Below are 72,089 nucleotides of genomic sequence, written 5' to 3' on the forward strand. Positions count from 1 at the left end.
CGTGTGGGATACGAAAACAAATCAGACACAGACTTTTTCTTGAGGTGCTCACTGTCTGGTGGAGGAGAGGAAGATGTATAAAGAAAAGATCATTGTGCAATGTGATAAACACCACTCTTGATGAATGTATATAGTGGCATCACATCTAAAAAGTAAAAAGCCATTCTTTTATCTTATTCATGACAACAAACAAATCTAATAACACAGCATTACATTTAATTAAAGAAGTTTATTATTAAAACTGAACAGATTCAATGCAATCCCTATCAAACTACCAATGGCATTTTTCACAGAAATAGAAGAAAAAAATTTCACAATTTGTACGGAAACACAGAAGACCCCAAATAGCCAAAGCAATCTTGAGAAAGAAAAACAGACCTGGAGGAATCAGGGTCCTGGACTTCAGACTATACTACAAAGCTACAGTAATCAAGACAGCATGGTACTGGCACAAAAACGGAAATATACATCAATGGAAAAGGATAGAAAGCCCAGAGATAAACCCATGCACATATGGTCACCTTATCTTTGATAAAGGAGGCAGGAATACACAATGGAGAAAAGACAGCCTCTTCAATAAGTGGTGCTGGGAAAACTGGATAGCTACATGTAAAAGAATGAAATTAGAACACTCCCTAACACCATACACAAAAATAAACTCAAAATGGATTAAAGACTTAAATGTAAGGCCAGACACTATAAAACTCTTAGAGGAAAACACAGGAAGAACACTCTTTGACATAAATCATAACAAGATCTTTTTGACCCACCTCCTAGAGTAATGGAGATAAAAACAAAAATAAGTAAATGGGACCTAATGAAACTTAAAAGCTTTTGCACAGCAAAGGAAACCATAAACAAGATAAAAAGACAACCCTCAGAATGGGACAAAATATTTGCAAATGAAACAACTGACAAAGGATTAATCTCCAAAATTTGCAAGCAGCTCATGCAGCTCAATATCAAAAAAACAAACAACCCAATCCAAAAATGGGCAGAACACCTAAATAGACATTTCTCCAAAGAAGATATACAGATTGCCGACAAACACATGAAAGGTTGCTCAACATCACTAATCATTAGAGAAATGCAAATCAAAACTACAATGAGGTATCACCTCACACCAGTCAGAATGGCCATCATCACAAAATCTACAAACAATAAATGCTGGAGAGGGTGTGGAGAAAAGGGAACCCTCTTGCACTTTTGGTAGGAACGTAAATTGATACAGCCACTATGGAGAACAGTATGCAGGTTACTTAAAAAACTAAAAATAGAACTACCATACGACACAGCAATCCCACTACTGGGAATATACCCTGAGAAAACTATAATTCAAAAAGAGTCACGTACCACAATGTTCACTGCAGCTCAATTTACAATATCCAGGACATGGAAGCAACCTAAGTGTCCACTCACGGATGAATGGATAAAGAAGATGTGGCACTCATATACAATGGAATATTACTCAGCCATAAAAAGAAATGAAATTGATTTATTTGTAGTGAGGTAGATGGACCTAGTATCTGTCATAGAGTGAAGTAAATCAGAAAGAGAAAAATACCATATGCTAATACATATATACGGAATCTAAAAAAAAAAAAAAAAAAAAAAGGGTTCTGAAGAATCTAGGGGCAGGACAGGAATAAAGACGCAGACGTAGAGAATGGACTTGAGGACACGGGGATGGGGAAGGGTAAGCTGGGACGAAGTGAGAGAGTGGCATTGACATATATACACTACCAAATGTAAAAGAGATAGCTAGTGGGAAGCAGCCACATAGCACAGGGAGATCAGCTTGGTGCTTTGTGACCACCTAGAGAGGTGGGATAGGAAGGGTGGGAGGGAGACGCAAGAGGGGGGAGATATGGGGATATATGTATATGTATAGCTGATTCACTTTGTTATAAAGCAGAAACTAACACACCATTGTAAAGCAATTACACTCCAATAAAGATGTTAAAAAATAAAATAAAACAAAAGTTTTATTTTGGGGATGTCCAAGAAAAAAAAAAAGTGGATAGAATAAGCCCTGAAAACAAGCAGGAACACTTTATAAAGTGTGTATCATGAATCATTTGAGAAATGCACAATAAAATCACAATGAGATACCCCTCTACACCTATTAGAACATCTAAAATTTAAAAGACTAGTCATATCAAGCATTGGCAAATATGTAGAGTAATTGGAACTCTCACACCCTGCTCGTAGGATTGTAAAGCAGCAAAAACATTTTGTAAGCCAGTTTAGAAAACAAGTTCACTCCATTTGGCTTAAAAAGTGAAACTACATCTACTGTATGATCCAGCCACTCAATTCCTAGGTATTTATCGAAGAGAAAAGAAAGTCAAGGTTTATACAAAGACATACACACACACACACACACAAAAAGAAAAAAAAATCAAGGGACTCAAAGTTACAGGACCTGACCCCTGAGTGGAAACCCCAGTACCCACCAACTGCATGGTCTTGCATGGGTCTCCTGACTTTTCTCAAACTGCTTTATCTAGCACATGGGGATAATAATTCTTGTCCTACTTATTTTGTGAGATTATAATGAGGCACTAAGAGAGGAACACATGCAAAAGGGCTTCATAAAATTTTAAAGCATCATGCACTGAGTGGTACCTGTCCTAGTTGGCAGACCAGTGACTCTACAGAGGCAGGAGATCCCTCTGAGGACTGGTTACAGGAGAGATGCCTGGAGAGTGAGAGGATGGGGCACATCTATGAGGACCAATGCAGCAAGGGCAAAGAGAGGTGCCTTTGAGGACGGACAAAGAATGGAGGGGAAGGTGCGGGGGGAGAGCAGACAGAGCAGGAAGGAGAATGGTTAAGTGTGACTCTATGCGCTGGAGAGCCGAGAAATGAACCTAAATAGATAAGGAACAGGAAAGCAGAGGGCAGAGCCTTGACCCCAGACCGAGGACAGCAGAATTCTTGGGAAAGCAGAGACAGTCTCTGCTTTCCTCACTGTAGTCACACTGACTTTCGTGAAACTCAGTCTCCCACCTGCTCTTGGGAGGAAGACAACAAATCCTTAGCTTGGCCACACCGCCAGCCTGGTCCCTGCCTTCCTGTCCAAGCTCATCACCTGCCCCTCTCCCCAGCGCTCTGCATACTGTCCCCCTCTCAGCAGGCACTTGGTCATGCTACTTCCTCTGCTCAGCCTCTGCTCTCACCCACATGCCAAACCTCTACTTGTGCAACAGATCTCAGATCAGCTGTCACTTCAGGAGAGCCTGTCCTGGCCTCCCAAACTCAATCAGAGTCCCCTCTGAAGCCCTCTCACAGCACCAGGAACTGCTCCTCCAGAGCACATATATGGCTGTTGCACTTACATGTCTTGGCATGGTAACTTAATCAGGACCAGTCTCACCCATCAGATCGCTATCTCCAATGGGGGTGGAAATCACGTCCCTTTTTGCTCTCCATGGCAATCTGCACACCTACCGCCGGTGTAAAAAAGATGGTAAATGAACGAATGAATCAACGGCTTGTGAGAAAAAGACTTTCTCTGAACCCTGAAGAATTAGAGAACCAATGATACGTGTGTGTATGAGACTAATTGACAAGGCATAATCTATAATGTGGGCTTTTTTCTTCTTCCCATTTTATAGATGCAGACACTAAGTTCAAGGAGGTAATGTAATTTGCCTAATATTACACTGCTCATGGGTAGATCCAGGAGGTGACCTGACTGAAAGACCTGACCTCTTAGCCAGCCTTATCCCCCCAGTTTTAAAAGGCAGGTTGATCCCTAAGGTCCTTCCAGCTCTAGCTTTCTCCAATCCTATCATCTCCAGAAAATTAGCTGGCAGATCCCCCAAGAAGGCAGCCCTCATCGGCAGCCTGCGTTAACCTTTCAGACCTCTGAGGCACCTGCCAACGTGTTCCCTCAACAACAAAATGCTCTTCTGCTTCTAGGCTAAGAACTGAGAAGACTTACAATCCAGTTGACTCTGTGGGCTAAAAGGAGCATCTGTTTAGTTTACATCAGCAGTGCTGACTCGAAATTAATACTTTGACATCAACCTTCATCTGCCGTGCAGCCACTCAGAACCATGTCCTCCCTGGGTGAACCTGGGGCAGCCAGCTCCAGGGAGGGTAAAGAGTCAGAGGACCCTCAGCCTCCCCAAGTCTAATGAATTGCTTTACCAAAGGGAAACTGCTGCTCAAAGATAGCTTCTCCTTTCAAGTACACAAGCTGTCCCCATTCCTGATACCCACATCTCCAGTGGGGCTGGTGGAAAGTGATTTTCCCCATAATCAGAAATGTTGAGCACTGGTCTGTTATTAGAACAGGTGTTAACAATTAGCAGGGGTCTACCAGCCCTCTGACATGCATGCCAGATGATTTGCCTCTTGTTAAGGCCACTTGGCATTGGTCTAACTGGTATCAGTTGGGTGGGGTGGGGTAGCTAGGGAACAAAATTTATTGACTGCCTACTAGATACCAGGCATACCTGTCTCACTGAGTTTTCACAACTATCCATCCAGGTAAATATTATTATCCCATTTTATTGATGATAAAACAGGCTCAGAGAAGTTGTTACTCCAGGTCACATAGGTAGGAGAGGCAGGATTAGATCCAAATCCAGATTTGTCCAGCTTCAGTTCTGCCTAATGTTTATGGGTTTAATAACCAATACTTGGAACAAAGGGTCTAACAAATTTTACAAAGAAATTAAAATTCTGATAGATCTAGACATACATCTAATAAATCACATTACTGAAAAGAATGAAATTGGACCAGTAGTATTCAAAGAATTGTTCACAGGCTGATGCCAGTCCATGAACTGTTGGACACCAGCCTACGAGGGTGAGTGTAGAAATTAAGAGAAAGCATTTAGAGATTTTGATAACAAGTTGACATGGGCATAACATCTAAGTGTGTAATCATATAAGTCATTATTATTGTATTTTGCAGAAATACTAATCCATAATTGATAGGAAATAAAAATGTGTAAATGGTTCTTCTCTATAAATAGTTTCTGAATAGCCCTGAATTAAATGAAATTGGGTCTGGGGGTGTGGTATCATTTGAAGAGTACTATAGTCAATACTGTGTCAAGCTCAAGGGTAAGTGTTCTTGAATGTTCATTGCTACCAATCAAATTCCACCTCCTCCATGTCTTAGCTGTGTCACCTTGGGCAAATGACTCAACCTCTATTGTCTATAAAAGTGCAAGCATTTAATAAATGCTAGCTGCTGCCTTTATGTTCTACTTAGCTGATATTATTATTATTATCCTTATTACTTCTCTTTTATTGATGTCTATTATTAGAATATATTCCTTTGGGTTAAGCTAGAAGCCCTATTTTGAAATGTAAATACCTCCCCAGAGAGTAAGTTATTTAATCATATCATCTCAATATGTCATATGCCATTAAGGCAGTGATAACTGGGGAAACAGAAGTAGGAGATTGGAAACACCCCAAGAGGTCATGGGGTGGGTGGGGGCATAAGAAAGAACTCATGAGCATGACCTATGGAAAAAATACTGGTAGGGGAAGACGGTGATATGTAGGAATCTGGAGGCATGGAGGCAGGGACAGGACCAGGTAGTAATTTAGCGAATTATCTTGAAGAAGGCAGCAGAGAGAAGACATATTCAATGATCAAAACTCTCCAGAAAGTAGGCATAGAGGGAACTTACCTCAACATAATACAGGCCATATATGACAAAGCCACAGCCAACATCGTTCTCAGTGGTGAAAAACTGAAACTATTTCCTCTAAGATCAGGAACAAGCCAAAGTTGCCCACTCTCACCAATATTATTCAACGTAGTTTTGGAAGTTTTAGCCACAGCTAAAGAAGAAAAAGAAATAAAAGGAATCCAAATCAGAAGAGAACAAGTAAAAATGTCATTGTTTGCAGATGCTATGATACTATACATAGAGAATCCTAAAGATTCCAACCGAAAACTGGTAGAGCTAATCAATGAATTTGGTAAAGTAGCAGGAGACAAAATTAATGCACAGAAATCTCTGGCATTCCTATACAGTAATGATGAAAAATCTGAAAGAGAAATTAAGGAAACCCTCCCATTTACCATAGCAACAAAAAGAATAAAATAGCTAGGAATAAACCTACCTAAGGAGAAAAAGACCTTTATGCAGAAAGCTGTAAGACCTGATGAAAGAAATTAAAGATGACACAAAGAGATGGAGAGATATACCATGTTCCTGGATTGGAAGAATTATCCTTGTGAAAATGACTATACTACCCAAAGCTATCTACAGATTCCATGAAATCCCTATCAAACTACCAATGGCATTTTTCACAGAACTAGAACAAAAAATTTCACAATTTGTATGGAAACACGAAAGATCCCGAATAGCCAAAGCAATGTTGAGAAAGAAAAATGGAGCTGGAGGAATCAGGCTCCCTGACTTCAGACTATTCTACAAAGCTATACTCATCAAGACAGTATGGTACTAGCACAAAAAGAGAAGTATGGATCAATGGAACAGGATAGAAAGGCCAGAGATAAACCCACGTACATATGGTCACCTTATCTTTGATAAAGGAGGCAAGGCTATACAGTGGAGAAAAGACAGACTCTTCAATAAGTGGTGCTGGGAAAACTGGACAGCTACATATAAAAGAATGAAATTAGAACAATCCCTAACACCATACACAAAAATAAACTCAAAATGGATTAAAGACCTAAGTGTAAGGCCAGACACTATAAAACTCTTACAGTAAAACATAGGCAGAACACTCTACGACATAAATCACAGCAAGATCCTTTTTGATCCACCTCCTAGAGAAATGGAAATAAAAATAAACAAATGGAACCTAATGAAACTTAAAAGCTTTTGCATAGCAAAGGAGAACATAAACAAGATGAAAAGACAACCCTCAGAATGAGACAAAATATTTGCAAATGAAGCAACTGACAAGGGATTAATCTCCAAAATTTACAAGCCGCTCATGCAGCTCAATATCAAAAAAACAAACAACCCCATCCAAAAATGGGCAGAAGACCTAAATAGACATTTCTCCAAAGAAGATATACAGATTGCCAACAAACACATGAAAGGATGCTCAATGTCATTAATCATTAGAGAAATGCAAATCAAAACTACAGTGAGGGGGCTTCCCTGGTGGCGCAGTGGTTGAGAGTCTGCCTGCCGACGCAGGGGACGTGGGTTCGTGCCCCGGTATGGGAAGATCCCACATGCCGCGGCGCGGCTGGGCCCGTGAGCCATGGCCACTGAGCCTGCGCATCCGGAGCCTGTGCTCTGCAACGGGAGAGGCCACAACAGTGAGAGGCTCGCGTACCACACAAAAAAACAAAAGAAAAACTACAGTGAGGTATCACCTCACACCAGTCAGAATGGCCACCATCAAAAAGTCTACAAATAATAAATGCTGGAGAGGGTATCGAGAAAAGGGAACCCTCTTGCACTGTTGGTGGGAATGCAAAGTGATACAGCCACTATGGAGAACAGTATGGGGGTTCCTCAAAAAACTGAAAATAGAGCTACCATATGATCCAGCAATCCCACTACTGGGCATATACCCTGAGAAAACCATAATTCAAAAAGAGTTATGTACCACAATGTTCATTGCAGCACTATTTACAATAGCCAGGATATAGAAGCAATCTAAGTGCCCATTGACAGATGAATGGATAAAGAAGACGTTGCACATATATACAATGGAATATTACTCAGCCATAAAAGAAACGAAACTGAGTTATTTGTAGTTAGGTGGATGGACCTAGCGTCTGTCATACAGAGGGAAGTAAGTCAGAAAGAGAAGAACAAATACCGTATGCTAACACATATATATGGAATCTAAATTTTAAAAAAATGGTTCTGATGAACCTAGGGGCAGGACAAGAATAAAGATGCAGACGTACAGAATGGACTTGAAAACATGGGGATGGGGAAGGGTAAGCTGGGACGAAGTGAGAGAGTGGCATGGACATATATACACTACCAAATGTAAAATCGATAGCTAGTAGGAAGCTGCCGCACAGCACAGGGAGATCAGCTCGGTGCTTTGTGACCACCTAGAGAGGTGGGATAGGGAGGGTGAGAAGGAGGATCAAGAAAGAGGCGATATGGGGATATATGTATACATATAGCTGATTCACTTTGTTACACAGCAGAAACTAACAAACCATTGTAAAGCAATTATATTGCAATAAAGATTTTTTTAAAAAAAAGAAGAAGAAGAAGACATATTCAAATCAGCAGCACAGAGAATGGTTGAGAGCCTAAAATCTAGAGCCAGACAGTCTAGGTTTAAATCTTGTCTTTGTCATTTAATAACTGTGTGACCCTTGGATAAGTTACAATACCTTTCTGTGCCTCGATTTTTTCAGTCTATAAAGTAGGAATAACAATAGTACCAACCGCATAGGGTGCTTGTGAAAAGTCAGTGAGAGTGTGTATATATCTATAGATATAAATAGCTATTTATCTCTCTTAGTGCCTGGCACACAGTAAGAGCTATAGAGTATGGGCTGTCATCATTAATATCAGTAGTAGTATTGGTAGAAACAGAGCATCCCAACTACGAGCCGCTCTCTCAAAAGACTTTGCTGCTAATTTCAGGACATCCCCTGTTAGCAAATGAAGAGATGACTCAGTACAACCCAGTCTCACTGCCGGCACATCAGCATGGGACAGGTCACTAAACCCTGCTCTGCACACGAATGACAAGGCTCTTAAAAAATAAAAATCGGTCTTCCGGAAGCAGTCTACTCCTAATTACTCCATAAGATCCCCTGGGGATTATGGCCTGTGACATCGGCAGGCAAAGAACCTCATTTTCCAAGTGCAGCGTTGGGTGCTGTCCATCCTGGGTCTGCCTGGCTGCCATAGGTTCCTGCCTTGTCTCCCCACCCCGGGCTTGCTCTGTTGCCACGTGGGGGAAACCAGTATGACCCCAACATTATCACCCTAAAAAAATCGCATTGCAGATTACGTTAAAACATTCAGGGGTTCCGGATGACCTGTAAGACAAAACCTAAACTCTAGAAGAGTCCCTTAGGTCCAACTCTATCTGGCACGTTGCAAATTTGGGGAATGAACAAATAAATGAATCACCCAGTCTGGTCCAATCTTTTTACTTGACAGATGACCAAATATGAGGCCAATGGAAGCAAGTAATTTATCTAAATTTTAAGTGGGAATAAAAGGTAACTTTTAATGAAACAAAGTATGATTTTATTTGAACTGGAAACTATTTTAAAAGACTAAAAGACTGGAACTCCAATGCAGAAATTTCAGGCATCCTGTGGATAAAAAGGGAGATATTTTGGAGTGGGGTAAGAAAGAAGGGGAACTTCAGATTGCCTCTCAAACTATGCTTCATAGACAATACTCTGCCTGCTTATAAAGTGGGCTCCAACCAGGGGAAGGCAAGGTTGTCCTTACCCCCAATTTGTCAGTAATTTCACACCTCCACCCAGGCACTTGGTGACCTCTGCTGGCTTCCCCTGGGTAATACACAATTGGTGTAGGGGGTTCTTGAGCCCTCCTGGGAGAACCTTTTTGACCCAGTTATATGCCGTTGGGTACCCATGGCTTTTTCTAACTACCATGCCCCAGTAAAAGGAAGCAGGGCTCCACAGAGAAACGCTTCATTCTAGGACTGGGCTGCGAAAAAACAAAAAGAGCCTGGAGCATCTCGCAAGGCTTTAAAATAAAGATGTGTTCAAAAAACAGAAGGTTGGGCGCATGCCAAAGGGACACAGGATTGAACCTGAAAAAGTAGCCAAAACTGGAGTAATTATAGGCAAAAACAAGCAGTGTGGTATTGGATTATAAACCAAAGCATAAAATAATCCATCCTGATTTATACTGATATATAGAAATGACTGACTGAATGAACGCGTGAATGAATAATGAATAGTTTTTTTTTAAAGTGAGAAGGGACAAAACTTGCTCTAGGAGGTAGAGCTTAACGTCCCACTTCTTTGAATGTGGGCTGAACTTAGTAACTGGCATTCAAAGAAAAGAGTATAGAAAGGGGGAAAATAGTAACTGTACTGTAGAGAAACCTGGTAGACACGACCTTAACCAAATGATCAAAGTTAACATTATCACACAGAAGCTAAGTTAATGTCATGTGCCCCCTGATGTGATCTGATGAGAAGGGCACTTCGTCTCTGTGGCATTCTCCCCCCAAAAGCCATAACTCAAGTCTAGTCGTAAGGAAAAGATCAAACACACATTGAGGGCCATTTTACAAAGTGTAAAACTGACCAGTACTCCTCAAAACTGTCAAGGTCAAGTGCAATAAGAAAAGACCAAGAAGTTGTCAGAGCCCAGAAGAGACTGGGGAGACATGACAACTGAACGCAGTGTGGTGCCCTGGCTTCCATCCTGGAACAATAAGGAACATTAGCAGATAAATCTGGTAAAATCAGAATAAAATCTCAAAGAAACGTTGGCATCTTCATTTTGACAAATGTACTGCAGTAATGTAAGATGCTATCTTTGGAGGAGACTGGGAGAGGTGTATATGGGAACTCTTTATACTATCTTTGCAATTTTTCTGTAAATCTGAAAGTATTCCAAAATTTTAAAAAATGTATCTTAGAAAAGTCTTTAAAGTGGCTCAGACCAAGAGAGTTGAGCCCCATAAGCTCAGACCAGCAGAGATTTCTGAATGGACCACCGGATAACTTGTCCCGAGCTTGTCTTGTCTGTGGGTGAGGGCCTGGGTAGTGAACCAGCAATGTTACAACAGGTCAGCTGTAAACTTACTGCAGTGAATAAGCCTTCCCAGTCCATCAGCCACATGCTGGGAACCAGGAAGTTCCTCTGTTATTAGGTGGGCTCACCCCACAATCCTTCCACTAGGTAAATAACTTATCGGTATGCTTCTGTGCTAAGAGACAATGACAAACGGAAATACACACATATAACTTCCTCTAGTCTGGGCTCAAATCGTAGGTTCGCCAGATAAACTATAGGACACCCGGTGAAATCTGAATTTTTAGATAAACAGTGACATGCAACATGCAATATCTGGGACATGCAATATTTGGGACATTCAATTTGGGGACATACACTAAAAATTATTTATTGTTTATCTTAAATTCTAATTTAACTGGGCTTCTGGTATTTTTATTTGTCAAATCTGGCAACTCTACTCAAATATCTTATCAGTGAAGCTTACCTTGATTCTTTTCTTTAAAATTGCAACCTACAGACCCCGTTCCCCTTTATTTCTCCTTGATACACAACCTAACATGTTATATCGTTTATCTATTTATCGTCTGTCTTTATATGCTGTAACGTAAGCTTCCTGAGGGAAGAGATCAATCATTCACTGATGCCAAGTACACTGCTGGCACATAGGAGGTGCTCAATAAATACTTGTCAAATAAATGAATATCTTAAGGGAGTAAGATTTATTGAGCCTCTACATCATATCAGGCATTGTAGTAGGTACTTGGGATACCCACAATAACCTCGTGCAGGAAATGTTCTCTGTTTTTCACAGTCAAGGCTCAGAGAGGTTTGGTAATGTGGGATAGTCACACAGCCAGTAAGCTGCAGTTCTGGGATATGTATCCAGGTCTGCCAAACAAAGTTGAGCCATTCTCCTTTTGCTATGCCAGGGATCAGGCAGATCTTGTCAACAGGAAAATTTGTATTTATTTATCTTTGGTGAGAATCTATAGAAGAGTTCCATTTGGTGTTGTGAAGCCCATTACATTTGGGAAAACGATCCTCAGATGATTGTTCCTGGTTTGCATGAAATGGTGTTTTGCAGATGTACAGGACAGAATGCAAGTGAATGTTCTCCACAGCTCTGGGGCCCCTGTCCTATATCAAAGCCACCTCGATTCACTTGCCTTCTCTCATGTTCAAAGCACACATTTGTTACATTATTTCAAGAGGTCTCCAAGGTGCAATTTTGTTTTATAGTCACTGTCAACCCAAACCATTTAATGTCAATTTCTCACAACCTGCTCCACTGTCAGCTTTCTTCATAGTTGATATTTATTTCCCAGCTAAATGTGCATTTGTTGACATTTTTATTAAATTAGACCATAATAAATCTGACTGCACTTTTTTTAAGTTCATTTGGGAATAGAAAAATATCTATTTTCCCTTTGTGCTCACGAATGCTAAACAAGTAGACGTGTTTATTAACTGCGTGACCAGTTGCCCAGAGCAACTGATGAAGGGTAAGTGATGTGATGATAAACCACAGGGTGACAGAGCCCGAAAGCCCCTTTGTGTGGTTGTGGTACATCTTGAGGTCCAGGGTCAGTTCTGCTGCCTGCACCATTTCGATAAGTACCTCTGAGAGACAGACAAAGAAGACATAGTGTCCTCTATCCCCTTAAATCACTGAGAACTTGGAGAGGGGGATGAGATGCCAAGAGAAACCTTGATGAGTGAATAGGGCTCAGTGGTTAAGAATCCGCCTGCCAATGCAGGGCACACGGGTTCGAGCCCTGCTTCGGGAAGATCCCACATGCCGTGGAGCAGCTAAGCCCGTGCGCCACAACTACTGAGCCCGCGTGCTGCAGCTACTGAAGCCTGCGCACCTAGAACCTGTGCTCCGCAGCAAGAGAAGCCACTGCAGTGAAAAGCCCGCGCACCACAACGAAGAATAGCCCCAGCTTGCCTCAACTAGAGAAAGCCCGCACGCAGCAACGAAGACCCAACACAGCCATAAATAAATAAATAAATAAAATTTTTAAAAAACTTTGAAAAATATTGGGTTGGCCAAAAAGTTCATCCGGGTTTTCCCGTAATTGGAAAAACCCAAATGAACTTAAAAAAAAAAAAAAGGTTAAGAACACAGGCTTGGGAGTCAGACAGACAGAGCTTGCATCGCAGCTTGCCTGTTTGCTATCTAATAACTCTGGGCAAATTACTTAACCTTCTTAAGCCTGAAATGTTCATTTATAAAATGGGGGTAATTATAATACCAATCACGTAGGGTAACCATAAAGATCTAATGAGATAACGCATAAGCTTAACACTGTGCCTAACATATAGTAACTGCTCCAAATATCGTGCACGACTACCGTTATCTCCTTTCTTTGTTCCAGATCCCGGGCTCTTCTTCTACTTGGTTCCGTCTGGTTTCTGCCACCATTCTGTATAATATTCGCCTGTCCTAAATTATCTGCCTGGGAACCACGATTCAGAATTGTGGCTGAGTCAACTCAAACTGGACTACCTTCTTTCATACTCAGGCTAAGGTGTTTCCAGTGCAACCAAGAGAGCCCTGGGGAGCTCCACATGCACAGAGTATGACAGCAATCCCAAACCTTCAAGCCAGAGGACCTCTCTCAGAGACCCTGGTGATTTTGCCAGAGTTGCAACAGCTTGAGCAAGCTGGTTTAATTTCCCAAAGACTCAGTGCGCTAATTCAGAAATTGGGGACAATATCTTACTAGCCTCTTATCCTCCCTGTAATTGCTTAGTGAGCCGCAAAGTGTTGGAGAGATGTTCATGAACATCTTTTCCAGCAATCTAGGCTTTCTGGAAAATGAGGGAAGAATCTAAATTTGTGGAAGAAGTCAAGAGAAGGACGACGATTATATTTTGCTCTTACTAGGATGATCTTGGCTGAATATTATTCTTGGGGGTAGCAGAATGAATGGATAATGTCTCTCCTGGGGAACCTGTAGACTCGTATCAAATTATCTGGGACATCTTCAAATCCGACCCAGGATGAAAACACAGTTTTCTGTGAGTGCTTCCAAGAGTATGGTTTTGCTATAATTTCCTACTAACTAAACAGTATAATGCAAAATCAAAAGTTATATAGAATTAGTACAGCTAAAGAAGTATGTTATTGCCCCATCAAATGGGCCATATTAATCTACTGAGTTCCGACAGTGATTGATGTAATAAAAGATTAGCTTCCTTAGATGTAACTAAGGTTTGCATCATTGCCCAGCAAATTACCTGCTTAAAGACACATGTGCCAGCATCATGAAATCTAAATTGTATGTAAGATTTCTATAAAACAAGTGTGAATGGAAAGGAAACTATACAATAAAAAGCTCTGAGAAACAGTGTAACACATCAGAAGAAACACTGGAGTGCAACTAAGTGCCTCTCTATTCCTGGAATAATAGTAACCACAACCACCATTTATCGAGCATCTACTCTTTGCCCAAGTCTTTATACACAATATGTTATTTACTTCATTTAATTGGCCCCTCTTATGCAGTGGCTCTCAAATTTTAGCCTGCATCAGAATCCCCGGGGGCTTGTTAAAACACGAAGTGCTGGACCCCACCCTAGAGTTTCTGATTCAGTCAGTTGGAGCAGAGGGCCAGAGTATTTGCATTTCTGAAAAGTTAGAGGTGATGCTAATGCTGCTAATTCAGGCACTACATTTTGAGGACCCAGCTCAGCGAGAGAGGCATCGGTATCTTTAATATATAGGCACAGAAATGGAGGCTAGGAAGGTTACAGGATGGGCCTGACGTTTCATACCTTCAGAATCAGAACCATCCCAGGTCGGTACGTACTTGAGTCCGAGACCTATACCCACATAGACATACGAAAAGAGAAAGGACTAGGAAAGGGAAGAAACTTACTTTGAAATGACTGTTTTCTGTCTAGGAGAGGAAAAGAGAAGAGGAGAAAAGACACTGTATTCAGAGTCAGAAGTTTTGCTCCATGGAATCTCATGCAAGCCCTGAGCCTTGGGTTCCCCCTCCAAGATTACTGTACTGATCAAATCTAAGTGAGATGGGAAAGAATTTTGGAAAATTCATAGTACTACACAAATGTCAGAAATTGTTAGAAACAAGTGAAATAAATTAAAAGATCAAGATCTTGATTGAGCAGATTTCCAAATCTCCTTTTTATAGAGGCAGCACCAGCTACACAGTAGAAACGAGGCTCACATCTACCAATTAATGGATGTGGGACTTTGGATCTATCCTGGTGGACAGGAGTTCCTCCTGTAGAAAATGGAGACAACCCTTAAGTACTTCACAAGATTTGGGAAAACTCCACTAAATATAGACAAACAATATTTTGGAAACTGCAAAGCACCCTACAGTATAAGAAAATATCTTCGGCAATATCATAACTACTACTTTTTAAAGAATCCAGTAGAAAACTACTTGAACTTTTCTTTCCTTTCCACTTTTTGTAGCTTTTCGCTTTTTCCTTTTATTTCATCTACTCCCATGTTTCCTTCAGTTTAACTCTCCTTGCAAGACATTATAATCTGTGCATCAAAAACAAACTATCCAGTGGACACATCAAATTAATGTGTCTTGCACCAACAATGGGGATCATTTTGAATTAGTTTATCACTTGGAATAAAAACCACACTCCTTATCACGACTTGCTAGCCTTACACAGCAGGCCCTGGCTCCTTCCTCATCTCACCTCCAACCTCCCTCTCCTTGTTCGAGGCAACCTACTTATCTTAGTCTGGTCCGGCTTCTATAAGAAAAATACCAGGGCTTCCCTGGTGGCGCAGTGGTTGAGAGTCCGCCTGCCGATGCAGGGGACACGGGTTCGTGCCCCGGTCCGGGAGGATCCCGCATGCCGCGGAGCGGCTGGGCCCGTGAGCCATGGCCGCTGGGCCTGCGCGTCCGGAGCCTGTGCTCCGCAACGGGAGAGGCCACAACAGTGAGAGGTCTGCGTACCGCAAAAAAAAAAAAGAAAAATACCATAAACTATGTGGCTTATAAACAGATATTCGTATCTCATAGTTCTGGAAGCTGAGAAGTCCAAGATCATGGCGCTGACAGATTTGGTGTCTGGTGAGGATCTGCTTCCTAATTAACAGCTATTTTCCCATTGTGTCCTCACGTGGAAAAAAGGGGCAAAGGAGCTCTCTGGGGTCTCTTTTATAAGGGCACTAATCCCATTCATGAGCACTTAACTCTCATGACCTCCCAAAGGCTCTACCCTCTAATATCATCACTTTGGGAATTAGGATTCAACATATGAATTTGGTGGGGGGGGGGACATAGACATTCAGTCCCTTACACTGCCCTTCCTTATATCTGTTCTTCCAACACACAACAAGTATTCCTGCCTCAGGACCTTTACATATGACGATATTTTCCTGAGCCTGTAGCAACCTTCCCCAGATTGTCACTAGCCTGCTTCCCATCACGCAGCCACAGCTCAGGTCTCACGTCCTCAGAGAGGCCCTCCCAGAGTACTCTCAGTCTACAGGAGAGCAGAACTCCAGTCTCTCTGTACCACGTCACTCCATTTCAGCATCTTCTTGCCACTTTGTGTGATCCAAATCAATGGTTCTCAGCCAGGGGCAATACAGCCACGTGTGGAGGTGTATGGAAATGTGTGGGGACAGTTTTGATTGACATGATGATGAGAGACACGACTTGCATTTAGTGGATGAGACTAAAGGATGCTAAATGTCCTGCAAAGCTGGAGCAAGTCAAAACAGTGAGAACTATCCCACTCCAAATGCCATCAGTGTCGCTGTTGAGAAATACTGATTTGCTTGTTATCTGTTGCCCCATTTGAAATGTAATTCTCCTGTGTTAGTTTCCTATTGCTGCTGTAACAGATTACCACAAACTCAGTGGTTTAAAACAATACAAATTTATTCTTTTACAGTTCTAGAAGTCAGAAGTCTAAAATCAAGGCTGCATTCCTTCTGGAAACTTCAGAGAAGAATCTATTTCCTTGCCCTTTTCATCTTCTAAACCATCTACATTCCTTGACTCATGGCCCCTTCCTTGCATCATTCCATTCTTTGGCTTTCACTGTCATATCTCCTACTAATGATTCTTATCTCTTATAAAGACCCTGGTGATTATATTAAGTCCACAAATCAGTCCCTTTTGCTGTATAAGGTGACATTCATGAATTGATTAGGACACATCTTTGGGGGTCCAGTATTCATCCTACCACTGCTCCAAATGAGCAGGGACCTTGTCTGTCTTGTTCAACGGTATAGGTCTAGAACTTAACACAGACCCTGGCAGTCAGCAGGTACATACCTAGAAAATACCTGACACTGGATGAAGGAATATTAAGTCTGTTGTTTACTGCAGCCTAGTGACCATGTCTGTGAGCAGTCTCTCATGTGAACACTGCCATATAAAATAAAGCTGCACTTTAGAACAATGTCATTGCCCCTCATGGAATATGGATTTACTCGTGTTGAAAACTCCTTTACAAGCCAAGTTCTTATTCAAAATCAGTATTGTGACTTGGTCAGCATCTGCCCCAACCCTGATATTTCAGAGTAAATCTTCCCACGGGTTATCCTCAGTCGTAAATCTTTCCACTGGTTGTTTTCACAAGGAATTGGATTTAAATGAGGACAGGGAGTTAATCTTAAATGCTCACATTTACAGCTAAATGATGTCTTATTTTAAAATAATATAACTAATCTTAGTTCTTGAGGCAGTTGATGTTACATAGGTTTCCCCTTGGAGGTTGGGTCTGGAGGAATGTAACAAAATAATGCAGACTATTTAGAAAGGCTAGCATGAAACCCAAACTTTCAAATCAAAAAAATTGCAAGTTTTGTCCTTTGGAAAATTTTTCTGGGCTCAAATCAAGAACAGTATGGGGCTTCCCTGGTGGCGCAGTGGTTGAGAGTCCGCCTGCCGATGCAGGGGACACGGGTTCGTGCCCCAGTCCGGGAAGATCCCACATGCCGCGGAGCGGCTGGGCCCGTGAGCCATGGCCGCTGAGCCTGCGCGTCCCGAGCCTGTGCTCCGCAACGGGAGAGGCCACAACAGTGAGAGGCCCACGTACCGCAAAAAAAAAAAAGAACAGTATGACATGCCATAAATTTCCTCAGGCCAGGCCAAGCTGACATTCACAATTTACAAACCCACCCTTTATATCTGCAGGGCCTTGATGCTTGACACTACATCCTTTGTGCTCAAGGGGGTCGAGGTCTCCACTGTAGGAAGATCAGAGGCTCAGAGAGGAAGAGTAATGAGACAAGGGAAGCAGTGCCAGCATCAGAAATCAGATCTCTGGGTTTTCCAGCCAGGGCTCTTCTTTTTCACTTCACTGCAGACCATCTGTGCTCCTTCCAGAATAGGCTTCTCTGAGCCCAAGGGAAAGTCAGAGAAAGACTCTGTGCTGATAGGAAGTTTGCAAAACTCAACTATAGAACTCAATTACAGGGGAAATTTCTGTCTCAGGATTCCAAGAGCCAACATAGAAACGGGTACTAGAACCCGTCCATATCATTCGAATCCAAATCAGCCAGGGTTGCCTTGGCAGCTAGTGAAATGAACTTGGAGGTGGGAGGAGGAATGTGATGTGGGAAGAGAGATGGGGAGACTTGGAGTGAATCACCGTCTCTACCAACCACCACATGTATCAAAGGGAAAGTCTCATGTATAGGGCAGATGACATTTGCTGCTAACTTCAGGCAGGGCTTTTGACAAGCTGAGGAAGGGATTACTCTTTTTCATGGAAATCCAATCTATTTTGATGCTGGGAAGCATGGATCCATCTAAAATAGAAAGTGACAGGCACAGCAATGCAACAGGCATCTGCTCAGGCAAACATAGTGGAGCCCAGGGCCCCCCCCACCCATTTCCGCAGAAGCCCTTGATGGTCAGTACTCTTGCTGTCACCATGGAAGCAGTGGGAAATTGTTAATACTTTGACAGATACTTCAGGGTAGGGGCTGGGAAACGGCCTCTTCAAATTGTGTGTTGTAGACCCTTCATGGTTAATTCAGAGTGGCACACCAGCAATAGTCTGCACGCTCTGTGCACAGAGGCTGGGGGATAGGAGGATTCTCTCAGACCCATGGCCTTCGGAACGTGGCCTTGGGAACACAGTGATCTACCCTTTTGCAAGTCCGGGGAGCCCAGAGGAGAAAGCATGCACAAGCGTCAGGGTGCCATGTTTTGTGTCTTGACTATAACATCCCTGTGACTCTCAACCTTGGAGAAGACATTTCCCCTCCCTAGCATGCAGGTCCCTGTGCCTGTGCAATGGGAGATGTGGTAGGCTGTGGTAGCTGTTGCCATTTTGTCTTGTCAGAATGTCCTCTAATCCCCTTTGTTTTGGTAACATTTTCCCCTTTGACGGGGGTGGGGGGTGGGTAGTATGCCATCCCTTCCCTATGGGCCCTAATGGTCATCTACACACACACACAGAAGACCCTCTGTATCTGTGGGTTTGGCATCTGGGGATTCAACCAAACCAATGGCAGACCAAAAATATTCGGAAAAAAAATTCCAGAAGGTTTCCAAAAGCAAAACTTGAATTTGCACATAGGCAACTATTTACAGGGCATTTACATTGTATTTACAACAATTTACATAGCATTTACATTGTATTAGGTATTATAAGTAAAATGGAGTTGACTTAAAATATATGGGAGGATGTGCTGTATAGGTTATATGCAGATACCATGCCATTTTATACAAGGAAATTGAGCATCCCCAAATGCTGGTATCCTTGAGGGGTCGTGGAACCAATCCCAGACAGATATGGAGGGACAACTATACACCCCCGGCCTAGAGAATACACATGAGGCAAAGGCTGGGTCAATCGTGGTGTCCCAACCCCCAACCAGTAAGGAATTCAAGAAATATGACCCTGGTAGAGCCAATGAGACTGCCTGGTTTCGAAATCTAGCTCTGCCTCTTGCTAGCTATGTGAACTTGGACAGCTTACAAAACTTCTCTAAATCTCAGTTTTTCAGTAGAGATAATAATAGTGGCTTCCTCATAGAATTGTGTAACTTAATGCAAGAATGCTTTTTAAAGCCAGGAGCATAAAGCAAATACACAATAAATGCTAGCTATGCTACTTTCTATTATTATTTCCTGGTGTTTCTCATACAAATGTTGGGAAAGAATTCTTCTATGTCTGAAGTTACAAAATTGATGATGGGAGGTTGACACTGCCAGGTCAACAATAGACAAAAGCAAAGCTGAATGATGATCATAGAGACAGAGTCCTGGTAACTTTGAATAGCTTGATCCATCCAGACCTGAAATGCTAGTTACGTTGACTGATAGCTGTTCCTTCTGTCCTAAAGCCAATTAGAATGGAGTTTCTTTCACTTTCAAATTAATACAAGAGGATTTGACTAAACCACGTCTAAGGGTTCTCCCATTTCTGAAATTATTTGGCACTATCATTTTATATAACTTACTCACCATACCTTTAGGGGTATCTAAGGTATAAAGGAGACTTTTCCTGGCAAATAAGATAGTATTGAGATCTCCTCATTGCAAAAAAAAAAAAAAAAAAAAAAAATTGCCCACAGATGCCTAGAGTAGGGAAAGTTTAGAGCACTGATTCGGATTAGTGAGTTAAAAAAAGAAAGAGAGACCAATATGAGGAAATGCATTTAAGTTGAGACCTGATGTTTGAACAGGACTTAACGTAGTGAAGAATGGGAAGAATTCACCCTCGGTTATACTCACTGATTATCAGGTAATATAAATGAAGGTCATAACAAGACGCAAGTTTACATCACTGCAACAGCACATATCAAAGATAGTACTGTTGAATGTTTTGATATAGGGCCATGGGATGGATGCCTTATACATTGCTATGGAGTATAAATCAAAGGAGTAACTTTGGATAGCCATTATATCAACTGTATAAAGTTAACACTTATGTAACTACAACTCAGCACAGTCCCCCTCCTAGGACATATACCAAAGAGAAAGCCTTGTGCAACAGGAAATTAAGAATGCTCAGAGTGGCCCTAACCATATAAAAATAAAAACTTGGAAGCAGCCCAAATGCCCACTGACAGAAGAATGGATAAATTCATTGTGGTATACTCATTCAGCAGCTTATTATATGCCAGTGAAAAGAGTGCAGTATAGCTACTTACAACCAGATAGGTGAATCTGGGCAATATAATACTGAACGAAAAAACTAAGTAAAGAGAAAAAGTAAAAAAAGAAAAACTATAAAAGGTTATATATAACTACCATATTAATAAATAAAATAAACCATAATTAAATAATATGTATTTTAAGAATACATAGAGGGAGTTCCCTGGTGGCACAGTGGCTAAGAATCTGCCTGCCAATGCAGGGGACATGGGTTCAATCCCTGGTCCGGGAAGATCCCACATGCTGTGGAGCAACTAAGTCTGTGCACCGCAACTACTGAGCCTGTGCTCTAGAGCCCGCAAGCCACAACTATTGAGCCCACGTGCCACAACTACTGAAGCCCGCACGCCTAGAGCCCGTGCTCCGCGACAAGAGAAGCCATCGCAGTGAGAAGCACGCACACCGCAACGAAGGATAGCCCTTGCTCGCTGCAACTAGAGAAAGCCCGTGCACAGCAACGAAGACCTAACGCAGCCAAAAAATAAATAAATAAAATAAATAAATCTATTAAACAAAAAGAATACACAGAGATGCAATAGAAGGAATGAGGGAAGAAAGGAAGGAAGTAAGGAAGGAGAGAGAGAGAGAGAGAGAGAGAGAGAGAGAAAAGATCAATTGAAGATTCTGATAGAGTTTCCTTTGGGTGGAAGGAAGCAGGAGATCAGAATAGTAGAGAATCTCATGGGTAGATGTAAGTTACTGTCAATATTCTAATTTCCAAACTAGTATCAGTGTAAAGTATCAAGGATTATGATTAATCTAATTCTGTGCACTCAGGTTTTAGGGGGAAATATGTGGGGAAGGGCAGTAGAGATATAGGAAAGGGCATTTTTGAAGGCCCTTTGTCCCCTAGTCACTTTCCTCTCCCCTCACTGCCTTTGGCTAGAAGCTGGAAGCGTGTGTATGTGTGTGTGTACATGCCTTTTTTGGCAAGGAGTAGAGGGAAGTCAGGGCAGCAGCGTAAGTTCAGAGAAGTCATAAGGAACATATCATCTAGGGCATTTTAGGCCAAAATGACTTATGCTCTTATTCTAAATACCATGGGGAGCCATGAAAAGCATTTCAGCAGAAGGGAGATATGATTATATTTAGCTTGTCGCCTCGGCTGCAGAATGGAGAATGGATCGGGGGGCAGGGAGGTAGTAGGAATGGAAACAGAGGTGTGAAGCTCCTGCACTCTACCTGCCAAGGGAGGTCTTGTGACCAGGAGGCAGGAGCCGGTGATGGAGAGGTGTGGGCAAATCTAAGAGGATGGAGACAGACACTATGTCTTTCTAAGTTTTCCATTTTCCTTTCCTAAGAGGCAAACAAAATGAAACAAAAACAAACCAAAACCCAAACCCCCAAAACACCAAAAGCATTCATCCATAATTCTCCATTCATCGTATCAAATGATAAATTTACACACCATTAGACATGCCAACAGATCCATTTGATTAGGAGCAAATGCATTTCACCAGAGGCCCTCACAAAAGAGGTGGTCTTTGAAAAACATGGGCTAGTAATGCTACCTTTGTTGCCCAACATGCTACAGCTGTAATTGGGAAATCACCAATGCAGGTACTCATTAGGAAGAAAAATGAATGGCCTCCCCACAGCTCATCCCCCCAGTTTATGACTTGGAAAGCTAGACCATAGGAATTGCCAAAAACTTTATCTAGTAATGACCAGAAACTTTGATGGCTCTCTCCTGAGTAAGAAAGCAAGCCTCATCATCCCTGCTTTCAGCCAGAAGGCCTGGAATGCCCAACCATTTAAATTTTCTATTCAGGTTTTTGGACAATAAAATCAGACCTTGATGAATCTGGAGGGAAAAACACTCAGCACAGTGATTATGAGTACTAATTAGGAAGCAAAATAGTGGCTTGGATGAATCTGTGCTTGGTTTGTCCCTTAATTAATCGACTGGCAGCTATTATACTTGGTGGTTGATTGGTTGAAATATTCCATTAAACTCAGACACAGTTGGGGTCCTTTGTTCAGAAGAGCCTTCCAAGGATGAGTGGGAAATGGGGGCATGAAAGGCACATGTGTATTTATTTATTGTTTTGTTGGATGCAGAGGGAATTCTTTGACCAAGGTTCTGAGCATATGTCTTCATCCAAATACAAGGTAACTTCTGTAACTCTGGGGACGTTTGCTTTAGAGACAGCAAACAACTTGCTCGCTTTGCTAAATGAAAGGGGGCCCACAGGAGTTACCGTGGCCTGTTTTAAACACATTCTGTGCTCACACTCCCATACGTGAGTGTGACACCGTCATGTGGACTGTCATGAGCTGGACTGGCACATCCTCCCTGCCTCCTGTGTCCAGGGAAAAGGCTCTGGTTGTCCATCTAAAACGTTACCAGGAAAATACCTCAGCAAAAAACCCCAAAAAAACCCAACAGAATGCGGGGATGCATTTTCCCACTCAAATCCATCTAATTTTTTTGCTAACCGTAACTCCTTTCCTCCTACAAAATCTTGTGACGTTGATTGAGATAGGAGATGGCAGCAGCCAACCTCAGGTTTTTTCCCTGCTGCTCAAGAACGACACTGTCCTTCCTTGGTACTAGAGAAGCAAATATAAAACACACTTAGACTGATCAAAGAGTAATTTTCCAAGGACCACTCTGAAGAAACTGTAAATGTGACTCTAACCAAGAGACCACAGGAGTCACCCATGTCCAGGATCCTACATGTCAGCTCATCATCAGAGCTCCAGCCCCTGAATTCTGTTTTGATACCTGCATCCCATGCCCAAATGTGAGACCTCTTCTTGACCCTGCAACAAGTGGTTAAAAAAAAAAAAAGGAGACTGACCGCGGAGCCAAGCTGCTGCCCCTTCCTGCGGCTGCAGAGGAAATTCCAGCTATCATCATGCCAATTGTACTTAAGAGCAATAAATAGCTTCATGTTTAAATGACAATGGAATCCTGATTCTTACTTTTGTTTCTCAACAAACCCACACTGATTGGGGGGTGGGGGGTGGTGGAAAGGAACCTAGACAGTTAGAGACCAAATCTCTCATTTTTTAGCTTCTATAAATTGCATGTTATGCGAAGTCTATAATTGCTTTGGCTTTCAAAATAGGAAAGAATTCTGGTGGCTTATTCAGAGACAAAGTGCAGGAACCTGCAGATACCCTTCCTATCAAGTCTGGAAGTGCCCTACTCTTGCATCAAAGATCCGATAGCTTATTGACTGGGGATGGGCCGGCAAGATTGATGGACACCCTGGGCTTCCCTGGTGGCGCAGTGGTTGACAGTCCTCCTGCCGATTCAGGGGACACGGGTTTGTGCCCCGGTCGGGGAAGATCCCACGTGCCGCGGAGCGGCTGGGCCCGTGAGCCATGGACCCTGGGCCTGCGCGTCCGGGGCCTGTGCCCCGCAACGGGAGAGGCCACAGCTGTGAGAGGCCCGCGTACCGCAAAAAAAAAAAAAAAAAGATTGAAGGACACCCATGTGGGCTAAAGGACATAGTGACTTCCCATGAGAAGATTTGTCCTAAGGTAGATTTGTGAGGGCCTACTTAGGAGTAAAGACAAAAAGAAAAGTCTTCTGGAATGGCTTGCTTGTTGTTATTGCCTCACCTTGTGGAGCACTGGAGCATGCATTTCCTGCACAATGTCCTGCCTGCTCTCCTCCTCCAGGCTCCTAGTTTTAATCAGCACAGTGTACAATGTCACCATGACCCTGGCAAGTGGGGAGAAAGAATGGTGAGCATTTTTTTATAAACTGGTTTGCTTTAAAACTATTGCTAGGTAGACTCACAGACATAGAGAATAGACTTGGCGGTTGCCAAGGGGGAAGGGGGGTGGCGGAGGGATGGGTTGGGAGTTTGGGATGAGCAGATGCAAACTGGTATATGTAGGATGGATAAACAACAAGGTCCTCTTGTATAGCACAGGGAACTCTATTCAATATCCTGTGATAATCCATAATGGAAAAGAATATGAAAATGAATATGTATATATGTGTATAACTGAGGCACTTTGCTGTAGAGCAGAAATTAACACAACATTGTACACCAACTATACTTCAATAAAATATTAAAAAAAGAAACTATTGCTAGGTAGAAATCAGAGTCTGGGGTGTTGTCAAACACGCTTCTCTGTCTGAAGAACCACCCCTACCGTCTTAGAAGCTTCAGTTGGCATTTTCTCAGATGTGATCTTTCCTTGCTTTGGAGAGTCATACCTCATTCCTTTGCACAATCCTATAACACTAACTTTTACTCCCTGTTCCAGCTTTTGGCCTTCTTACCTTATTCCTTTCTACTAGAATATGAACACCCAGAGGACAGCAACTTTCTTTTAGTACTCTATGGATCCAAATCCCATTTCACGTATCCAACGGGAACTTGTTAGAGGGAACAGAGATTTTGCTCCCAGATCCATCTGGATTAGAACGCAGGCTCCTCGATGTACTACCAGCTATATGACCTGGAACAAGTGACTTCTACTCGTGGGATCTCAGTTTCCTTAGATGTAAGATGGAGATTACAGCAGCATGTATTATAGGGCTTGGGCAGTATGAACTAAAATGATGCACAAATCACTTAACACAGTCCCAGGCACAAGGTAAGTGCTCAATAGGTTGGAGTTATTACTCCAACTTACTATTTAATTAAGCCTAAAGCTGCTCGCTGTCTGTCTTCTTCTGTGGGAGCTCCTTCCAGTTAGAACTAAGATTTATTCCTATTTGCAATCCCAGTATATAACATCGAGCCTGGCCCACGGTAGGTGCTCAGTAAGTATTTGCAGAAAATAGTGTATATTTCAGATGTCTGGCTTGTAACCTCACATCCTTCTGGTGAGTGTACGGCTTGAGAGTTTTCGATTCCTTTGCGAACGGCAGAAAGAGAAAGTTAATGGTCTAGGTAGCACCTGCAGGCCTCCTTTGCAAGAACCAGAAAATGCTTCCCTTCATTCAATAGCGTGAGGTTACCATTTCAGTTTTTTCTTTTCGGGATCTCCCTCACCCCTTTCTGTTCTTAAAAACATAGGAGCAGTGAAGTGGGAGAAAAAGACAAGTATTACACTGAAATGCTAATCTCATTTCATTAAATGAGTTGTGGAGGCTGATATAGTGATCTGCATCCTCAAAGAAGAATTTCTTTAAATACCTTGAGCTCAATATTCCCTTCTGGACAACTTTTCATCTTTCTTCAAAAAAAAAAGCATTGAATTATGTGTCCTAATTAAGCCTGGCCTTTAGAGCATTCAAGCTTCAGGGGATGTGCTCAGAGGTGAGAGTGAAGTACCCATGTACCCCAAAATCTCTTCTTAAAAACAGCTCTGCACTGCCTTCTCCGGCTGGCTTACATTGCCTGAAGCAGGTCTCTGAAGCTGAGCAGTGCCTATTTCAGGAAACAGCAAATAAACACAGTGTTTCCGGTCCAGTCCATTACAAAGTTGGTCAGGGTGCCTGCAAGTTTCTCTCAGAGGCTTTGGGCCCAAAGCTTCCATATTTATTGGGAGCAAACCTCTACGTGAAAGAGCATTCGTTTGAATTCTCTAGGGAGGACAGCACTGATCGAAGTCACATCCTTTATAATGAACTTGGGGTTGAGTTCCTGAAGGTGTTCAAGGCCAGGTCTATTCTCGTTGTACCTATGGGTTTGTACTTGAACTTGGGGAAGTCAGATTCAAAGTTATTTTTAATTATAATTTTTTTTTTTTTTTTTTTGCGGTACGCGGGCCTCTCACTGCTGCGGCCTCCCCCGCCGCGGAGCGCAGGCTCCGGATGCGCAGGCTCAGCGGCCATGGCTCACGGGCCCAGCCGCTGCGAGGCACGTGGGATCTTCCCGGACCGGTGCACGAACCCGTGTCCCCTGCATCGGCAGGCGGACTGTCAACCACTGCGCCACCAGGGAAACCCTTTAATTATGATTTTTAAAAGACCCTGTAAGCTAGAATGAAAGGGTTGAGAGCATGCAAGAGAATACTGACTTCCAGAAGACAGGGAAACCAGGGAGAGAATTAAACAAAGCAGGTGTTTTCACAAGAACTGGAAGAGACTAGAACGGACGGAAGGGAAGCTGTAGTATCTCAATGTAGAGAATTTTATCCTAGAATAGCAAGGTGTCTAGAATATGTTGGGAGAGAAGAAGAAGAAAAGGGAGAGGTAGGAGGAGGTACTAAGGCAATATAAATAATTAACTATATCCAGGAAGGCTCTCTTTCTTTGGCACCAGAGGAGAGAATACGAAGGCAAGCCATTCTCTCTGGGTGTATATCAGGGTTCTGAGTTGCCAGCAACAGAAACCAACACTGGTTGATTTAAACAGAAAATGATTCATTAGATGGCCTGAGTCATGTGACACTGTGCCGTTATATAAGAAATATATATTTGGTGTTCACCCCCATTCCTGGCACACAGCTTCCAAAACCCTTGGAGCTTGGTGTGCACTACCCTCTTGGCACAAACTTCTCTGAACCTTTTTGTCTAGGGTTTTTAGGAAGTTTCCATTACATAGGCATGATTGATTAAATCATTGATCATTGGCCATTGGTGATTAGCTCAATCCCCAGCCTCTCTCCTGTCCCTGGAGGTTGGGAGGTGGGGAGGAAAGTTCCAACCCTCTAATCACATGGTTGGTTCCTTTGACAACCATCCCTCACCCTGAAGCTATCTAAGGGCTTCCAGCCACCAGGCATCTCATTAACATAAACTCAGGCTTGGTTGAAAGGGGCTGATTATGAATAACAAAAGACATTCTTATGCCTATCACTCAGGAAATTCCAAGGGTTTTGGAAGCTCTGTGCCAGGAATGGGGTGAACACCAAATATATATTTCTTATTAAATAATACCACAGTGGCACATGACTCAGGCCTAACCAATTGCTGTATTCCACGTCCCTGGCCTCAGTGATTGGCTCAGGGATGGACATGGGTCTCAAGTTGGGCAAATCAGACTCCTCCTGAAACCCTTCTTCTGGAGATGCCTATAAAGGCCATTTCTTTCCAACAGGGCTGCTACATTGGTGGGAGGTAAGTCTGGATCTGCAGGAGCCATCTTTCCTATCTCATAGAGAAAGTCAGCCTGAGGTAGACAAAAAAGATGGAATCCTAATGACATTGTCTGCCCTCCTCCATCCAGCTGGACACAAAGCCAGCAGCTCTCTGGGTTGCTGAGTTATGAGAGTCAATACATTCCTTTTATGCTTAAGCTAATTTGTATTGAATGTCTGTCACTAACAACCTAACAAGTCCTGAAGATTCCAGTTGTTGAAAGGATTACATGAGATAATGCTAGTAATATACTTAGTGGGGTGTCTTGTGGGTATATTGTTCCTGACCTTCCTTGTCATAGGTGCAGGCATCGAATTTAACTCCAATTAAAAAAATGTTACTATTATTATTATTTGTATTGTTGAGACTTGGCCATATCTGTATTACCTGCCATTCTCTAGGCTAAATGCATTTCAAACTTTTGCTAATAACATTCCTTCTTTCCTGAATGCATTTCACTTTCTCCTCATTCTACCCAGATCCTACACCTTTCAAGGCTTATATGTTGCTATCTACAGAAAGTCCTACCTATTTCACCCTTCTTCATTTCCCTCCGTTCTAGGCCAAGCACATCATATACTGTTGTGTCAGGTCATTTCTTATTTGGTTTCCTATATTTGCTCATCACATCAACTATTTCATGTGTATTTGTCCCATGTTGCAAGCTGCATCATACCTTCGCTGAAGGTAAGAAACAAATCTTATGCTTTTTCTTAATAAATCCTAGTGCACAAAACAGGGTGTAGCATTGCTCTTCTCTGCAAATAGAGGGCAATTGACCAGGTGAGTTTACAAAAAGTTTGGTTTTGTGAGTATAGATGCTCAGGAAATACTTGTTGGTAGACTCATTTCATAGGAGGAATCAATGGATTATGTGTTCAAGCCCACAGAGAGCAAGAAACCTACCCAACTAACATGTGAACTGGCAGAATGAGGACTTGAACACAGGTCTCCTAACTTTCACTTGAATATTCTTTCATTGATATGGTAGGTTAGTTTCATTGATATGGTAGGTTAGTTTAGTTATTTTGAGTAACAACTCCTGAGTTAGTGATATTTAATATTACCTGAACACTTACTATGTGCTGGTAGCATCCTTTCCCTGCAATTGTCTAATTTAATCCTGCAAGGTAAATATTATTGCTCTCCTCTTTTTGCAGTTGAGAAAACTGAGTCTTAGAGAGGTTTAGGGATCTAAGAAAGTTACACAGCTATTAAGTGTCAGACTGGAATATTAGCCCAGGACTGTTGGATTTAAAAGACTATTCTCTTAACTACCGGATCATGATGTGCCCTCAGCAAGCAAACAGTTTGTGTCCTTGTTACCTCTGAAAAGTCAGCTGAAGCCTAGGACCTCCCTAGCTTTGACACATACCTTGATGTTCTAAGGAAGCCAGAGTTTCACCACTGTGCTTCTGCCATTTCCCAGATGATTGCAACCACCTCTTTAGAGCCGTATCCCATATTTTGTTCATTTTTAATAGAATGCTAATTTTATATGCATTCTCCATACACAGATTTAGATGTACCCAGTTGAGCATACTTAGTTTTTATCTAAATGTGCCCTATCCCAGGTGAAAAATGTGCTGGCTGCAATGTAATTATATATTCAGAATAATGTGTATGTCTGCTGGGGGTTTATAAATCAATAGCTTATTGTACAATATAATGTCCAACTTTTTTGCCATAGACGTGGTTTGAGAAAACTAAAACTTGTCAGCTGGCTGTACTTTAATAATGAATTTGAGACTCTTGGACAAGAAACTAGAATAAATCTGACCTGACATTCATTGACCAAGAAGACCTCCACAACTCTCTCATCTGTCTGCTATACCCAAGATCTAAGGAAAGCCTAAAACCAGTCAAGATTGTCACAATAAAGCAAGGCCTGGTTCTTTGGTTTTCCAGAATAGATGAACATTCTCCATTCAATAAACATTTGTTGAATATCTTCACTAGACCCTAGGGGTAGAGCGGTGAACAAAACAAGACAAGGGCCCTACTCTCTTGGAGATGGTGTGTGAGTGGAAAGTGACAAACAAGTAAACAAATGCACAGATTGATAAGATTATTTCAAGTAGTGATAAATGCATAAAGAAAATAAAACAAAGCATTGGGATAGACAGAAACTAGGGGTGATGAGGCAGGAAATGGCAATAAATAGGTATTTGGGAAAGGCTGCCCTGAGGAGAAACTATATGAGCTGAGACTTAGAAGATGAGAAAGGGCCAGCTATGTAAAGATTAGAGGGAGAGCATTCCCGGGCTAGGGCATAGCACGTGCAAAAGAAATACAGTCGGTGCAACAGGAGAGTAGGAAGTGGAGGGAGAGCATAGCATAAATGACATTAGACAGATAAGCAAAGGTTTTATCATGTAGGACCTAGCAGGTCACTGTCAGAAACTTGAGTTTTCCTTTAAGTGTAGAACAAAGCCATTGGAGGGGTTTAAAGCAGAAAGCGATGTGGTCTGATTTATAAGATTTCTGCCACTCCAGTTCAATTGCATGTACTTACTGCAAATTTAAAGTTCTGGAAGAAAAATTACCTCCAAGTAAGAGCTGCCTGGGTACAAACTGTATTAAACTATAGATTTTTTTTTTTTTTCCTGGAGAGAATGGGACAATTCTTTTCCAATAGCCACATCTTTACAAAAGTGCTTTTGGGAAGAATTTATAGTATCCGAACTGCCAGCAGACTCCTGGAAGATTTAACCTTGAGGTTACGGTTAAGCGGAGAGTTTTCTGACTTAACTAAACTTCCCTGAAAAGCAATGTCCAGGAAAGGCAGATGATCTTTCTTTGTAAATAGAGATCTTTATTTTGCCCTGAACCACCCCTGGTAATGTGTCTGCCAAGGGCTATGAATTGTGCTTTCTAAAACAGTTAATGGTCACAATGAAGCATCCATCCACACTCTAGTACTTTAAGAAAGAGCAAGGGCTCTGGTCACCAGAAACCAGTGCTGTATCTTCCTAGTTGTGTAGTATTAGTCAAGTTGTAACTTAGTTTTCTAGCCTGAAAATGGGTATTAAAAATGGTATTTACCTTCTTAGGTTATGATATGAGTTAAATGAGACAATCCAAATAATGCATTAACTCTAGGACAAAGTATAAATATTTGTCATCAGGCAGTCCATAGTTAGGGTTAAGGCTGAGATGTATAAACCATGGCACTCTGGACAAAAAATGTCGCCTCGCCTCCCGTATCAAGAAATCAAGGATGTTGCAGCCGTCCAGCCGTCAGCCACTGCAGCTGCCCCTGACTGTGCACCCTGAGGGGATTCAGGATGAAGAAAAGCAGGACACTGGCCCTAGATAGTTAAGGAGCACATCAAAGGAATGGTTTCAATGAGCCCAGACTCTTGCATCTTCCCATATACAGAAAGATGCTAAATTCTTTAACTTGAGATGTCCGGTTTTTCTTTACTTAACAATATTCTTTTCATGTTCCAACTACCTGGTTTTCGTTGCAAAAACTCTTATATATCCTGGTTCCTCCCTTTCTTCAGAACAGTCCCTCAGAGCTAGCTGACCGGCTGTCTCCTGGGCTTACGTCTTTAGTATATCTGCCAAATAAAACACAATTCTCAACTTTTACGTTGTGCATTTTTTTCAGTCAACAGCACTAAGTATTCTGTGTGGAAAGGCAAACTGAACGCTACGGGCAATTGTGCCTTTCGTGATAATAATGCCCATCCTACGCGTTGGCCATCTATGGCCCATGGACCAAATCCAGCCCACCATCTGTTTTTACACAGCCTGTGAGCTAAGAAGAGAATGGAAAGCCTGCAAAGCTGAAAATATTTACTACCTGGCCCTTTTCAGAAGTCAGCTAACCCCTGCTCTAACCAGCTGAACTGGCTATACTGTAACTAACTACATTGTTCTTCTGTTAATACTTCTCCCCATTTACATTCAGGTTTATGTTGACAAGACTTCAAACTCCCAGGTGGTGTTTTATATTCCCCCTGGATATTTGGCCTGTAGTTAATTAGTGTGCATTTATACCGGGGGAACTGCAGTAGGTGGGTTAGGACCTCGTGGTCATCCCAGCTGCCACCTTAAGGTAAAATGAACGAACAGAATGGTGTGCATTTTCCTACTCAGTTCTTAGCAGGAAAATTCTTTATGAAAGTGATAACCAGAAGTCATCAACTAATGTCACATTACTATATTTAAATAATTGATATAAGGCATGGTTTAAAGAAACACACCAAGAAGTACTTATAGATTACTTCTCTCTAGGCATCAGGGTTTTCCATCAATAAGTAATATAATATCATTTGTATCTTCACATTGAGAAGACTCCCACCTAAACACATGGACACCTTACATTTAAAGAAACATAAAAACCCGACAGGAGCTCTGGCCCATTCTCTATCAAAAGCCTTAGTAGGCGGGATCCCCTGGTGGCGCAGTGGTTGAGATGCAGGGAACACGGTTTCTGGCTCCGGTCTGGGAGGATCCCACATGCCGCGGAGCGGCTGGGCCCATGAGCCATGGCCGCTGAGCCTGCGCGTCCAGAGCCTGTGCTCCGCACTGAGCCTGCGCGTCCAGAGCCTGTGCTCCGCAATGGGAGAGGCCACAACAGTGAGAGGCCCACGTACCGCAAAAAAAAAAAAAAAAAAAGAAAAAACAAAAGCCTTAGTAGGCATTTTCCTGTTAGTCTTTGATCTCCCTGTCAAAAGATATGTCAGTGAGCAAATTATCAGGCAAATGTCCTTCCAAGTTCCTTGCTCTTGATCTGTCTCTCCTCAGATAGTCAGGAGAGGTCTCTGCTTTAAAGAGGGAGAAGTGTTATGAAAGTGCTGTGCTGCTGCTGGGTTCGAAACCTAAGGAGTCTCTCCCCTAATCAGAAAAAATCATCATCTCTAACGACCTTTCATCTCCATACTTTTCCCTGTTGATAAGCCCTCATTTTTCCTCACCCTTTAGCGTACAAAAAGTACCTCTCCCACAATATGTCAAAAATTATACTGCATGCTTCATATGGATCATCTCTTTTAACCCTTCATTCAACCTTGTCACAGTGGGTACTGATCCCATTTTACAAGTGTGTAAACTGCACTCGGAGAAATTAATTTGCCATGGGTCACAAAGTTTGGAAGTGACATACCTGGGATTTGAACCCAGAGCTTCTAATTCCCAAAGCTGTTCTTAAAAACTACAATCCACTGCAGGTTTGGTTCTTTGCTTCGCCTGAGTTTAACTTGGATTTATCATTCAAGACTTCCTTTCCAGGATTACCCAAAGAGAAATAATTTAAATCCTATATAATAGACACAGTGTTTTTAAAAAGAACAAAAAGGATTTATTAAAAAACAAAATGGTTTTTTTTTTCCATGAGGCTTGCTTTGGGCAGTGTTTCACAAACTCTGTGAGCCAATAACATATGCTTTATCTGGGATAAGACTGGTAGATTCGGGACACCGCTAGGTTGTCTCTTACTCCTTAGGGTTTGGCAGTCAAATAAAACATCCCACATCTGTGTTACTGGAACACAAGGCAATGAGAACACATGGCTCATCTTCCATATTCATTCCTCAGAGTTTATTCAAATCTGTTGCAGGAGTCTCTGCTTCATAGTCCTACCACTTACCCAACCTGTTTATAAACTGATAAGGAGTATATGATAAATAATACCGTTATTATTCCAAAACTCATTCTACTGTGCTTAGAGTACCTTTATGACATTTTTATTTTTAAACTAATTTGACTGAGGTATAATTTGCATACAACAAAATGCAACCATTTTAAGGCTACATTTTGGTGTGTTTTGACACATGTATGTTCCTTTTTAAACACCACCTCCATCAGTATGAACAACATTTCTGTTATTCCACAAAGTTCCCTCATGGTCCTCTGCAGTCAATCTCCCCATGAAACTCACCCCAAGTCACCACTAGTATTACTTTTAACTAGTCTAGAATTTCATGACAATGGACTCATAGAGTATATCCTCTTTTATTTAAGATTTCTTTCACTTAGCAGAGTACCTTCGAGATTAATTTAAGTTGTCGTGTGCATTGGTAATTTATTCCTTTTATTACTAAGTAGTGTTCTACTTAATGGCTATGCCACAATTTGTTTATGCATTCACCTGTGATGTGCACTTTGGTTGTTTTTAATTCAGGGCTATTATCAGCAAATCTGTACATCAGAGTACAAGTCTTTGGGTGAACATGTATTTTTATCTCTCTGTGTAAATACCAAGGAGTAGAATGGTTGGATTATATGCTATGTCAGTTTTATAAGAAACTGCCCAACCGTTCTCGAAAGTGGTTCTACGATTTTACACTCCCACCAGAAACGTGCTAAAGTTCCAACGTCTCGATCGTACGTATCAGGTAGCTAGTGGATTTAAACTTCATGATCTATTTTCTCAGTAGAAAAGTGACCCTTGAACCAGGAGAGAAATTGTCCCCAGTGCCAATTTCTATGATGCTATAAGGATAAATAACATTCCCTTGACTGTTAAACACCTAGTTTTATTGGCTAATTTCCAAGAGAGAATGCTGAATGGTTTTCAAAGAATATGACGTAAAATCCAGTCTGTGAAAACTAAATTGACTTAGGTTCTCCATTGCTTATAGATAGGACTTCAATGAATAACTACCGTTTGGGCAATGGCCATGGAACGATAGCAACTCAGGATGACCAGTGACTTTAAAAGGTGACCCTCTTCAAACCATCATCTGATGCCTGCAGTCTGCCTTACTTGGGCACTCAGGTGGATTTAACTGCTTCTAGGGCATCGTTAGCAAATGGGAACTGCATGAGAGGAGGTGCAGATAGCAAACACTAACCCTACACCTAACCCTAACCCTGACGCTCTGACAAGGCTCAGGAAACCCAATCCCTGCCCGTAATAGCAGGCCACGCCCTGTTCTCATCAAGGGAGTGAGGGAGTGGGGTATATCACGGGGCAAAATGAACTTCCATTGTCCCCATTCAACTCAGTGAGACGAAGCCAGGAGCTGAATAGACATCAGAAACTTCTCTCTTAATAGTGTGACAGAGAAAAGGCTTTGATTTCATTGCCAAGAGTCATTAATTAACCAAACTGAACTAAACACTTTCAAATGCTGGCAGCTCAAGAATTACAAGGTTGTTGCACCAGGGAGAGAACCCAAGTAGAGAACACCCAATTTCAGATAGAGGATATCAAATAATGAAAATAGAAAAATAATGATATGTCTTAAATTTAAGCTATGAGAGCACTGTATAATTGGATAAAAAATTCTTTGTCTCCTCTGCTAAAGGTAGCTTTTCCTCAAAATGTAATTTTAGTTTTATTGTATGTAAGTAGGCATCGATATAAAGCCTATGGTTTCATCTTAAAAAGTAGAGTAGCAGTTCCTGATTTATGAAGCCTGGACTTGGAGGGCAAATGCAGAGTTCTCTGAGAATAATACCGTTTATTTGTGGCCTGCTCAAACTATAGTTACAGATTCCCAAAGCTTAAAAAGCAAGACAAGCAAACCTAAATCTCTCCTAGGACAGTGCTACAAGAAATTATTGGAAATACAGAAAGAACTTTAAGAGCAATTCATATCTAACTTTTTAAAGTGCATTCTGTTGTGCTAAATGCTTTAAGCATGTTATTCAACTTTTACAACGCCATGAAATAAATACTTTTCTAGCCTACTTTACAGCTAAAAAAACGGAGTCACAGTGAAGCTTGTCCAAGTTCACACATCTTAAAAAGGAACAGAGCTTTCCAAACCACAAAATTAGCAAAATAAACACAGTTCTCATAAAAAAAAACTACAGGGCCTATGTTTGGCCCTGGCAAAGAGCAGCCTGGCATCGTGGTAGATAACGGCCAATTCCTGAACCTGAAGGAAGAAATGCTGTTATTACCGTGTAGCAGAAGCACCTGTGAGAAACGGCCAGCTGTTTATAAGGGGGCACACTTCACACTTGTATGGTGCTTCTCAACATTTAAACCGTTTCATATACATTATCTTATCTGATCCTCACAACACCTTGCGGGCCAGGGTGGGGATAAGTTAATCACGATTGCTGTTTGACAGAAAAGGCTATGAGGCTCCAATAACCCAATAACTTGCCCTCATTCCCACAACCAGATTGGCAGGCTAGTACCAGAGCCCTTGTTTCCTGGTTCCAGTTTTTTTGTTTTTGTTTTTGCGGTACGCGGGCCTCTCACTGCTGTGGCCTCTCCCGTTGCGTAGCACGGGCTCCGGATGCGCAGGCTCAGCGGCCTTGGCTCAGGGGCCCAGCCGCTCCACGGCATGTGGGATCTTCCCGGACCCGGGGCATGAACCCGAGTCCCCTGCATCGGCAGGCGGACTCCCAACCACTGCGCCACCAGGGAAGCCCCCTGATTCCAGTGTTTGCTTTACTGTTTTAACTCTTCCTGCTCCCTACGGTGGGTAAACTGGGTGACAAAAACATAACTTTATGAACCTTCACCAAAATTCCCTGGAATAGACTATTTTAATTTCATAATAATGATAAAAATGACAACAGCAATGGCATTTATTGAAGACTATTTGCTGGATACTGTGCTAAGAATTATACATAAACTCCCTCATGAATCCTTTTCACACAAGCTTATGAAGTAGGAACTATTTTTAAGCCTATTTAACATGGAGGAAACCATTTCACCTGCTGAATCCATAAACCAGTAGTAAAAAATGTATTACCCATCTTATGGCTGGCAGATAAGGGTAGTTGGAAGGCACGCGACATACTTATAGTAAAATACTTATTCACTGTTTATCTAAAATTCAACTTTAATTTGGCATCCTATATTTTTATTTGCTCAATGTGGCAACCCTATCTGGAGCCAGACTGACCAAAGTTCAACTTTTAGCTCTACCAGCTGTTCCTTCAGGTCAGTTATCATGAGCCTGTATATGAACACGTCCATTTATTTAACATGTCCATTTCCTCATCTATAAAATGGGGTTAATGTCCATACCTATCTTATAAGGTTGCGCTAAGAATTAAATTTTTAAATACCTAGTACGTGCCTGGAACATACTAAGTACTCAATATATGTTGATTATTATTATTTCTACTGCTATTATTACCAATCATCTTTAAACCACTACATATAAATGAAAGCAGTCACATTTCTTCTAAGCATAATAAAAAAGGCACCAAACATCCTTCCAGAAACCTAAATGATGTGATGAGTCAATGACACTTGACTAATAAGAAATAGCAATTAACTCAATTCAACTCAATAAACATTTATTAATTTCCTAATATATGCAAGAACAGAGCTAAGCCCTAGAAAAATCATAAGCCGTCAGAGCTAAAAGGAAATTACAAGATGATCTCATTGAATACCCCTCACTTTACACGTGAGGAAACAAGTCAGCATGGGTGGCATAAGTGATTTACCCAGCATAAGGCAAAGACGGTGGCAGAGTCAGGATTGAACGCCATCCTCCTGACTCTGAATCCAGAGCACCTTTGACTCATCTTCCCTGCCTGCTGTGCAAAGACAGAGCCCTCATCCTCCAAAGCACACACTCTGGTAGGGAAATATCAAACTGAAGCAAGCAGTGTTTCTCTCTTTTTGCTGTGGGTCCACTAAAGTAGAGTCAAGTTTACTCAATAATTTCATCCTCAAAAGAAATCCAATAAATTAACAACAACAAAAAAGAGAAAAGCAGGGATTGTTATCTTCATTATTCTTAGCAAAAATAGAAGTCAATCGGCTGACATAAGATTTTAAGTGGAGTTAGAGTCTGAAGTAAATACCAGACCTCCCGGCTTCTTCCACTAGATCTGGCTGCCCCACCCATGAAAGGAATGAAACAGATTGTGAAGCAAAGTGAGCTCGCAGGTGTTTCTTAGTGAAGACATCTTTACACAAAACTGCATAGGAGATCAGAATAAGTCTGGGGATCAGAAGTAACCAACAAGGTTGTCCAGAAATCAGAAAAGCCCCTTCACAAAAGCCAATGACCCGCTTGCCCAGATGACCCCAAAGAAAACCCAGATTGAAACCAAACACCAGAACAACAGAGTAACCAGAGTTAGTAGACTCACAAATTTCCGAGATGTGGGACAAGGATGTATCTGAGAACACAGAGAGAATGAGTGGTCCAGTTGGCCTGAAGCCTGGTCTTCTGAAATTCTGTTCACTTTCCACAGAACCACACTGGCTCTTGTTCCCTCCTCTGCCAAATGGGAGGGTGGGTATTGAACCTGCTTATCTCTGATGTCCTTTCCAGCAATACCATCCAATGATCCATTCTTTTCTGTTTTGTTCTATTCCATCCTGGCCTAGTCTCTTCCCATATCTCATCTGATTAATTCATTCTGCATATTTTTAAGTTGTATTTACCATTTTACCCATTTTTAGGTGTATAATTCAATGGTATTCAGTATGCTCACAATGCTATGGAACTATCACCAATAACCACTTCCAGACACCTTCCATCATCCCAAACAGAAATTCTACACCCATTAAACGGTAACACCCTATTCACCCTTCCCCTCAGCCCCACCCCCCAGTCTACTTTCTGTTTCTATGAATTTGCCTTTTCTCTGTACTACATATAAGTGGTATTATATGAGATTTGTCTTTTTTTTTTTTTTTTTTTTTGCGGTACATGGGCCTCTCACTCTTGTGGCCTCTCCCGTTGCGGAGCACAGGCTCCGGACACGCAGGCTCAGCGGCCCTGGCTCCTGGGCCCAGCCGCTCTGTGGCACGTGGGATCTTCCCGGACCGGGGCACGAACCCGTGTCCCCTGCATCGGCAGGCAGACTCTCAACCGCTGCGCCACCAGGGAAGCCCGAGATTTGTCTTTCTGTGTCTGGTTTATTTCACTTAGCATAACGTTTTCGAGATTCTTCTATGTTGTAGTATATGCGTCAGAAATTCATTCCTTTGTAAAAAGCTGAACAATGTTCCACTGCAAGTGTATATCACACTTTGTTTATTCATCCATTGATGGACACTTAGGTTGCTTTCCACCTTTTATCTATTGTGAATAATGCTGGAAGGAACATGGGTGTGCAAATATCTTTTTGAGACCCTTCTCTCGATTCCTTGGTGTATATACCAAGAAGTGGAATTGCTGGATCATATGGTAATTCTATGTTTAACTTTTTAAGAAACCACCTTCTGCATATTTTTAAACCAGATTTCAGCAGTAAGACTGTACTTGTAGAAACCTGAGAACCGTGCTTAATTTTTCCTGGATTCGTAAAACAAATACTGAGCAGAGCTATGTGCCAGGACTGCATCAGGTACTAGGAATCCAGAGTTGAGCAAACACAGACATGGTCCCTGACCTCATGGAGCTTTCATTTTGGTGGGGAGGTGGACATTAAACATATATATGCACAATGAGTTAATCATAAGTGGGAATACAACTCAATTGCCAAAAAAACAAAAACAAATAATCTGATTGAAAAATGTGCAAAGACCCTAAATAGACATTTCTCCAAAGAAAACATAAAAATGGCCAACAGGTACATGCTCAATATCACCAATAATCAGGGAAGTGCAAATCAAAGCCACACCTCATACCTATTAAAATGGCTGCTAACAAAAAGACAAAAGATAAACAACCTAAGTATCTATCTGTGGATGAACAGATTAAGGATGAAGAATATCAGGACCCGAACATAGAGAGACTGAGAGGGATCAACTCCCGTGGGCCCTTGAAGAACATACCAACAACAGAGGAGATTCCTTTACACCTTGGGAGGAGGGAGATCAAGAATATTACCATGAAATCTCACACACACACACACACACACACACACACACACACACAAGTCCATGTAAAAGATCTTATTTTAATTGAATGAGCCCAAAAGGGACTCCAGAAATTCTTTTCCCATCATGCTTTCTTCCAAAATGAGGCCTCCCAAAGTGTCAGATAAGTAGCCAAAAACACTTGACAGAAAAGTTAATATTTGAATAAGGTTCTTAGATTAAAACCATCAAGATTTTTGAAATGTAATTTGAGTACTGTGAACACTATTTTTATCTAGTAATTCACATTGTCTTTTTTTTAAGATTCATTTGTCAAAGACTGACTCATTTGAGACGTATTCTCAAGCTTGTACTCCTTCTTCCCCAGGATTGAGGCCATGTGACCCTATCTGTACTTTGCCCATCTCATTCATTACGGCCAATGATGACCCTTGAAGGAAGATCTTTGAGCAGGGTCCAGCCCATGCTCAGAGCACTGCCTCAGGTCTCAGCCATGGCTAATTCAGCTTGACCTTGTCCCTGAGTTTGGGAACTTAACAGTTCACTCACTTCGCAGACTCTGTCCACTCCTTGCAATACAGTTCTGATGGAAGGAATCCTGCCTTGATTCCCAAGGACTGAAGTTCTGAGTTGATAATTCCTTCCGTATACCAGCCCTCAACACCAGGGTCATGCTTTGTTCTTACAATTATCTCATTTAGGTATGCAAGGCTTGCCCCTAACGGCAGGATTGTTGCTGGGTTGCTACTGCCATCTGATAAGCTTCTGTAGCAAGTGCAAATGGTAGACCACAAGATCAGAGGCAAGAAATGTAAGTACATTGTTCTTCAATTGAACTTAATGTCTATTCTGAGCTTACCTTCTTTGTGGTAGAAGCTGAACTCACTCAATTCAGGATGTCCCAAACACTCCTTTTCCCCAGGGCTACATGGGACCATGATATAAGTGGGGAGGAACTGGCAAGGGCCATGGTCATCCATCCATGTTGGCATCCTCAGAGATAACTTCATTCTAATCCAGTAGCATTGAGATCACTGTTGTATCCTCCTTTCCCCAATCCCAGGGTCTCTGCAGATGTGGCTCTGCTAACCGTGGCCTCACCATGTTATAAGCCACATCTGTGCTACTCTGAGGTCTGGGGAGTATGGTGTTTCAACCTGGAAACTCCATGCACTCATTTCTGCTCCATTATTCCCACACCATTCCAGGTGCAAAGGAGTGTGAAGATCTCACCAGCTCCCTGGGGTTTATCCAGAGATGGGGGGAAGTATATCCCTGTTTTCAGATTTCTCAGATCCCTCTGGGGATGCTCTGTCTACCTCTAGCCCAAAACTCAGAGGAGGGGGACATAGTGTGAGGCTTCACCTCAGGGATCCACCCAAAACCAACTCTTTCCCCCCCACCCCACTCTGTTTCTTCCCTCCCTCCCTCTAGTCAGGTGACATTTTGATCTAGTCTCAGAGATAAGGAAACTGAATGTTTTTTCTAAGTTTTTTGTTAATCTTATACTTGAACCTTGGCTTTGGTGTTTCCAAAGCCAGAAATTTTATTCTTCTATTTTCTAGTTTTGCTGTCCCACCCTCTTCGTTGAAGGCAGGAGATAGAGAATATTCTAGCTGCTACATAAATGGAAGAAGGGTTCTAAGAAAAGAGAAAGTAAAGGGGGGAAAACATAAGTTAATATATCCAAATAATATCCCCCTGCTCTTCCTTTATGCCAACTGCCTGTGGGCTCCATCTGAATCCATCATGCACAAGTTCTCCTAGACTGGCGCAGTCCCATATTTACAGGCAGGAGCTCTTCCAGTACCCAGGCGACTACCTGCACTCTCCAAAAATGGAATCCCGTCTGCATTGCTCCCTCTATCATTCCTTAACGCATTCTTTCACTCTCTACTCCTTTGATCCACATATACTGAGCCCCAGTGATATGTCAGGCACTGGGCCTGGCACTGGGGACACAGACGTGATCCCGAACACAAGGATGCTTTCATGAAGGAGCTCTCTGTTTAGGACAGGGCTACTCAGTCTCGGCACTACTGCCACGTGAGGCCAGACAATTGTGGTGGAGAGCTCTCCTGTGCGTTGCAGGACGTTTAGCACCATCCCTGCCTCTCCCCACTATATGGCAGTAGCAGCCCCCAGTGTGACAAACGAAAATATCTGGAGACATTGCCAAATTCTCTTGGGGGGCAAACTTGCCCTCACTGGAGAATCACTGCTCTAGCAGGAGACACAGGCACATAAATTGACGATTATAATACCTTATACCAATGACCTTATAATAAAAGGTCATTGCATGGATAGAGGCACACACAGGTTAGCATGGAATCCTAAATAAGGCATCTAGCCCACCCCAGGGTGAGCTGGGGTGAAGTGAGATAGTGATGTCTCAACACCTAATGTTCTGTACCACAGCCCACGTTCTGTGTTTCTGCTCTGTCATTCACCACTTGCTTATTCATTCAATAAATATTTCTGAGAACAGACTCTAGGAGCTACACACTGGACATGCAAAAATTAGTAAGATATGGCCCCTGCTTGCACAGAGGTCATGTGTTATTACACCTAAAACTATGGGCTCTGGCGTCAGACTGCTTGATTTCAAACTCTAATTCTACCACTTACCCGCTCTGTGACATTGGGCAAGTTACTTAACCTCTCTGATCTGCACCTTTTAATTCTCTAAAATGAGGATAATAATGGCAAGTACCTCTTAGAGTTAATGAGATTAAATGAGAGAATTCTTATAAATCTCTTAGCAACTGGTCTGGCAGATGGAAAGCATGGAATAAATTGTAGTTTTTATCACTGATTGTCCAAGTTATATATTATTGTGGGAAGGTCATGTTTCAAGCCATGGCCTCTCATCAGTGCCAGTGCAGTTAACTGAATTATGTTTGGTTGTGTCCTGAGATGTGATAAGCAGAGATGCAGTTATCTTGTTCATCACTGGATTTCCATTAAAATATCATTAAGATTAAAAGTACTATAAAATCTTAATTAGGACATTAATTTCCACAGTAATAAATTAAAAATTTCAGGTCAGCTGCCATAACTATAATAAACAAATTCAAAAAAAAAAACTCTGAAAACGAAACCTCAGAGTTTCAGATTTTAGCCTTATTTCTCAGTTGATATTTTCAGTCAAAATTTGTTTTTCTTCAATTTTAATACACAAACATTAGTTTGGAGACTCTATCTTCTCTCAGGCTTTGCACAATTCCTAGTGCATGTTTGAGCATAACAATTACCCTGGCAAAGAGAAGCTTGGGGATGGTTTAATAACAGTCTTCAAATATATGAAAAGTTATTACATGGAACACGATGACCAGCTGTTCTCAACCGCCACAGGGGACCAAGAAAAATAAATAGGCTGAAAATTACAGACGCTGACAATTTGAGGTAGATTTGTTGAAGAACTTTGCAAAGTATAAAATCACTGTAGAAAACCTAAGAAAAGAGTTTAGGAAATACAGTATAGCAAAAAGTATTTGACAGAGATTCAGGGGATGTAGGTTCTTGTGACAGCTTGAAACCCATGACTTTGTGCAAGGTTCTGAGCCTTGTAGTCTGTTTACTAACCCTCAGAATCTTCCACATATTCCTTATTTACTCAGTGGGGGCATAGCATAGCCAGAATTTCCCTGCCACTCGATGGCCATGGGTACAAATGAGATTATTTTAGAGCAGTGGTCCTCAACTGGGGGTGATTTTGCCTCTCGGGGGACATTTGGCAATGACTGGAGACATTTAATTATCCTGACCAGAGGAGATGAGGATAACGAGATGAGACATCTCATGAATAAAGGTCAGAGATGCTGTTACATATCCGACAAAGTATGGGACACCCCCCGCCACACACACACACACACACACCCCAAAGAATCATCTGGTTCAATGTGTGCACAGTGCCAGGGCTGAGCAACCCTGCTCCAGAGGAAGAAGCTAACTTTCTCTAGTTTGTACACCTACCCATTTAAGCCTACATCTCAGTGCCCAGGTTTTGCCCAGTGATTTGAGAGCCTTTGGGTACAGTAGCTATTGCTATTCGCTAGTATTTCTAGCTCTCTCTCTCCTGGGTCACGGTAGGGCTGCGCTTTCCTACCCGCTTTGAAATTATGGGTGGCCATATGACTTTCCATAGCCAATGAAATGTAAATGCGAGTGATGTGCTTCACTTGTAAGGCTGTTGGGTGATTCACTGTGTTCTTTCTACTACGGCGACAGTCTTGGAAACACATGTCACGGTCACAGTGAAGTCCTTGTCCTCCCAGCTTCCTCAGTCACTGTGATAAGTAGTGCCCCCTGCTGACCCGGTTGGACATGTTAGAAGGAAACATTTTTCCAAGAGTTGGGCAGATCCAATGTATGACCATTACAAAGATTAAAAAATATGATTAAAAAAGCATTATGTAAAAAAAAAAAAGGCATTATGTTAGGAGTGTAGGTTGTCAAGTCAAACCTCCTTAATTCTAACCTACCTCTATCGCTTACTAGCTGTGTGACCTTGAAGAAGTTAAACTTCTAGTTTTCTCATGCGTAAAATAGCATCTTCCTTTGACATCAAATGGGAACATGAACACAGAACACTTAATAAAGTGCTTGCTTACTCTTCTAAGAACTTTATAAATATTAACTCATTTATTTCTCATAACAGCTTTGTGAGATTATTACTAATTTTAACCCCCTTGTATGGATGAGGAAATTGAGGCACTAAGAAGCTAAGTGACTTGTCCAAGCCCACAGAATCAGTAAATGACAGAGACAGTATCCAGAAGGTGTGTGACTACAGAGGCCATGCTGTTAACCATGACACAATTACATGACGATGATGTGATGATGATGATGTCATAGTCTTAAAAATACTATCTGTTGGGACACTTGAGTTACAGACAAGTAGAGGGCCCAGACTCAACCCTTAGAGAATTCACGGATGATTAGGGAAGATAAGACATGAGCTTTCACAATGCCCGGGCAAGGTGAAATGTGGTAAGTGCCATAAAACGGATAAAGATAAGTACTTGGCAATTTATTAAATCTCCCATTTAACCCTCAGTTAACCTGAAAATTCAATTAACCAGAAGCATTACCCATATGTTACCATTAATTTTATAGTATCAGTTGAACTCACTTAACCTTAATAAGCAGATGATAGCATATGGATTGCAAGAGGATTTAGGAGCACCATAACTCAGAAACCGGCTCCATGGTTAAGGGTTTTCCTAAAAGCAAAGAGAACATTGCTGAACAGAAAGGGAGGAAGGGAGAAAACAGTAAGTGTTTAGCACAATGCAGTCATGAAGGGGAGACAATGTTGGTTTGTGGAACAGTAAGTAGGTCAGAGGAGAAAGAAAGAGCCCTTGGCATCACTGATGTTATCTGGGTAACGTCTGTCAGAACAGATGGCCCTGCTTTTCCAGCAGACAGTCCAGAGGACAGGAACTGGTGAGGCAAGGTGTGCCTATCTATATAAAACCAATTGTGTGGGTGGACAAACCAGCACTTCTTGAGTCCCCAAGCATGATTTATAAGGAATGGCTAAAGACCTCAAAAGACAATAAGATTTAGGACATGGCCAGACGAACCATGGAGAATATTATGTTGCTTCCCTTTATAAAATGACCTTCTTTCCTTCTCATCTGGGAAAATCCAATTCATCCTTCAAGACCCAACTCAAATGCCCTGGGAACTGTTCCTTAAATGTTCCAGAAAGAATTATGTTTTTCTTTTTTCTATATTCAGGTGGTTCTTTATTTATGTGTTCTCTATACTAGTTTTCACATTGCAGTGTACAAATAGGCTTCTCTAGAAAGGAGAAAACAATGCAGTCCTGAAAGTTACAGAATGTTTTATCAAGATCAATGTATATACCACCGAAGGCAAAGGTCTGGAACATCTCTCTCTCTCTCTCTCTCTCTCTCTCTCTCGACAACTATGTTCCTTTTCTAGTTTTTTTGAGCCATTTGCCAATGCTTGTAATGTAGTACTACTCAATAAGCATGTATCTTGTGAAAATTAATTTTATGGTGTTTCTCCCAAAGGCTTCCTACATAATGAAATAAGATCGTATCCCAAGCCAAATACCCAAGCAGATAAGTGAATCTTTATTCGTGGTAGAGGGAGAGGGAGAGTGGTGCAAGAGGTCAGATTTCATTTATGAGTAAGACTAATCCTATTGACGTGCAACAATAATGAACCAGAAGTTCATCAAACCGAACCTATTTCTCCCAATTTGGGAGCATACTAGGTCATGCTGGTGATGGAGTTGTAACATTCTCCTTGAAGATGTCTTCTAACCCCACTCCCCTGGAGTCTGGCTTCCCTATTCCCATTCTCTCATGACATTTTGGACCTCCCGTTTAGTATTTTTGTTTTCTGTGGTCGAGTCTGCTTCCCCAACAAGACTGTGACCCTTGTTTGGTCCAGAATTAAACTTCACTTGTGTCTCTTGAACTGGATTGAAGAGATGACCTCACCAATCAGTTTGTCTAATGACAACCTAAGAGCTGAGTCAGACCTGTCCTCTCTTTCTATGAGAGCAATGAAGGAGTTCATTCTGAGACAAGGGAGCACATGTGAGCTCATCTATACCTTCATTAGAGTCAAGGAATCAAGGGTATTGTCTACTGTGTCATCTCTTTCAGCTTGGCAGCCGCTAAGATCATTGTAGCCAGAAATACTTATAGAAGTGAAAATCCCAGAATTAATCAAGTATGTGACTTAAATAGGAAAGTCCAAATAATAAAGCTTCTAGAAGATAATAGAAAAGGATACCTTTCCCTAGCATGAAGGACACCTTAAACAGAACTCAAAGAAATGGATAAATCAGACAAAACCACTTTGGAAAAGATCGCCTGTATCTATGAAAGATAAACATACACCTATCTTGCATTTTCTCTGCTGTGAATTATCTAACTCAAATTCTTGCACATGTGCACCAGGAGACATGTAGAAGGATGAACACAGCAGCATTACACATAATAACCACCAAAACCCAGAAACAATCCAACTGTCTATCAACAACAGCGTGAATAAATATATTGTGATATATCCAAATAACACAGCATGAAGATAAAGGTACTACATGTATATCATGGATGAATCCCAAAGTCATAAAGATGAGCAAAATAACAAGTTGTTCCATTTAAATAAAGTTTGAAACAGAAAAACTAGCCTATAAAATTTAGGGGCACCTACATAGATGACGAAAACATAGAATATTAGTGTCTGCCATAAACATCAGGACAGCGGTTACGTTTGCAGAAGGAAGATTATTATTAGGAAGGATTATGGGGTCCTTCCGAGGTGGTCGGAATGTACTATTTCTTGATCTTTCCTCCCTTACCTCTGTCCAAAATAATAAAAATTGTAAACAAGAAATATGTCTTTGAGGAAATACATCATGATGGTCATCATCATTGTTGGCAGCCATTGAGAGAGTACTGCATGCAAGGGCACTGTTTTCCTAAATGCCTTATGGGAATTACCTCATGTAATTCTCACAGCAACCTTATGAAATAGGGACAAGTATAATTGCCATTTCAAAGGTACATAAACTGAGGCCCTGAGATGTTAGCTAACTTTCTCAAAGTTACACAGCTGATAAATAGCAAAGCCATGGTTCAAACCCAGAGAATCTGACTTCAGAGCTCACACTCTTAACCCAGTCTCAAATGGTAGGACTTCTGATGACACACACAGGATTGTAAGGAAAAGGGAGTTTGGCCGGCATTTCATCCTCTCTCACGTGACTCTACAATGGTCTCTGTGTGGTCTCTGCAGCTATAGAAGCAATGAGGCCCTTGTAGGAGACTGATTCCTTGGGATGTGAGGCTCCCCCAAATTTTTCAGAGATTACTTTGGGCAGAAGAGAGCTTAGCAATCACCAGGGAGAAACAATTCATGACTCAGAGGGACAAAAGAGAATATCTCAGAGGGCTTGCCCTGAAACATCCTTACTTAATGGCAAGGGATTAGAGTAACAGAGCTGGGAAAAGCAAGAACCACAAAAGGACAAGGCTACTGGCTTCTGGAGGGAGAAATATATCTGAGTTTGAGAAGAAGACAGTTTCTTTAGGCAGCTAAGAGGAAAGGTAGTGATAGAAGTACAGAGGATCCATGTTTTCCACAGTATAGGATACACAGCCCTGGCTGCCCATGGAAATGACGGGGAGCAGCAAGTAGCCTTACATGAGATGGCACAGGCGATGGCGTTAGGGGTATGGGGGCACATCTTTAAATTACATGGAATCCCGTAGGGAGATAATTATTCTTCTACCATTTTCCGTTCCATTCTTCTGATTATTATAAAGTTTTAATTTGCCACTAGTATGCTTTTAACAACTCTCTGACACCTATAACCTCCCCCTGCAACAAAGAGACTTTGGCAGGTAATAGAGTATTTAACTAGAAGTGAATAACATTCTTTCATTTTCACTGTATTTTTATGGCTTCCTTCTACTTATGTCAACTATTTTTTATTTGCAGTAATAAAAAGTTCTTTCTCAAGTAAATTTATGTATGAAAAATCTAAATGTTTAAAAGAATTATTACATAAAAATTTATAGAGGTCGTAGGCATATATGGCAAAAAATTGTGATGATCGTGTGTAAATGACCAAAGCTTGGGGAATCTCATTCTAAACCCTTCAAATAATCCATATTCTGTCTTTGATCGGTGTCCTATCTTGCACTGGTTGGTCTACACTGGGAGCATCATGTCCGTTTCTGGAGACCACTCTCTAAGAGAGATGTAGACACACTCAAGGCGATCCAGAGTGACCAGAGAAAGACCAGAACAGAAAACAGAGTAATAATCACAGCATCAGATCATGAGTATAATGGAAGCCTCTGAACTGGGCCGTGAGAGCTGCTCTGAAGAATCTAAAGAATTATCACGTGGGTGGAACTCTGTGGGATTTGGTCTTTGTGTCCACAAAGGATAGATATGGCTCTATCTATCTAGACATAGAGCCCCTCAAGAAACAGATTTTTGCATGATATACGGAACATTCCTGCAGCCCAAACCATCCACAGGTAGAATGAAATAGTGAAAGAACAGGCTTAGGGACCAGAAGGTGTATGGGTTCCAGTCTTCCCACCAGTAATTCCTGGTAAAGGAGACTGTAGACAGCAGCTTAACTCTGAGCCTTGTGTTACTTATGCATAAGGCGAGAAGTTTGGACCAGATGAAGGAAGGTGAATAGGTTCACCTTGATAATGCTGATTGCTTGGTATTTGCTGCTTAGAACTTTTTTTTTTTTAAATAGATCTTTATTGGAGTATAACTGCTTCACAATACTGTGTTAGTTTCTGGTGTACGTGAATCAGCCATATGCATACATATGTCCCCATATCCCCTCCCTCTCGAGCCTCCCTCTCATCCTCCTTATCCCATCCCTCTAGGTGGTCACAAAGCACCGAGCTGATCTCCCTGTGCTATGCTGCTGCTTCCCACCAGCCAACTATTTTACATTTGCTAGTGTATATATGTTGATGCTACTCTCACTTCGCCCCAGCTTTGCCCTCCAACCCCATGTCCTCAAGTCCATTTTCTATGTCTACCTCTTTATTCCTGCCCTGCAACTAGGTTCATCAGTACCACTTTTTTTTTTTTTTTTAAGATTCCATATATATGCATTAGCATATGGTATTTGTTTTTCTCTTTCTAACTTACTTCACTTGTATAACAGACTCTAGGTCCCTCCACCTCACTACAAATAATTCAATTTTGTTCCCTTTTATGGCTGAGTAATATTCCATTGTATATATGTGCCACATCTTCTTTATCCATCCATCTGTCGATGGACATTTAGGTTAGTTCCATGTCCTGACTATTGGAAATAGTGCTGCAATGAACATTGTGGTACATGACTATTTTTGAATTATGGTTTTCTCCAGGTATATGTCCAGGAGTGGGATTCCTGGGTCATATGGTAGTTCTATTTTTAGTTTTTTAAGGAACCTCCATACTGTTTTCCACAGTGGTTGTATCAATTTACTTTCCCACCAACAGTGCAGGAGGGCTCCCTTTTCACCACACCACCATTTCTAGCACTTATTGTTTCTAAATTTTTTGATAATGGTCATTCTGACCAGCATGAGGTGATACCTCATTGTAGTTCTGATTTGCATTTCTCTAATAATTAATGATGTTGACCATCTTTTCATGTGCCTCTTGGCAACCTGTATGTCTTCCTTGGTGAAATGTCTATTTAGGTCTTCTGCACAGTTTTTAACTGGACGGTTTGTTTTTTTGACATTGAGCTCCATGAGCTGTTTGCATATTTTGGAGATTAATCCTTTGTTGTTTCACTTGCAAATATTATCTCCTATTCTGAGGGTTGTCTTTTTGTCTTGTTTATGGTTTCCTTTGCTGTGCAAAAGCTTTTAAGTGCCATTTGTTTATTTTTGTTTTTATCTCTGTTACTCTAGGAGGTGGGTCAAAAAATATCTTGCTGTGGTTTATGTCAAAGAGTATTTTTCCTATGTTTTCCTCTAAGAGTTTTACAGTCTCTGGTCTTATATTTAAGTCTGTAATCCATTTGGAGTTTATTTTTGTGTATGGTGTTAGGGAGTGTTCTAATTTCATTCTTTTACATGTAGCTGTCCAGTTTTCCCAGCACCACTTATTGAGGAGGCTGTCTTTTCTCCATTGTGTATTCTTGCCTCCTTTATCAAAAATAAGGTGACCATATGTGCATGGGTTTATCTCTGGGCATTCTATCCTGTACCATTGATCTATATTTCTGTTTTTGTGCCAATACCACTCTGTCTTGATTACTGTAGCTTTGTGGTATAGTTTGAAGTCGGGGCCCCTGATTCCTTCAACTCTTCTTTCTCAAAATTGCTTTGGCTATTCAGGGTCTTTTGTGTTTCCATACGAACTGTAGAATTTTTTGTTCTAATTCTGTGAAGAATGCCATTGGTAGTTTGACAGGGATTGCACTGAATCTATAGATTGCTTTGGGTAGTATAGTCATTTTCACAATATTGATTAATCCAATCCAAGGACATGGTATATTTCTCCATCTGTTTATATCATCTTTGATTTCTTTCAACAGTGTTTTATACTTTTCTGAGTACAAGTCTTTCACCTCCTTAGGCAGGTTTATTCCTAAGTATTTTATTCTTTTTGTTGCAGTGGTAAATGGGAGTGTTTCCTTAATTTCTCTTTCTGATTTTTCGTTGTTGGTGTATAGGAATGCCAGAGATTTCTGTGCATTAATTTTGTACCCTGCAACCTTATCAAATTCATTGACTAGTTCTAGTAGCTTTCTGGTGGCTTCTTTATGATTTTCTATGTATAGTATCGTGTCATCAGCAAACAGTGACAGTTTTACTTCTTCTTTTCCAATTTGTATTCCTTTTATTTCTTTTTCATCTCTGATTGCTGTGGCTAGGACTTCCAAAACCATGTTGAATAAGAGTGGCAAGAGTGGACATCCTTGTCTTGTTCCTGATCTTAGTGGAAATGTTTTCAGTTTTTCACCATTATGATGCTTGCTGTGGGTTTGTCATATATGGCCTTTATTATGTTGAGGTAGGTTCCCTCTATGCCTATTTTCTGGAGAGTTTTAATCATAAATCGGTGTTGAATTTTGTCAAAAGCTTTTCCTGCATCTACTGAGATGATCATAGGATTTTTATTCCTTAATTTATCAATGTGGTGTATCACATTGATTGATTTGCATGTATAGAAGAATCCTTGCATCCCTGGGATAAATCCCACTTGATCATGGTGTATGATCCTTTTTATGTGCAGTTGGATTCTGTTTGCTAGTATTTTGTTCAGGATTTTTGCATCTATGTTCATCAGTGATATTAGTCTATAATTTTCTTTTTTTGTGATAGCTTTTCTGATTTTGGTATCATGGTGATGGAGGCTTCGTAGAATGAATTTGGGAGTGTTTCTCCCTCTGAAATTTTTTGGAAGAGTTTGAGAAGTATCGGTGTTAGCTATTTTCTAAATGTTTGATAGGATTTGCCTGTGAAGCCCTCTGGTCATGGACTTTTGTTTGTTGGAAGATTTTTAATTACAGTTTCAATTTCATTACTTGTGATAGGTTTGTTTATATATTCTAAATCCTCATGGTTTAGTCTTGGAAAATTGTACCTTTCTAAGAATTTGTCCATTTCTTCCAGGTTGTGCATTTTATTGGCATACAGTTGCTTGTAGTAATCTCTCATGATCCTTTGTATTTCTGCAGTGTCAGTTGTGATTTCTCCCCTTTTGTTTCTAATTTTATTGATTCGTATCCTCTCCCTTTTTTTCTTGCTGAGTCTAGCTAAGGGTTTATCAATTTTGTTTACCTTCTCAAAGAACCAGCTTTTAGTTTTATTGATCTTTGCTATTGTTTTCTTCATTTCTATTTCATTTATTTCTTCTCTGATCTTTATGATTTCTTTCCTTCTACTGACTGGGTTTTCTTTGTCCCTCTTCCTCTAGTTGTTTTAAGTGTAGGGTTAGATTGGTTTTTTGAGACTTATCTTGTTTCTTGAGGTGAGATTTTATTGCTATAAAGTTCTCTCTTAGAACTGCTTTTACTGTGTCCCATAGGTTTTGGGTTATCCTATTTTCTTTGTCATTTGTTTCTATTTATTTTTTAAATTCTTCTCCTATTTCTTCAGTGATCCCTTGCTTATTTAGTAGCACACTGTTTAGCCTACATGTATTTGGGTTTTTCACAGTTTTTTTCCTGTAAGTGATTTCCAGTCTCATAGCATTGTGGTCAGAAAAGATGCATGATACAATTTCAATTTTCTTAAATTTACCGAGGCTTGATTTGTGACCCAAGATGTGATCTATCCTGGAGAATGTTCCATATGCACTTGAGAAGAAAGTGTATTCTGCCACTTTTGAGTGGAATGATCTACAGATATCAATTAGATCTATCTGGTCTATTGTGTCATTTAGAGCTTGTGTTTCTGTATTTATTTTCTGTTTGGATGATCTGTCCATTGTTTTAAGTGGGGTGTTAAAGTCCCCCACTATTATCATGGTACTGTCGATTTCTCCTTTCATGGTTATTAGCATTTGCCTTATGTATTGAGCTGCTCCTATGTTGGGTGCACAAACATTTATAATTGTTATATTTGCTTCTTAGATTGATCCTTTGATCATTATGTAGTGTCTCTCCTTATCTCTTGTAACAGTCTTTATTTTAAAGTCTATTTTACCTGATATGAGTATTGCTACTCCAGCTTTCTTTTGATTTCCATCTGCATGGAATATCTTTTTTCCATCCCCTCACTTTCAGTCTGTATGTGTCCCTAGGTCTGATGTGGGTCTCTTGTAGACAGCATATATATGGGTCTTGTTTTTGTATCCATTCAGCAAGCCTGTCTTTTGGTTAGAGCACTTAATCCATTTACATTCAAGGTTATTATCGATATGTATGTTCCTATTATCATTTTCTTAATTGTTTTGGGTTTGTTTTTGTGGGTCTTTTTCTTCTCTTGTATTTTCTGCTTAGAGAAGTTTCTTTAGTATTTGTTGTAAAGCTGGTTTGGTGGTGTTGAATTAACTTAGCTTTTGCTTGTCTGAAAAGCTTTTGACTTTCCATCAAATCTGAATGAGACCCTTGCTGGGTACAGTAATCATGGCTCTAGGTTTTTCTCTTTCATCACTTTAAGTATATACTGCCCCTCTCTTTTGGCCTGCAGAGTTTCTGCTGAAAAATCAGCTGATAACCTTATGGGGATTCCTTTGTATGTTACTTTTTGTTTTTCCTTTGCTGCTTTTAATATTTTTTCTTTGAATTGAATTTTTGTTAGTTTGATTAATATGTGTCTTGGTGTGTTTTGCTTAGGGTTTATCCTGTATGGGACTCTCTGTGCTTCCTGGACTTGGGTGACTATTTCCTTTCCCATGTTTGGGAAGTTTTTGGCTATAATCTCTTCAAATATTTTCTCAGACCCTTTCTTTTTCTCTTCTTCTTCTGGGAGCCCTATAATTCGAATGTTGGTGTGTTTAAGTTGTCCCAGAGGTCTCTGAGATTTTCTTCAATCTTTTCATTCTTTTTTCTGCTCTTGGCAGTTATTTCCACCATTTTGTCTTCCAGCTCACTTATTCGTTCTTCTGCCTCAGTTATTCTGTTATTGATTCCTTCTAGTGTACTTTTCATTTCAGTTATTGTGTTGTTTATCTCTGTTTGTTTGTTCTTTAGTTCTTCTAGATCTTTGTTAAACATTTCTTGTATTTTATCAATCTGTGCCTCCATTCTTTTTCCAAGATTCTGGATCATATTTACTATCATTACTCTGAATTCTTTTTCAGGTAGATTGTCTATTTCCTCTTTACTTATTTGGTCTTGTAGGTTTTTACCTTGCCCCCTCAACTGTGACATATTTTTTTGCCATCCCTTTTTTTTTTTTTTTTTTTTTAATGAATTGGATTGTGTTCCTGTCTTACTGGTTGTTTGGCCTGAGGCTTCCAACACTGGAGTTTGTAAGCTATTGGGTAGATCTGGGTCTTGGTGCTGAGGTGAGGAACTCCGTGAGATCTCACACCAATGAATACTCCCTGGGGTCTGAGGTTCTCTGTTAATCCTTTGGTTTGGACTCAGAGCTCCCTCTGCAGGAGCTTTGGCCCAACCCCAGGCTCATGAACCAAGATCCTGAAAGCTTCCTTGGGTGGCAAAATAAACAAACAAACAAACAAAAAAACCCCACAGTAACAAATTTAAAAATAAAATTAGACTAGGAAACTAACAGATATGTTAGGAAGAATATAAAAATAAAAATATAGATGAATCAACAGCCAGAAGTTACATCAGTACCACAATAGTAAAAAAAGAGGAGCAGGGAAAAGAAAAAAAAAGGGGGGGAAAGGCCTTGGCTGTGGAGGGTGGGGCCTAAGCAAGGGCAAGGTTTGGGCAGTGGCTGGGGCCAATGCTCAGGACCCCCAGGTCTGGAAAAGACCCTGGTGGCTGTTGGGGGTGGGGTTTAGACTCAAGGAACAGAAGGAGCCCAGGTGTGTCCCCCACCCCTGGTCTCAGAGTGCAGGGGGCCTCACCTGGGAGCCTAGCAGGTTTCCTGGGCTTGAGTGCATGGGGCAAATGCCCTCCTCTCTTGTCCTGCTCCTCTGGTCTGGGAGGGCCCCTCCCGCCTGCCTCTCCTGATCTCCCAGGCCTCCCTCTTATGCCCCCAAGGGCTCACCTGGCCTAGAGGGGGTTTTGGACAGCAGGGGATCAGCCTGGGAGCTCAGCAGGCTCCCCAGGCCCAAGTGGGCGGGGCAATCACCCTCTGCTCCTCTCCTGCTCCTCCCAGAGGGCCCCTCCCACCTGCCTCTCCTGATCTCCCCTGCCTCTGGGGCGCAGATCCTGTCTGGCCTCCACTTCTCCTCCCCCCTCAGTCTCCCTACCTCCTACCAGTTCACTTTGGGGTTCCTCCCATCTCTTTGGGCGTCAGAGTCCCCCACCAGCAGCTGGCAGGCACCCTAGTTGTAGGGAGATGCTAACTCTATGTCTTCCCACACGGCCATCTTGACTCCACCTCTGGAACTTCTTTTTGAGAAGAATTTTGAGGCCATATTTGGGGTTAGTGGGAAGAAGGACTGATTAGCAACATCTACCATGGATAAGAGAGGTGAGTCATCACATTTCTGATTGCCTTGGACCAGATGATCATTATGACCCCTCCCAGCTCTATAACACGTCAATTTCACACTTCTTTTAATTTGCAAATAGGCCTACTTCCAAAACAATTCCTGAAAAAAGGGATGCCACACTGTCTATCTTTAAAAAAATTGTTTTTAAAACTGCTGTGTTCATTAGAGTCAACTTTGTTTATAGGATTATTTGTTTATAGTATAATTCCAGAGTTACAAATCATGTGGCCAGTTTCACTATTCAGTGTTCTCAGAAGCAGGCTTACATAATTATCCAAAATTTACCTGTCCTTTAGGTTTTTTACAAATGTGCTGGTTAGTTGGCCTGTCTGACTAGTGAAAGGAAAATCCTGTTCTCCTTCCACTCTTGTAGGATTGACCTGCACTACTGAAGTGTGGAAAAAACCTTCATTCACCGTAAAGATGTTTTTACAAGCATGCCCTCATTCAGGTGGATTTCCTCCCCCAGACAAACTGTGCTGGTATCCAGTAAATCTCCCTTTACAGTGATTATGTGAGTTCCATTTCATTTTATTTCTGTCTTCATACATAACATGCAGGATAATAGATGATCCAGCACTCAAATGCCATGGAAAGACCTGAAAGAGAATGCATTTGTCAAGGGCCACAGTAGATTCTCCTGACAGCTAGTCCTGCTAGATTGTGACCATACTTCATCTGTCATCAGCATTCCACTTAATTTACCATAAGTGTCATCTCCCAGGGCTGTCAGCTTGGAAAGATGATGCCCTTGTTGTGTGGGCTTCACGGATACTGAGTGTTGAGGCGCTGGGGCTGTAGGGAGAGGGCCATCATTCATAATTTCCCACTCTACTTAGTTGAGGCAGGCAGATGCCTTGGAGCCTGAGGAAGAGAGGAACTTGAAGCTAAGCAGATGGGCAGGCAAATATCTCAGTAGCATTTGCTTCTGGCTGAGATGTTTCTAGCTACTTGTCTTTGAGGAAGAGTCTTCATGCTACTTACTGCTTAAGGTATAGATCTGTGATGTCCAATACTATAGCCACTAGCACATGTCACTACTGAGTCCTTGAAATGTGGCTAGTCCAAACGAAATGTGTTGAGTGTATAAAGTACACACCAGATTTTGAACACTTAGAACCAAAAAAAAAAAAGTAATTATGTTTATATTCCTTCTGTGTTGAAATGATCATGTATTGAATACATGGGGTTAAATGATCCACATAATCAAAGTTAATTTTACCTAGTAGATTTTTACTTTTTTAAATGTGGCTATCAGAAAATTTTAAATTATATATGTGGCTTGCATTATGTATATACTGCACCTTGCTGCTTTAGAGTCGAAGGATCATCAAACCCCACCTTTTCCTTCTACAGAGGGGAAAACCAAGAACCTGATGAGGCAAGCGGTTTGACTGTGGTTACGTAGCTAGTGAGTGACAGAGCTGGGATGAGTCACCACATCTCTGATTTCCAGTCTAGACCCCTTTTATTATTCTATATCATCTCCTAAGGAGAAGCACCCAATTCTAAGAGTAAGGAGATATGGATATCATTTTCTGTTCAATCTCTTACTCATGGGGGACAGTGTTAACTTTCTTCTTTTTTTTTTTCTTTTTTTTTTTTTTGCGGTACGTGGGCCTCTCACTGTTGTGGTCTCTCCCGTTGCGTAGCCCAGGCTCCGGACGCGCAGGCTCAGCGGCCATGGCTCACGGGCACAGCCGCTCTGCGGCATGTGGGATCTTCCTGGACCGGGGCACGAACCTGTGTCCCCTGCATCAGCAGGTGGACTCTCAACCACTGTGCCACCAGGGAAGCCCCAGTGTTAACTTTCTTATGTCTCAGTTTCCACTTTGCTGAAAAGTGCAAAAACATCCCCCACGTTGATAGGGAAATCAAAGAGAAAAAAAGAGCTTTGGAAATCTTCAAGGACAACACAACACTAAGGCAGTTTCCTGCATAGAGCTTAAGAGCACAAACGTTGGAGCAAGACCACCTATATGGGTTTCAGTTCTGATACTATCATCACCATTTTGGATTAGTTATTTAAATTCTCTGGGTCTTAGCCTTCCCATCTGTAATACAATATACCTTAGGGCTTTAGATTAGCTAATACATAGAATATACTTAGAACAGTGCTAGGTCTTTGGCAAATACACAAGAAGTGTTAGCTCTTATTATTAGAGATACTACTCCACTTTCCATAAGGAATTTCACCCAAATTTCTATAAGTAAAACACAGAAAGACCTGTTCTTAAATGTAAGCTCATGAGTGATCACACATACTGTATGATTTTAGGGTTTGGAGAATGACCCAATGCCCCTAAAAGAGAATCAGTCTCACTGTCTCTAAAAATAATAATACCAGTTACCTTCCAGGGTTGTTGAGAAAATTAAGTGCCTGCTACACTGCCTTAAAATAAATGTTAGTGTCCTACTTAAACAACAACAACCCTTTCTTATCCACTAGCAGATATCGTGATACCATTAGATACGTATTTCTTCAATTTAAAGCGTTGGTTTTGTTTGGTTCCACTACCTGTCTTTCTTCCTTCTCTCTCCAAACATACACAGAATCCCATCAGTTCCACACAAATCTCTAGATTCTAGCATTCCTCTAACTTCAGTTCTCTTTCCTTCCAAACACTGCCCAACAGATACAATGAAACAGTCTATACCTGTGGCCTCTTTTCTTTCTATGGATGCTTTTCTGAAGCCTCAAGCCTCTGAACTGAGTCTACGCCACATCTCTCTGAAGTGGGTTTTCAAAAGCACAAGATACAATATGGCACTACCTTTTCTCAGTCTTTTTATTTTTTTTTTAAACCTTTCCTGCACATCCTCCTTCTAATTCTCTTTGTTCTCCTGCTACTTCACTGACCACTCATCTCTTCCTCCTCCTCTTGGTTCACTCTTTCCCTCCCTCACCTCCACCTTCCTTAAGGTCTAGCATTCTCCTCCTCACTCTGTCTACTCTATACTGCTGAATGAATTTTCCCCATGGCTTCAACCTCATTGCATATGCTACAGATCTCTCTCCCCCACCCGCATCTGTCTGTCTGCTGTCTCTCCTCCCCACATACATCTTGCCTTTCTTGCTCCCTCTTTCTCCCTGTTTTAATCATATCCAAGTAAGTGGCCCTTCTTCACATGAAACCCAAGACAAAATCCGTTCTTCCTCCCTCAAGATCCTCTCAAAAGCCTGGGCTTTATTTATTAGTGATCTTACGATATTCTCCAAGTTTTCAAACGTGGCATTTTCTTAGATTCCTCACACTGTATTATGACAAATCTAAGTTTGAATCCTCACTTCATTTCGTACTAGCTCTGTTAGTCAGGGTTCTCCAGAGATATACACAGAGAGAGAGAGAGAGAAAGAGAGAAAGAGTATAGTTGATTTACAATGTTGTATTAGTTTCTGCTGTACAGCAGAGTGAATCAGTTATACATATACATACATCCACTCTTTTTTATATTCTTTTCCCATATAGGCCATTACAGAGTATTGAGTAGAGTTCCATGTGCTATGCAGCAGGGCCTTATTAGTTATCTATTTTATATATAGTAGTGTGTATATGTCAATCCCAATTTCCCAATTTATCCCTCCCTCCTCTTTCCCCCTTGGTAACCATAAGTTTGTTTTCTACATCTGTGACTCTATTTCCGTTTTGTAAATAAGTTCATTTGTACCACTTTTTTAGATTCCACATACAAGCGATAGCATATGATATTTGTCTTTGTATGACTTACTTCACTCAGTATGACAATCTCTAGGACCATCCATGTCACTTCAAATGGCATTATTTCATTCTTTTTATGGCTGAGTAATATTCTATTGTATATATGTACCTCATCTTTTTTAACCATTTCCCCATCCATGGACATTTAGGTTATTTCCATGTCCTGGAATCAACTGTACTCCAATAAAAATTAATTTTAAAAAATAAAGGCTATGTCTACACTCATTTAAAAAAAAAAAAGAAAAAGAGAGAGAGAGATTTCTTGTGAGGAACTGGCTCATGCAATTATAAAGGATGAGAAGTCCCATGATCTATTCTCTGCAAGCTGGAAACCCAAGAACCCAATGGTTTAGAAGCTCAGGTTAAGTCCAAGGATCTGAGAACAAGGAAAGCTAATAACATAAGTCCCAGTCTGAGTCCAAAGGCTTGAGAGCCAAGAGAGCTGATGGTGTAATTCCCAGTCCCAGGACAAAAGAAGAACATTGTTCCAACTCATGTAGTCAGTCAGGCAGAGTAAGGGCAAATTCTCCCTTCCTCCAATTTTTTATGCTACTCAGGCCCTCAGCAAATTGGATGATGCCCACCCACATTGAGGAGAGCAATCTGCTTTATTCAGTTTACCAACTTAAATGCTAATCTCATCTAGAAACATCCTCACAGACACATCAAGAAATAATGTTTAATCAGATATCTTGGAACCTTCTGACTCAGTCAAATTGACACATAAAATTACGCATCACACTAACTATGTAGCTTTGACAAGCTGCTCAACCAGGTCTGAGTCCCAGTTTTCTCATCTGTAAAATCTGGGGATTAAATGAGGTAATACTTTCATGACACTTGGCATATCATTTTATCAACTTGAATATCCACCTCCAACTAAATTCCTATCTGACTTCCAGCCCATTCATCAAGATGTATTTTCCACGGTGTTTCTCTTTCCCCTCAGAAATAAAAAATACTCACTCAATGTCAAGCATTATTTTTATCATTATAACTCCACATTTAACTTTTAGAACCAACCTCTAGATTCTGTGACACATGCAGTAACTCATCATGACTTATAGGTTCTTCCTGCAATTTGTTTCTTGTGTCTCTTTGTACTTTTCCACTTTCCATACTTATCATTTCCACCAGGCTTTTAACATTTCATACCAAACCTGCATCCATTTGCCAACAAAGCCGCCTTCTTCTTTTTTTTTTTTAACAACTTTATTGGAGTATAATTGCTTTACAATGGTGTGTTAATTTCTGCTGTATAACTAAGTGAATCAGCTATACGTATACATATATCCCCATATCCCCTCACTCTTGCACCTACCACCCACCCTCCCTACCCCACCCTCTAGGTGGTCACAAAGCACCGAGCTGATCTCCCTGTGCTATGCGGCTGCTTCCCATTAGCCATTTATTTTATATTTGGTAGTGTACATATGTCCACGACACTCTCTCACTTCATCCCAGCTTACCCTTCCCCCTCCCCATGTCCTCCATTCTCTACATCTGCGTCTTTATTACTGTCCTGCCCCTAGGTTCTTCAGAACCTTTCTGACTTCTATGTGACAGTCTCTAACTCCATCCACCTGACTACAAATAACTCAATTTCGTTTCTTTTTATGGCTGAGTAATATTCCATTGTATATATGTGCCACATCTTCTTTATCCATTCATCTGTCGATGGACACTTAGGTTGCTTCCATGTCCTGGCTACTGTAAATAGAGCTGCAATGAACATTGTGGTACATGTCTCTTTTTGAATTATGGTTTTTTCAGGGTATATGCCAAGTAGTGGGATTGCTGGGTCACATGGTAGTTCTATTTTTAGTTTTTTGAGGAATGCCCATACTATTCTCCATAGTGGCTGTATCACTTTGCATTCCCACCAACAGTGCAAGAGGGTTCCCTTTTCTCCACACCCACTTCAGCATTTATTGTTTGCAGATTTTTTAATGATGGCCATTCTGGCTGGTCTGATGTGATACCTCATTGCAGTTTTGATTTCCATTTCTCTAATGATTAGTGATGTTGAGCATCCTTTCAGGTGTTTGTTGGCAATCTGTATATTGTCTTTGGAGAAATGTCTATTTAGGTCTTCTGCCCATTTTTGGATTGGGTTGTTTGTCTTTTTGATATTGAGCTACAAGAGCTGCTTATAAATTTTGGAGATTAATCCTTTATCAATTGCTTCATTTGCAAATATTTTCTCTCATTCTGAGGGTTCTCTTTTCAACTTGTTTATGGTCTCCCTTGTTGTGCAAAAGCTTTTAAGTTTCATTAGACCCCATTTATTTATTTTCGTTTTTATTTACATTTCTCTAGGAGGTGGGTCAAAAAGGATCTCCCTGGGATTTATGTCATAGAGTGTTCGGTCTATGTTTTCCTCTAAGAGTTTTATAGTGTCTGACCTTACATTTAGGTCTTTAATCCATTTTGAGCTTATTTTTGTGTATGGTGTTAGGGAATGTTCTAATTTCATTCTTTTACATGTAGCTGTCCAGTTTTCCCAGCACCACGTATTGAAGAGGCTGTCTTTTCCCCATTGTACAGCCTTGCCTCCTTTATCAAAGATAAGGTGACCACATGTGTGTGGGTTTATCTCTAGGCTTTCTATCCTGTTTCATTGATCTGTATTTCTGTTTTTGTGCCAGTACCATACTGTCTTGATGAGTGCAGCTTTGTAGAACAGTCTGAAATCAGTGAACCAGATTCCTCCAGGTCCGTTTTCCTTTCTCAAGATTGTTTTGGCTATTTGGGATCTTTTGTGTTTCCACACAAATTGTGAAATTTTTTGTTCTAGTTCTGTGAAAAATGCCATTGGTAGTTTGATAGGGATTGCACTGTATCTGTAGATTGCTTTGGGTAGTATAGTCATTTTCACAATGGTGATTCTTCCAATCCAAGAACATGGTATATCTCTCCATCTGTTTGTATCATCCTTAATTTCTTTCATCAGTGTCTTAGAGTTTTCTGCATACAGGTCTTTTGTCTCCCTAGGTAGGTTTATTCCTAGGTATATTATTCTTTTTGTTGCCATGGTAAATGGGAGTGTGTCCTTAATTTCTCTTTCAGATTTTTCATCATTAGTGTATAGGAATGCAAGAGACTTCTGTGCATTAATTTTGTATCCTGCTACTTTACCAAATTCATTGATTAGTTCTAGTAGTTTTCTGGTAGCATCTTTAGATTTCTCCAAGTATAATATTGTGTCATCTGCAAACAGTGACAGTTTTACTTCTTCTTTTCCAATTTGGATGCTTTTTATTTCTTTTTCATCTCTGATGGCTGTGGCAAAAACTTCAAAAACTATGTTGAATAATAGTGGTGAGAGTGGGCAACCTTGTCTTGTTCCTGTTCTTCATGGAAACGGTTTCAGTTTTTCACCATTTAGAAGTCTCATAGCGTTGTGGTCAGAAAAGATACTTGATACAATTTCAATTTTCTTAAATTTACCAAGGCTTGATTTGTGACCCAAGATATGATCTATCCTGGAGAATGTTCCATGAGCACTTGAGAAAAATGTGTATTCTGTTGTTTTTGGATGGAAGGTCCTATAAATATCAATTAAGTCCATCTTGTGTAATGTATCATTTAAAGCTTGTGTTTCCTTATTTATTTTCATTTTGGATGACCTGTCCATTGGTGAAAGTGGGGTATTAAAGTCCCCCACTCTTATTGTGTTACTGTCGATTTTCCTGTTTATGGCTGTTACATTTGCCTTATGTATTGAGGTGCTCCTATGTTGAGTGCATAAATATTTACAATTTTTATATCTTCTTCTTGGATTGATCCCTTGATCATTATGTAGTGTCCTTCTTTGTCTCTTCTAATAGTCTTTATTTTAAAGTCTACTTTGTCTGATATGAGAATTACTACTCCAGCGTTCATTTGATTTCCATTTGCGTGCAGTATCTTTTTCCATCCCCTCACTTTCAGTCTGTATGTGTCCCTAAGTCTGAAGTGGGTCTCTTGTAGACAGCATATTTAGTGGTCTTGTTTTTGCATCCATTCAGCCAGTCTATATCTTTTGGTTGGAGCATTTAATCCATTGACATTTAAGGTAATTATCAATATGTATGTTCCTATTACCATTTTAGTAATTGTCTGGGGTTTGTTAATGTAGGTCTTATCCTTCGCTGGTGTTTCCTACCTAGAGAAGTTCCTTTAGTAGTTGCTGTAAAGCTGGTTTGGTGGTGCTGAATTCTCTTAGCTTTTGCTTGTCTGTAAAGGTTTTAATTTCTCTGTCGAATCTGAATTAGATCCTTGCTGGGTAGAGTAATCTTGGTTGTAGGTTTGTCCCTTTCATAACTTTAAATATGTCCTGCAACCCCCTTCCAGCTTGCAGAGTTTCTGCTGAAAGGTCAGCTTTTAAACTTATGGGGATTCCCTTGTATGTTATTTGTTGCCTTTCCCTTGCTGCTTTTCATATTTTTCTTTGTATTTAATTTTTGATAGTTTAATATGTGTCTTGGAATATTTCTCCTTGGATTTATACTGTATGGGACTCTCTGTCCTTCCTAGACTTGATTGACTATTTCCTTTCCCATGTTAAGGAAGTTTTCAACTATAACCTCTTCAAATATTTTCTCAGTCCTTTTGTTTTCCTCTTCTTCTTCTGAGACCCCTTTAATTCGAATGTTGGTGTGTTTAATGTTATCCCAGAGGTCTCTGAGACTGTCCTCAATTCTTTTCATTCTTTTTTCTTTATTCTGCTCTGTGGTAGTTATTTCCACTATTTTATCTTCCTGGTTACTTATCCATTCTTCTGCCTCAGTTATCCTGCTACTGATTCCTTCTAGAGAATTTTTAATTTCACTTACTGTGTTGTTCATCACTGTTTGTTTGCTCTTTAGTTTTTCTAGGTCCTCGTTAAACGTTTCTTGTATTTTCTGCTTTCTATTTCCAAGATTTTGGATCATCTTTACTATCATTACTCTGAATTCTTTTTCAGGTAGACTGCCTATTTTCTCTTCATTTGTTTGGTCTGGTGGGTTTTTACCTTGCTCCTTAATCTGCTGTGTACTTATCTGTTTGCTTAACTTACTGTGTTTGGGGTCTCCTGTTTGCAGGCTGCTGGTTCCTAGTTCCCGTTGTTTTTGGTGTCTGTCCCCAGTGGCTAAGGTTTGTTCAGTGGGTTGTGTAGGATTCCTGGTGGAGGGGACTGGTGCCTGTGTTCTGGTGGATGAGGCTGGAGTTTGTCTTTCTGGTGGGGAGGACCATGTCTTGTGGTTTGTTTTGGGGTGTCTGTGAACTTATAATGATTTGGGGCAGCCTCTCTGCTAATGGGTGGGGTTGTGTTCCTGTCTTGCTAGTTGTTTGGCATAGGGTGTCCAGCACTTTAGCTTGCTGGTTGTTGAGTGGAGCTGGATCCTAGCATAGAGATGGAGGTCTCTGGGAGAAGTTTTGCCATTTGATGTTACGTGGATCCAGGAGGTCTCTGGTGGACCAATGCCCTGAACTTGGCCTCCCACCTCAGAGGCTTAGGCCTGACACCCGGCGGGAGCACCAAGACCCTCTCAGCCACACAGCGCAGAAGCAAAGGGAGAGAAAAAAAGAAAGAAAGGAAGGAAGAAAGAAATATAAAATAATTAAAATAAAAAAGTAATAAAATAAAAAAGAAAGAAAGAAGAGAGCGACCAAACCGAAAAACAAATCCACCAATGATAACAAGTGCTAAAAAACATACTAAAAAAACCAAAAACAAACAAACAAAAAAACAGACAGACAGAACACTAGGACAAATGGTAAAATCAAATCTATACAGACCAAAATCACATAAAGAAGCATACACATATGCACTCACAAAAAGAGAAAAAGCAAAAAAAATTTTATATATATATATATATATATATATATATATATAAAAAAGGAAGAGAGCAACCAAGTCAATAAACAAATCTACCAATGATAATAAGCTCTAAATAGTAAACTAAGATAAACATAAAACCAGAAACACATTAGATGCAGAAAGCAAACCCCAAGTCAACAGCTGCTCCCAAAGTCCACCGCCTCAACTGTGGGATGATTCACTGCCTATTCATGTATTCCACAGATGCAGGGTACATCAAGTTGATTGTGGAGATTTAATCCACTGCTCCTGAGGCTGCATGGAGATACTTCCCTTTCTCTTCTTTGTTCCCACAGCTCCTGGGGTTCAGCTTTGGATTTGGCCCACCTCTGCGTGTAGGTCACCTGAGGGCATCTGTTGCCCTCCCAGACAGGATGGGGTTAAAGGAGCAGCTGATTTCGGGACTCTGACTCACTCAGGCCAGAGGGAGGGAGGGGTATGTAATGTGGGGGGAGCCTGTGGAGGCAGAGGCCAGTGTGATGTTACGACAGCCTGAGGCACGCCGTGTGTTCTCCCGGGGAAATTGTCCCTGGACCATTGGACCCTGGCAGTGGCGGGCTGCACAGGATCCCGGGAGGGGAGGTGTGGATAATAACCTGTGCTTGCAAACAGGCTTCTTGGTGGCTGTAGTGGCAGCCTTAGTGTCTCATGCCTGTTTCTGGTGCCTGCACTGATAGGCGTGGCTCGCACCTGTCTCTGGATCTCGTTTATGTGGTGCTCTGAATCCCCTCTCCTCACGCACCCCGAAACAATGGTCTCTTGCCTCTTAGGCTGTTCCAGACTTTTTCCCAGACTCCCTCCCAGCTAGCTGTGGTGCACTAGCCCCCTTCAGGCTGTGTTCACACAGCCAACCCCAGTCCTATCCCTGGGATCCGATGGAAGCCCGAGCCTCAGCTCCCAGCCCCACCTGTCCTGGCGGGTGAGCAGACAAGCCTCTCAGGCTGGTGAGTGCTGGTCGGCACTGATCCTCTGTGCGGGAACCTCTCCATTTTGCCTTCTAAACCCGTTGCTGTGCTCGCCTCTGTGGCTCCGAAGCTTTCCCCCTCTGCCACCCCCTGTCTCCGCTCATGAAGGGGCTTCCTAGTATGTGGAAACCTTTGCTCCTTCACAGCTCCCTCCCACTGGTGCAGGTCCCATCCCTATTCTTTTGTCTCTGTTTTTTTTTTCCTTTTGCCCTACCCAGGTACGTGGGGGGTTTCTTGCCTTTTGGGAGGTCTGAGGTCTTCTGCCAGCGTTCAGTAGGTGTTCTGCAGGAGTTGTTCCACGTGTAGAGGTATTTGTGATGTATTTGTGGGGAGGAAGGTGATCTCCATGTCTTACTCCTCCGCCATCTTGAAGTTCCCCTGCTGTCTTCTTCTTTTAGTCCTTCTCTCCAATTATCAACTTTGCCAGACGAATCTCCCTAAAACTCTACTATGATCCCATTACTTTCCTATTTGAAAACCTCCCATGGTGCCCCATTGCCTGTCTACAGCAAAAAATTAGTAACACCTAGGCCCTCCAACATCCAAAATTAATTTTCTAGCCTCATTTCCCACAGTTGCCTATAATATCCTCTGTTCCAGTTCCAATGATTTATTTTTCCATTTTTTTAAAAATCAATTTTCTGTTCCCACATCAAGGCCCTTGTTAACTGCCTTGAGAATGTTCCATCCTCCTCTCCATGTATCCTTCTGAAATTCTGATTCCTTGAATCTTCCCCAGATCACTTTTGACTCATACCAGTTTCTGCTTCCTCTGAATCTATACCTCTTTTTTGGTCATGAATCATGTGTTGCTTTGGATTATGTCTTGCATTGCTACCTTATAAGGAGGCAGTAGATCTGGTCAGGAAGTTCTTGGGCTTTCAACCAGAGATTAGGTTTGAATTTGGCTCTTGCCGCCTACCAGCTGTGTGAACTTGAGCAAGCCATATAACCTCTCTGACTCTGTTTCCTCCGCTATAAAATGGATATAATATTGCCTGCTTCACAAGGATTATAAATTATTATATCTAACATGTATCAGCTATCAAGAAAGTAAAACGCAATCCACAGATGGGAAAAATATTTGCAAGTCATATATTTAATAAGGGTCTAGAATACAGAATATAAAATAACTTTTATAACTCAACAATAAAAAGACAAATAGCCCAGTTAAAAATGGGCAAAGGATTTGAATAGAAATTCCTCCAAAGAAGATACACAAATAGTCAATAGGCACATGCAAAGATGCTCAACACTATTAGTAATTAGGGAAATACAAATAAAAACCACCCCTTTAAACCCACTACAATGACTATATATAATTAAAACAAAAAAGGTAATAACAAATGTTGGCAAGGATGTGGAGAAATTGGAACCTTCATTCACTGCTGGTGGGAATCTAAAATAATGTGGCTACTGTGGAAAACAGTCTGTCCCTTCCTCACAAATTTAACATAGGATTATGTATGACTCAGCAATTCCACTCCTGGGTATATGCTCAAGAGAAATGAAAACATATTCACACAGAAACTTATACATAAATGTTTACAGCAGCATTATTCATGATAGCCAAAAAGTGGAAACAACACAAGTGTCTACCAACTGATTAGTGGATAACCAAATGTGGTATATTTGTATATACCACATTTTGAATATTATTTAGCCATGAAAAGGAGTGAAGTACTGACATATGCTACAGCATGGATGAACCTTGAAAACACTGTGCTAAGTGAAAGAAGACACAAAAGACCATATATTATATAATTCCATTTATATGAACTATCTAAAACAGACATAAAATAAAATAGACATAAAAAGCCAATTAGTGATTCCAGGAGCTGGGGGGAGGGGAAATGGAGAGCAACTATAATAGGTACAAACTTTCTCTTTGGAGTGATGAAAATTGATACTGGAATTCTAATTTGGATGTTCTGGATTAGATAGTGGTGATAGTTGCACAGCCCTGTAAATGTACTAAAATCATTAAATCGTATACTTTTAAATGGTGAATCTTATGGTGTGAATTGTATCTCAAAAAATAAAAATAAAAGAGGGAAGAAAATTATGTCAGAGAGTGCCTAGCTTATAGACATTAAGTAATTTGCTAAGCTTCCCTTTGCCCCCTTTAGAAATGGCGAAGCTAGGAACAAAATCAAGTCATTCTGATACAAAGACTGTACTTTTCACCACCCCACCAAAATTGCCTCTCCCATATGCTTAAGCAGAGGTCTACTGGAAAACAGAAACAGTGCAACAAGCCCTTCAGATGGTACTGCCATTTTGACTAAAATGCTCCTTGCTCAATCATATGACCAGCTGATGGTGACTACAGAAAAAGGTTATTCATATCTTTTCCTCCACTTAATAAATCTGTTGAGGCTGTATTAATAAATCAAGCCAAAGATACAAAAGATTATATACAGACAACTTAGAGGAGGGAGTAAAAGAATCAGAAAAGGTGTGGGGAATACTGACACTGCTTTTGTCTAAACAAAACATGATAAACATTGACAAAGAGATCATGCAAGGAGTTACTAAAATCAAATGAAACTTGAGGGAAAATTGGTTTGACAATTCTTTGGCTGGAGACTGTGTATTAAAGGAAGGATTAAAGAGAAATACCAAATATTTCTGGAGTGCCAACTATGATGTAATGAATCAGATACACATGGCTTCACAACCCTCCTCTGAAGCTTTCTCAGCCAAGTAACTTTGGCCAAGTTACTTAATTTCTCCTACCATCTATTTCCTCTTGTGTAAAATACAGATAACAAAAAAATTCATCATAAGGTTATTATTGTTATATAAAGGGCAGAAAATAGGTACACTCTGATTATTTATTATTACACAGGCCAGAATGGTCCTCAACATCTGGGTGGGGGTCAAATGACAGTACCCACTTCTGGAGGGACAGCACAGTTTCCCTATGTCAAACTCAAGTCCCTGAATATAGGCAGATCACCCTCTAAATCCTCTATCCATCAGGAAATTTTTATTTATAATTCTAAAGGTTTACAGAGAAGTGTCTTCATTTTCTCTTGGTGGGAAAAAAACATAATAATATAGAGAAAGATGGGATTTCCTTTCAAAATGGCAGACTAAGCTGACACAGCAAATCCCCTCTTCCCACCTCAAATGGTTAGAATACTTGCTAAAAATTTCTCTTTCATGAAGATTCCCATCACAGACAGTACTAGAAAGGGATTTAACAAATGTTCAAAGAACATTTAAACTATAATTTATGTAAAATGTTTCAAAGATTAGAAAAACAAGACAACTACCCACCTGCCTTTATGAGCTTGAGACTTTTTTTTACTAAAATAAGAAAAGGGTAGTATTAGAAAAGGGAATTGTTGACCAACCTAATTTATAAACATGGATATAAATAAAATACTCATTAGTTGAATGCAGCAGTAATTTAAATGTAATAAATCATGTCCAGGTATGCTTTATTCCAGGAATGTAAGAGTATTACAATATCAGAATATCTAAAAAAAAAAAAATCACCACACTAACGACTAATGGGGGGAAACATACAATCACCTCGATGCATTCAGAAAAAGCAGTAGATAATATTTCACACATTCTCCTAATAAGAGTTTTTACCGAAGAATAACAAAAAAACCCCAGTTCTTATTTTAATAAAAGGTACAAAAACCTTTCAAAAACTTACAGCAAATATAATAATGATGAAACTTTAGAAGCATTCCCATTAAATTCAGGAACAAGACAAAGATTCTCATTATAATGTCTATGATTATTTTACTGAAGGTCTTAGCCAATGGAATAAGATGGGAAAAGAACTGGTAAAAGGATTAGAAATTTTTGTTACTTGCTAGTGATTTTTCTACACAGAAAATTAAATTAAAAGAAAAAATTGAAACTGCCAGAACTTATAATATAATTCAGCAGGGTTACTGGATATAAAAATTAACTATAAAAATCAATAACTATTTCTGCATTATCAATAGTCAATTATTTAATGTAAGAGAAAAACTATCACCATTCACAATAGTGATAAAAATTAAGAACTAGCTCTAATAAAAGAAGTTTAGTACCTTATGGAGAAAATATTTATATGTTATTGAAGTTCACAAAAAATATCTAAATAAATGGAGAAATAATCAGGTTTATGCATGAAAAGATTAAATACCCTAGATCTAAATATAATCTCTGAATTTATCTATAAAATTAAAGACCATTATAATTAAAACCAAACAGAATTCTTATAAAAAATAAAAAGGAGGAGTATGGAATTAGTGTATGGATAGACAAATAGATCAGTAAACAGCATAAAAAACCTAGAAACAGACTAAAGCATGGGCAAGTTAGAATTTAAGAAACATAGCATCACAAATATGAAGGAAAAGCAAGATTATTTAAGGAATGGTATTTCCATTTGGAAAGAAATTAAATTAAACCTTTATTTCATGCTATACACAAAGATTCCTGATGAATTTGAGACCTAAATGTTAAGAACAAATTTTGACACTAGAATTTAAGAGGATTTGTTTAAACAAGATCAAAAAAGCACAGTTAATAGAGAAATCAATTGTTAAATTTGACCATGTTGAAATTTAAATATCATGGGCGGTAAAAGTACCACAAACTAATTTAAAAGATAAGTAACTGATTAGAAGGAGTTATAACACAGAATAAGGATTCGTGAGAAGAATTTATATGGGTGACTACAAATGATTAAGGAAAAGAAAAGAAAATAGAAAAAGTAGCAAAGGATATAAAGAGGAAATCAAGACAACAAATAACCGTAAGAAAAATGTGCAGCCTCACTCACATCAAGGAAATTAAGGTTATATGGCACCTTTCCACACACATCAGATTAATAAAATTTAAAGTATAATAATACCAAATGTTGGTAAGAATATGGGAAAACAAACATGATGATACATTATTATAATTACTTCAGATACCAACTTGGCAATAACCAGTGAAGTTTAAAATGGATATAATCTATACCAAATGCAATTAAGCAAGAAGCAAAAGTAACTAGAAAACTTCATGCTTGTAAAATATACTCAGCCACTGTGTCTCTAGGTGTGTAACACAGAGAAACTTTTGCCCGTGTGTACCATATATTGCATGCAAGGTCATATGTTGAAGCAAAATTTGTAATGGGGGGAAAAGACTTTTAAAACTTAAATTGTTCACTAATAGAAAAATTGATAAATTGGCTAATAAATTATCGTATCTTCATTGCTGGAATACCATATAGAGATTTCACAAATTTCTAATCTAAATAAAGTAAGCAGATCTATGCAGATGAATAGATTCCAAAACCTTAATGTTAAATGAAAAGAACAAGCGGCAGAATGATATAAACAGTAAGTTAGAGATTGTATAAATTAAAACACACAGTAAATACTACATAACATTTATTGGCAATATAAATGTATATAGCCAAAAAAAAAAAAAAAAAAGGATAGGGAGGCATTCCAAGTAGTACTGCCTCTGGGGATAAAAGAAGAAATACAGTGAGAATATAACTGGAGACCCAGAAGAAGAAGAGAGAGACAATGAAGCAGAAGAAATATTTGGACAGACGATGGCTGAGGATTTTCCAAAAATGAAGAAAGACATCCATGTACAGATTTAAGAAACCCAATGAATTTCTGCTTAAGATATAGGGAGCTGCAAAAAGCATTTCTTCCTTAAAATAATAACACAAAAACCAGAAAAGCCACAAGTTCATGATTTTTCTTGAACCCATCAGAAAGCTGGAGACACAAGGCAACAACAGGTCTGAAAACTAAGGAGAGACAGGCACTTGCAGGACAGGACAGGATGAGAGTACTTGCTTACCTGGAAGAGACAAAGCCTGACACTGGTAAGAGGAATTCAGCTGGAACTGTTCATGCATTGGTAAGGCGAAGTGCTGGCAAGAATATGTAGAGTCCTTGGAGCTGCAAATACAGGAAGAGTTTATATGACCTGGTTGTAGTTTCTTCTCCACAAACCTCACTAGGCACATGCAAAAAAGACTCGTGAGAATCCTGAGAGGGTGCTCATCCTGGTACAGACGTGAAGAAGGGGAACAGCAGCCAAAGCTGGAGGGCACAAAGCCTACCCAAATCCTTCTTCCTTTCTCTCCTACAAAACTGGGATGGGGGTGACAAACAATGCTGTCCCCTCAGTACTCAAGTGAAACTCCAATGAAACTGAGGGAAAGGAACAGAAAACATTTCTCTACACCTGGGGAGAGGCAGGAATACTGATGAGCCCAGAACTACAGCTGCGGAAGGGACAGGAGCTCTCAGAAGGCTACAGCCATGAGACCCATAGACACAATACACCTGTGAAAGACTGAGGTTTATTCAGAACATAGGATGCCCCTCACCCAACCTTTACCAACAAGCATCCAGTAACCAGCAATAATAGAAAATTCTGGGAAAGGGAAGTAGAGGATCAAAAGGGGTGAAAGAGTAGAAAGAC

This window comes from Phocoena sinus, chromosome 3, assembly GCF_008692025.1.
Source record: "Phocoena sinus isolate mPhoSin1 chromosome 3, mPhoSin1.pri, whole genome shotgun sequence".
In the NCBI taxonomy this organism is placed as follows: domain Eukaryota; kingdom Metazoa; phylum Chordata; class Mammalia; order Artiodactyla; family Phocoenidae; genus Phocoena; species Phocoena sinus.